Source organism: Fistularia commersonii, chromosome 12 (assembly GCF_037954325.1).
Source record: "Fistularia commersonii isolate RoL2024-O1a breed Wild chromosome 12, RoL_Fcom_v1.0, whole genome shotgun sequence".
NCBI lineage: Eukaryota > Metazoa > Chordata > Actinopteri > Syngnathiformes > Fistulariidae > Fistularia > Fistularia commersonii.
In genome coordinates, this window is record NC_141295.1 from 17,720,961 (window position 1) to 17,793,049 (window position 72,089).

Below are 72,089 nucleotides of genomic sequence, written 5' to 3' on the forward strand. Positions count from 1 at the left end.
GGTCATTTTTGACCCCGTAGGCCATAATGTTAAGATCGCACGAGGGTTAAGCCGCAGGGGTTCAAAACATGTGAAAAAAGTCACGGCTTCTAGTAATGTTATTTTTCCACAACGCTTCAATTCATGTTTGACATCTGCAAGCAACGTTTCCCCCCCTGACATCAGCAAAGCGCGCCTCAACTCGCGCCAAAACCTTTGTAGTCGTCTTGTCGACATCTCAGCCGAGATGCAAATATGAAACACGGCTGTCGGGCGTTCCCGGCAGGAAAACCGACCCAAAGGCTCGTCGTGACCGATGGCGACGCCTCCCAAAATGGGTCTTATTGGTCCGATAACGACGAGGCAAAATATTTTGGTGCTGTGAAACTTGTTAGCCCCACAAAAAATCTGCAAAAATCCACAAAAAAAAAAAAAAAAAAACGTTCAAGGCGTGCGAAAAAAGGTCACTGCTTAAAGTCCGGAAATTCCACTTTATTGCGATTTTAGAGGAGGGATATCAAAAACACATTAAAAGGACAGAAACAATAAATGGGAATGAAAGGGACACGGACAATAATGGATAAAAAGATAAACGGGGGGAAAAAGGTGAGAACAAAGTTGCAGTTACAGCGAGTGAATAGTTGTATCTTCCTGTCTGACGTGTGAACGGCTGCATGTCTCAGTGTGACGTGACCCACTTACCGTGAACATTATCCGCCCCGTCGCCCATTCTTTGCATCTAAAGCCCACTGCCGCTCGCACAACCTTCACCCTCGTCGCGGAAACGCAGAAGAAAAACAAAACAACTCGTGGTCGGATTGAATCCGGTCGCCGCCGCGTCTCGGATCGGCCCCGGAAACCAGAGCCGTGGAAGAAAAGAGTCAGAAAATGCAAAGAAATGTTAACTTAAACCTCCGTGAGGCGTCAACGTTTTTTCACCCTCCGTCCGACCGCGGAGAACCAGTTCCTCATAACCTCCTTCCCTGCGCGCCTTTCTTTTCCTTTTTCCTGAAAGAGATGAAACATGAATGATTTGTGGAGGAATCTATTGAATGGGCTGCTGAAATGAATGAACGGGGTGCAGTTACGCATCCCGACCACACGGGGGCGCTGTTTATCCCTCTAAGTAACCTCAACGCTGCTTCTAAGAATAACAATAATAATAATAATAATAATAGAAAAGGAGGAGAGGGGAAAAAAAAGCGCTCATGTTTGATCACATGCTGGGGAGGCTTGAAGTTGCTGTTTCGTCCCTCTCTCTCTTTCTCTCTCACACACACACACACACATTCTCTCTCTCTCTCTCTCTCTCACACACACACACACACGCGTAATCGACAAAGTGAATGGCACACGGACGCGGGAGCGACACCGCGGCGGCCACGGAGGGGGGACGGCGCACAACCGCACCGTGAGCCGGGGGGGGGGGAAAGTCCACCGCGCCGGGAGAGGATGAGAGCCGCGGACGGCTGCAGCGTCCCAGCAGCGGCGGCCCCGCCAGCCAGGCGTTGAGGACGCGCCGAGAAGATCCGCCGCAGCCGACAAAAGTTCCGCGACAGCAGCCTTGGACAATGGTTATAAATGGGTCTCACCTGAACAGCACCGCGTCCGACCTGAGCCGCCCGCCGTGGGTCACCACCACCCTGGGCTGCTTCCTCATCTTCACCATCGTCGTGGACATCCTGGGGAACCTTCTCGTCATCTTCTCCGTGTACCGCAACAAAAAGCTCCGGAACGCAGGTGAGTTCCAGGCGAAGAGCGCGAGAAAAAAAAAAACTTTGGAGAGAAATAAACATTTTTTTTTTTCCCCACCAAAGAGAAAAAAACAAACAAACAAAAAATACCATTGAACCTGATTTGTTTAAAAACTCTGGATTTCAATCAACTTTTCACCGTGCGCAGATTATTTTCAATCCCAATCCCGACGTTCCCGAGCACAATCCCGAGTATTATGGGATGTTATCGTCGCTCTCACGTCCCTATACGTGACTTTAGAAGAATATGTTTCCATCCATCCATCCATCCATCCATCCACCCCCCCCCTCCTCCTCCTCCTCCTCCCCCCCGGGATCGCCACCTCTTCCCCGGGTATCTTTCCTCTGACCCCCCGCCGGAGTCATCCGGGACCCCGGCTGGAAACCGCGATCGCAATCACTGACACGGTGCGAAGCCGAAGGGGGAAGCCCTGCTCCCCCCTCCGCTCCCCCTTCCTCCACCCGCCTCCAGCTGCAGATGTTGCCCCTGCTTGGAGATTTAATCCGGTGATAACAGAACCCCCCTCCTTTTTTTTTTTTTTTTTTAATTTTGCTTTTTTTTTTTTTTGTACAAAATGTATAATAGTTATCACCATTCGTGCATGCATGCACGCCCTGAATCTGAATCCCATCATGATATGTTTTGGAGTGGCGTAGGATGGAAAAAGAGAGAGAAGGGGGGGATGAAATAAAAAAAAAAAAAAAAAAAAGAAAAAGAAACCCCCTTTTTGTTGTGCTCAGGTCTGAAAACTGTAACTGACAGCCGAACACATCATGGCTGTCATCATTTGGAGGCCGGAGCGTCTGCGATTTGCAAACACACCCCTGGCGGTACCGTTTCACTCGCAGCCGAGGTGTTTTCGGGTCGGAGTCTAGAGGGAAGACCCTCCCCGTCCCCCAGCGTGGAACGCAGAGCGTCATCTTGGACGTTTGAAGGATGCGATTGTTTCTCCCCGAGCTTTCTGCGCCCTCACGTTGCCTCATGATGTTCAGCATTCGCTGAGAGACGCAACCCCCCCCCGCCCCCCCCTTTCTGCACGGTCGCCCCGAGTATCCGAGTAAAGCCGGAAATAGAATTCGCCAGTCAAACTTAAAATAGCCCCCGTCCCTTCGCACCGTCCCGGCCTTGCAGGTGAAACCTGGAGGTGCTAAAAGGGAGATAAACGTTCCTTATTGTGAATTATATAAGCGGGGGGGTCGTCTTGCGGCGCTAAGGGGATCCAATCAGGCGTGTGGTTCATTTGTTTTGTCTTTTCCGGATTTATTTATCCAGCCGGTTCGGTCGTATCGTGGACGCCCGTCCGCGCCGATGAGATCCATACCGTCTCCCGGAAAGCATGCCTCGGATGACCACTTCCTACTTTGCGTCCCCTCCGCCGACGCGCATGTCTAACTTGCTGCTCGGACAATTTCCCGCTCAAAACCGTCGCGGGGGGCGAACTGAAATGCTAATCTGCAGACGCGGCCGATCGACGCGGAAAATTTCTTTCCAAACTTTTTATTTTTTGTTTTTTCTCCCGATTCCGATTCTGTCTTGCAAATCTTTTTTCGCTGAGTCGTCAAAAATGGCCTCCGCGGGAGGAAACGAAAAAACAGCCTTTTCTTGGCATGATCTCCCGAGTCGCTCGAGATTGCACAGCGGTCCGACGGCAAGCGGATAAATTAAATTATGAGTGAAGAATTATTCTCAGCGGAGACCCCGGCAGGCATCACGGGCACATATTGCACGCCGTCTCCGCGCACGAAATGGCTAGTGAGGGAGGGCGAATCCGGCGGTGAGCGGTTTGAGCTGCGTGGACGGAAGCGGCGCACGTGCACGTGCTCTTCGGCAGATAAAGAGAAATCATTTCCGATCCGTACGGGAAAATGTCGCACCTGTCGATTTCTGTGTTTTCCTCGCCGAGAACGTGTGACATTAACTGATGGGTAAGTGAGAGAAGCCTGCGAGGTGTGTGTGTGTGTGTGTGTGTGTGTGTGTGTGTGTGTGTGTGTGTGTGTGTGTGTGTGTGTGTGTGTGTGTGTGTGTGTGTGACAGCTGCACTGACAGTGCGCTTGCACTTTGCATTCCCATAGGTTTTGGTTTCATTTCTGATCCTCCAAGCATCTCCTTCGCGTTTTAACCAATATCGGATTGAAATGGGGTTTGGTTCCATACGGGTGATTACATTTCACCATCTAATGCAGCCGTCCCAAACCTTTTTTTGCTGTTTTATGCATAAACTTTTAGCGCCACGAAGGTTCAAATAATAAAAACTTTTTTTTAATATCAGGTGTGGAGCTTGTGTATCACCTGTTGCGATGAACCGTCAACTTAGGTGGGACTCTCTATTCATTCCAAATGCAGCTTTATTTTCGCTGTCAGTCTGCGACGCTCCTGCCGTCCCGTCGTTTGCTAGTTTCCTCCCGGAAAAGCTTTTCGTTCGTCTTTTCGATGTGTGAAATGGCAAGACAGAAACGGTCGTTTTTCACAATAAGATCCGGAATGAAGAAATTATCATTTCCGGTACCAAATGATCCGGGGACCGAAGGGTCGGTGGGGGGACGCCTGATCGAATGCTGTGACAGCTCACATCTATCGAATAAAAGCAAAAGGCACATTTCATTTTGAAGCAATGGCCCGTAAGTAGTCGTAAGCGGCTCATTTAGTCCGTAGCCAATCCCTGCTTTCATTGGACGAGAGGTGGGATTTGTTTATCATTCATTTCATAACAGCTACAGATAGCTACATGCACAATATTTTTTCTTTTTTTTTTTTTTTTTGTTTGTTACTTAAGACACCTTATAGTTTATTTGTATTTCTTAGTCTCCCTTTTTATTTTTTTAATTTTTTTTTTTTTTTTTACTGTTTATTCAATTTTCTACTATTATTTATTATTTTGATTTTTTCTTGTTAATCTTCGGGATAAATAAAGTTCGACTCTCCAGTGGATCCAATATGACGACTAATCCAAATGTCCGGACGGTTTTCGCGTTCTGGGCTGTTTTCTCATCACGTTTTCACAAAAAAATCCGTCCCAGCCCGGGTCCAAGTGAAAACCTTGGATCTGCTGATCGCTACTGACAGATAACAGCGCATGTGACACGCGAAGGCTGCGTGCACATCGCTCTGCAGCAGCAACGTGAACGAAGGAGCTCCACGACAGGGCAGAATATCTATTTATTTCTCTCTTTTCTGGCGCGTTTGGGGTTTTTAAACCGTCACGTGACTTGGCTGCGCGCCGCCAATATGTTATTTCCCCACCGTTCGTGTTCATTTCACTCCTCCAGACAGTATTAATTGCACCCGGCGCCGTGAATATGTCATAACATTAATGAAGAATTAAGTGGCATTTGGGCGTGTTTTTGATTAAAATGAATGTTTTAGGTTTCCTAAATATCCGCCGGCTTTGTTGGGGAGATTTTGTCGTAATGGGAATCGGATCAGCGTCGCAGCGTCTAATGGAGACGGTGAAAAGAATGCAAATCCTGACTCCGGAGGTGAAATAAACCGGAATTTCTGGGATGCCACTTCCATTTTCATCGCGGGGAAGAGGAATAGGAATCGCTTACCTTAATTTTCGGACGACTGAGCGCAACTGAATATAAGCAGCACCTGCTAAATTTGAAAAGCAATAAAAAATGGTACATATATATATCGGTGTCCATTTAGTAACGTGAGATATTAACTTAGAAAGATGTTACACAGACAGATTTTTTTAAACTTTTAACTAAATTAAATATGTAGTGTTAATGCACGTCTGGGGAAAGAAAAAAATAAAATAAGATGATTATCTTCATCTTTATCCTGCACTCTAAAACTGCTAAAGTGTTGGCATTAAACAGCCTCGGTCTCCCTTTTGTAAACCACACGTGTGTGTTCTGCGGTGTGTATGTGTGATGACATTGGTCTGATGTGATCAGGCTAAATATTTTGGCAACATGAAGCCCGTTGGCGCTAAAAAAAAAAAAAAAAATTGATTCCGTCATTGTTTAAGCCGCAATTTTCAAAGCGTGTGAAAAAAGTAGCGCTAATAGTCTGGAAATTACAGTATTTTGCGACCGGAGGGATTGACACACTCTGGACAAATTCTTTTAAAGGTAGCGGCGCACCTTTGTGAGCCGGGTGGCAAGCTGTCATCATTTGGTGCTGCAGCTGCACACCTGGCTACTTCCAAGATTAATCCGTCTTCAAAAGAGCCTTCAGAACCAAATTCATCCCGTCTTCGGCACCATCTGCACCGAAAGCTGCTCGCCGGCCCGCGTTCACTCCCACTTGACCAGAAAGCAGTAAAAAGGAGAGCGTAAATGCGACGCTCACACGTGGAGTTTAGTGACCGAAGACGGCGCTCCTTTCGGGAGGAGGCAGCCGACGACGAACGGCGATGCATAATGGATCCTCCGCCGGCCGGGTCGGTTTCAACCGGTCGTATCATGTTTTGCCACCTCCGATAACAAGGCCGCCTCTTTGTCAAGAGCCGCCCCCTTCGTCCCCCCCCGTCGCCCTCGGCTCACACTTCTAAAGTTTCACAGTTTCTAAAAGGGCCGCCCGACATTTATCTTTATCTTTAACACAAACGCAAGGAGACGGTCCGTGGTTGGATTCCTTGCCGTGCTAAGTGGGTTTCCTCCAGAGTCCTCCTAAAGTCCAGAAACATCCTGGAGGTTCATCGCAGACCCTAAATTTCATAATATCCTTAAATTTTCCATCCCTGCGCCTTATAATCCAGCGCGCCTTATATATGAATTCTTGTTGTGCTTTCCTGACCTCCAACCGATCTTCCGTGGCACACTCCGCTCAAACATCTGTTGAAATGTTTTAGTGCGACTTCGGTAAGCGACCGAGCCGCTCCGCTCCATCGGTTGTCGGACGCTTCCCATCTGACACGGGGACGTTGTATTCAAGTTGCTCCTTGGTTGAGTAAAGGGTTGCAACTTTCGAAACCGAGTTTCCCAGGAAACAAAGCGAGATGAATAGTTTGACTAAACTGGCTGTTTTGTTTTTCTTTATATACCGTATGGTTTTTCATGCGGCGCGCCTTATGCACGAAAATAGACCCGTTCTTTGATATTGCGCCTTATAATGTGGCGCGCCTTATGGTCCGCAAAAAAAAAGTATGTGACGTATGAATGATTATGTCTCCAGGGTGAACCAGGGACATATTTTCATTTTCATCTCCTGCGTGAAGCCTTTTCCAGCGCCTTTATTTCGGGACTTTAGCTTAGAATTGCAATCCAGAAGTTTCCCCGGATCGAACAGTAGGCATTTTAGTCGAAATGAGGTTTGGCTGCATGGTTACGCTGCTCCGTTAGCTGAAACTGATAATCGGCACGGTTCAATTGCAGTGTGAAACCACCCTCTGGATGGCTTGTACTTTTTTAAAAACAATTGCAGGAAATCAGGGGCGTGACACTGATTATAGCGCAGACTCAGCTCTGTTTATTATTTCGTCTTGTTTCTCGGTCCTCTATAAACCTCCGACTTTAACTTTTCTGCTAAATTGACGTCAGTTTTGTGCAATAGGGAAGGTATTTGGAGCAGAGTCGCAAGGCTTCGCTCCAGGACCGGGATGGCAGGTTCTCCCCACGCAGCTAATTTGGAGACTCCCAGGCGAATGTGGACGGAGACGTATCGGACACTTATTTATGACACCTCACACGCTGGTTGACACGTTCCGCCGATTTCTGTCAAACACTGTGGAAAAATTGTCAAATAGTGTCACCCGGGGCTTTTTTATCCCAAATAATCATAACTCCGCATAAAGAGGCTCCGTTGTTGTGACCCGACCGTGTAGCTGTGTGGTTTTAAACTCAAATCGACCACAATTTCTTGAAAAAAACAAAACAAAACAAACAAACTTGCACTCAGCTGCACTTTCAACTCACTCGTATTCATACGATCACGCCTCATGCCATCTGCAATGCGTGTACAACTTGCCTCTTTAATTTTAAAAAATGTCATGCCTGCACGACGCCGATGAAAATTCTCGATTCTTAAGATTCGTCAGGAAATCCGCATTGTCCTTTTTCCTCCTCGCCAGAGAGTCCGTTCCTTACGTACGAGTTAAATAGAGCACATTCAAGTTCACGCTTTCAGCTGGATATTCGTAGCAGAAGCGAGTTAAGCGCTATCGCGGCGCAGCGATATTGCGCGGTTTGCCACAAATCCATACCGATGAGTAATCACCCCCTCGGCTCTTTTTAATTTGAAGAAACTCAGTGCGATGGACAGTTGGATCTCGCCGAAGCCCGTATCGGCTGGTCGCGTCCCGGCTTCGCCGCCGGGCGCAAGTCGCGGCCGCTCGCCGGGTTTGTCAGTTTTAATGTCGATCGCTGTGATAAGCATCAGAGCGTCGCGTTATGATGGAGCGGCTTAACAGCCCAAGAACACGGGGGGGGGAGGGGCTCGACGGGGGGGAAAAACATGGGCTAATTGGGGGTCCGCAACAGCAAGCGCTGATTTATAGCTGGCAATTAATTCATAGTTTACCCGGGCTGAATAAATGAGCGTTAAGTCAGAGATGATAAGGATCTCCTTTTACTCACGAGGCTTTTAAATCCCCCGCTATATTGCAGTTTGTAGCTTTTCTCTCAGCCGGGACGCGGAGGAAAGGTAACTTCCCGTCAGCCAATACGTTTTCATCAACTACGCTCGCAGATTTCCCGTTTTTTTTTTTTTTTAAGTTCTCATATGGATTAAAACTCAAGCTTGAGATAAAACACAGTTTTTTGTTTTTTTTTTTTTGTTTTTTTTTTTTCTGTTTTTTCAGTTTTATTTTATTTTTCGCTTGCTATTGAGGAAATAAGTGACCTATAAAGATTATTGTATAATGTATATCTTGTTATGAGGTTTTGTAAGACTGTGTATGACTCTGTTAAGGAACCTGTTCTAATAAATGTTCAAAAAAAAAAAAAAAAAAACACCGATTGAATTAGGCCGTAGATGCATGTTGGATGATGTTATCTGTGTTTGTGTTGCTGTCCGGCGCGTTCGTCGATTCACAGGCGGACGATAAATAGAAAAAAAAAAAGTGTTTTTGTTACATTAATGGAAATTATCACGGGACTCTTTCGCCGCCTGTTTTTTTTTTTTTTTTCCTTTTGACGGCGTCGTTGGCAGGTGTCGCGTCGTCCCGCTGCGTTCAGGCCTCACTCCAGGGCCGAATCCCGACCGTTTTTTCCCGATTTGCAAATAATCGCCGTGTTAGCGGCTTCCCGCGGCGGCGCCTTTATGCAGAGACGGTTTTGCATCCTCCGGACAAAACTCTTTTCCGTTCTCCATCTGCCTTTTTGTGGTTTTTACCCTCCTCTCGGTGTCTTTCAACCCCCTCGTCAAGTTCTTGCGCTTCCTTTCAGGTCTCCCGCCTTCGTCGCACTCCTTTTCCCGAGCTCACTCACCCTTTTTTTTTTTTTCTTTTTACTTTAATTCGACCCTCCGGGCTTCATATTCCGTGACACCCTGTCGGTTTGTATCGCTCTGATCCGACACCCCCACCGTCCTCTGAGGATGTTGTGTTTGTCAGACCGCATACCTGGAGAGGAATTCTGCCAATAGCGCTCGAATCGGGCCAGTCGGGGAAGCGAGACGGCGATCGCACAAACCCTGTGAAATCCGAATTATATAACGGTCGAGCGCGCATTAAAAAGCGAACCCCGTTCTGTTGACGGCGTTCAGCGGCGATCCAGACCGACGGCGCCGTCCGTCTGGCGTCTGCTCTTCTATACGACGACCCTCCGCGCCGGCTTTCCTTTTCCGACGCGTCCTTGTCCGTCCTGCCGTCTCACGCAGGTTTTTAACTTCAAAAGGAAGACATAATGAGACTATAAATACACACAACATCGCGTATATGTGCAGCCATTTAAGATTCTACACCCCCTGCTCTCGCCGCCATTCCTTCCTCCCCGCATGCTATTTTTAATCATTTACAATATTCTACAGTGCAAACTTCTTTCTGCTTGATAGGAGCTCGGGATGACGCACATGGGAAGCTTAGGGCAGTGAGATCAAGTAAAACCTAATGCTCATCCAAGGGGAATTATGCATAACACATGCATACTGTAGAGTGCTTACTGTAGAGCGGTAACTATTTGATTACACACACACACACACACACACACACGCATGCACGCAAGGAGGCGGGCGCTCAGGGGTTAGAGATGCCGGCTGGTGATGAGAAGGGTGCCAGTTTGAATCCCGGTTGAAAGAATCAGAACGGAGGAGTGTAGCGACGCTCTCCTCTGTTTTCAAGGTGCCCTTGGACGAAGCACTTAGTCCACCATCGCTACTCGGCGGCAGCGGTGGAAGACCGTGGTTGGATTCAGCAGCTTCCAGCTGTGAATGTGTCAGATTGTGTGACTGTTAAAGCCCGGGCGCTGATGGGAGAAAAAAAAAAAAAAAAAAAAAAAAAGCAAACTCAGTGAATCCGGCGTAGATGGAAGCTACCGCTCGCTATCTGTCACATTTGTTTTTCTGACATTTTAATCATTAATGGGTCGTACAAACCAACAAGCAAACGCGCCGCTTTCTGTAAAGCCAGTTACTCCTTACGATCCGCCGCGGTGATTCACCGGACGAGCGTGTAATGACGATTATTACAGCAGACACATGAATGTCATTTGATGGAGCCCTACAAACACTGCCCCATTCAGCCTTATCAGGCCGCCGTCTGAGGGTTCGGGGTGATGCTTTATCTCTCAGATGCGCCTCTGTCCTACATTTGCGCTCCAGATGACTGGCGATAGAAAAGTAACAAGCTTCATATACATAAAGACGGAGAGGCGGGGGGGAGGGTAAAAGTCTAAAAATAATCCCAAGGTCGGAGTTCAGGGGGTGAACTTAGTCACACGGATCAGGCCAAGTCAATGTTTTTTTTTTTTTTTTTTTTTTTTTTTTTAAATTCATTTATTGTTTATTTATTTTCAATGATAATTATTTAAATAAAAAGGGGGGGGGTGGCAAGCGATCGTCCTTGGAGCCGCTTGTGGTTCATCCATGATGGGTTAAATGCAGAGGAGTTTCCCGCAAGGGAAGTACAATTACTTAAAAAAAAAAAATGGAAAAAAAGTACAATTACTGAAAAAAATGTAAAAAAAAAAAAAAAGGTGTAATTACTTTTAAAAAAAAAAAGTTAAAAAAGAAAGTATAATTCCTTAAAAAAATTGAAAAAAAGTACAATTTCTTAAAAAATGTGAAAAAAGTGTAATTACTTTAAAAAATATAAAAAAGTATCATTACTTTAAAAAATATAAAAAAGTATAATTACTTAAAAAAATTGACAAAAATATAATTACTGAAGAAAATGGAAAAAAAAGTACAATTACTGAAAAAAATGGGAAAAAAAGTATAATTACTTTAAAAAAAGTAAAAAAGGTATAATTACTTCAAAAATGGAAAAAAAAGTATAATTACTTTAAAATAATTGAAAAAAGTACAATTTCTTAAAAAATGTGAAAAAAGTATAATTACTTAAAAAAGTTAAAAAAAGTAAAATTACTTAAAAAAGTTAATAAAGTATTATTACTTTAAAGAAATGTACAAAAAAATATATTGCTTTAAACAAAATGTAAAAAAAATGTATAATTACTCAAAAAATAATGTAAAAAAAAAGTACAATTACTAAAAAAAGTAAATAAAGTATAATTATTTTTAAAAATATAAAACAAAAAGTACAATTACTTTAAAAAAATGTTTAAAAAAGGATAAAATAATAGATAATAATAATAATAATTAAAAAAAAAAAAAAAAAAAAAAATCTAAAAGGACCTAATGATTGAATGGTCGTGTCTCTCCGTTTTCGCCCGGTGACGGTCCAGGGTGAACGCCACCTCTCCCCCAATCACAGCTGGGATGGAGTCCAAGTGCAGGATAAAAAAAAAAAAAAAAAAAAGAAAGGTCTCAACTTATATCGTGCTTTAATAAACTTGCGCTTTACGATTGGATCACATTCGCCCTTTCACGCAGCGATGGCGGCAGAGCTAAAATGCAAGGCGCTACCAGGGCCGTGGGGAGCAGCTGAGAGGGTTCAGTGTCTGGGGTTTGCAGACAGGCGGAGGCGGGAATCGAACGGCCTCCGATCTTCCATCTGAGCCGCAGCTGCTCGACGACAACTTATCTCGGAGTTGTCAGAATTTCAGGAAATGTGTCGCTGGATACTTACTTTTGTTCACTGAAAAATAATTGGCCACGATTTTTCAAATCAGCACCTCCGGGCGTTTCTTTCTTTCATGGAGGAAATGATTGTTCCATTGAGTCTTGCGGAACACTGGGATTTTTTTTTTTTTTTTTTTCGGCTTGATTTTCCTTAAAAGGTTTTCGGAGAAGTTTTGAAGCGATAGAAGGGTTTCTTTTGTTTGATTGGTCGCACGAACGCACAGCGCCGCCGTCGACGCTTTTCGGAAAGGCGACAATACAAGCTGCAAATTTAGCAGAACAATCAACATATTTTCAGGAAATGGTGTTTGCCAACATTACAGACAAGAAATGAATGTATGTATCTTAAAGTTAGCAGAATTAGCAGAGTTATTTAACTCTGATGCTTTTACAAAATAACGACATTGAGTTGATATTGAGAGAGCGACAATTTTTTCAGTATTTTTAAAACTATTTTAACCCGTCGAGTCTTTTCTGCTCTCAGTTTCAGAGCAGCGCGATACAGAACCGCGAGTCCAAAAACCAGAAAGGAAAGACGATCGTGATACCTTGTTCACCAAGGTATCTACCTTGTATGGCTCCTGACAGGGGACCTTTCTGGTCTCCATGTTCTCCTTGTGTCTGCGTGGGGTTCCTCCGGGTTCATCCAACAGTCCAAAAACATGCAATTGCTTCTTTGGAGACCCTAAATTGCCCAGATATATGAAATAGAGGGTGAATGTCTCAATGTGCGGCCCTGTGATTGACAGGGAACCGGTCTGGGGGTGAACCCCACCTCTTGCCCAATGACCGTTGGGATCACCCAATGGTCCAGCTGCCCGCCGCGACCCCCAAAGTGTTATAGAATGAATGAATGTATACGTTCCCCTTTGAGGGGTTGGGGGTAGCAGACCGGCTAGAGTTGTAAATCTAGTTCCATCGTCCAGATATTACTCGGGACGCTTCGAATGCATGTTGTTTACGTCATAAAGGTAGCGAAAGTGCAGCCTCTTGAGTAAAAATGCAAAATATAGCCCGTGACCCCTGTGCCTTTAACTCCGTCGCGCCAAAGCATACAAGTCACATTTAGCAGTGCAGAGGTGCAGACCTACGCTAATTCCCAAGAAGCAGATTATGACACAGCTCCCGCCTGTCATTCTTTTTAAAGTAATTAGCAGAGTCCTACACGTCCGTAATGAGCCGGAGCTTAGTGTGTGAGATTTCCCCGTCGCAGCGTGCTTTCCCTTTAATGACCTATAAACACGCTGTCTTTGATTACGGTCTAAACGACTGCATTTTGTCAAACTTTCAGACGGCGTTCACGCGTTGCTTGGGTTCGGTCCGGCGTTCTCGCTCTCTCGCTCTCTCTGGGCGCCGTCCAAAAGCAACGGGGAGCCGCGAGATGGTAATTCTGTTCTTTTCGCCGCAAAACAGTCGAAAGATTCATATCTCTGAGAATGTGAGCGTGTTGAATTGGCATTATACGGATGGAATCTGATTTATTTTATGGGAAATACGGCTCCGTGACAGAGAATGTAATTTTGCTCCGTGCCACTCTCGCTCGCAGATGTTCATTAAAATAGTTTTTTTTTTTTTTTTTTCCGCTGATTCCGCCGCTACAGATAAACAAATATCCCATTAATGTGATTTCAGCCGCCCAAAAGACGGGGGGGAACTTTCAAGGATTCGAGTGGAAGATGCTGACATAGGCAGCGGGAAACTTATGGCGAATTTCAAACGCAAGCCTTGGATCGTCACAATGTGGGAAGACAATGTGGTTAACCTCACGTTTTAAAGCATAAATGTTTTATCATTCCTTAAAGTGATATTGGTGAAAATCTCTAATAACATTTACCCGTTTGCTGCGGCTTACAGCAAAAAGATCTTCATGTCTGGGTTTCCTTTGGGTCTTCCGGTTTCTTCGGTCCAAATCAAGATTTTTTTTAATCATCATTGTGCATTTTTGCATTCGGAGCAGGTTTTTGATAAAAGTAAAAAATAAATAGACAGGCTATTTACGTATTGAGTAGTTATCTACATGATGCGGATTACATTACATTACATTTGGCAGACGCTTTTATCCAAAGCGACTTACAATAGAGGACATAGGGACTGCAAATACACTTGCAAATACACGATGCACAGGAAATATACAGAACAGTAAGCTTGGGTTAGTGAGGGTTTTTTTTTTTTTTTTTTGGACAAAGACACACAAACGTACACACACACACACTGCATAGCCTAACTTGCTGCCAACCTGATCTGGGGCATCCGCTCAGTAAAAAGTCCTGAAAGAGAAACGTTTTTACCTGTTTCTTGAAGGTAAAAATGAATGGTATGCGGATGGTATGAACGGTGACGTAAATATGTTTAGATGCTGGTGAATCCCGTCTTGAGCCTCAGTGAAAGCCGGGATAAGCGGGATAGATAATGAACGACTGAACTACTGGCAAGATTTATATATAATCAGCCAAATTCCCACGAGGCGCCCAACTTTTGATATCCGTTGAAACGTCTGCTGTGACTCCACTGCCTGGAAGTCTCGCCAAACATTTGATTTAAAATGTCGACATCTGCCGTTTGTTTTACTCGTCCGCGGATCCACGATGTAATTAACGTCGGCGAGATATTAAACGAATGTCGCCGTTCGATCGCGTCGCGTCTTCCACGTTCCCTTTGCCGCCGATGCTGTTTGGATGCTACCGCTTTGTTGCGTTTAAGATTTTACTTCCACGTTTGTTCACGCCTGCCTCCGGGGGAAGCGCCGCCTCAACATTCCTCGCCGCTCGGTCTCTCGTGTCACGTTGCAAATTAAATGGGCGTCTGAGCCCAGCGTGAACCCGACTGACGGGTTATTGTTATTAACACGGCACCGAGCGAAAGGGAACGGCGTCCTTATTCCGCCGTCTTAGATGGCGCCCATTAAAAAACATTTTTACCTTTCAGCCGCAGAGACGGCCTTGTTTTTATGAACAGAAAAATCCTCCCGGCAGAGAAATACTTGTTTAGGAGCAGAGTCCATAACATGCGTTTTTTTTTTTTTTTTTTTTTTTTTCAAAAAGCGCCCACAGCCTCATTTTCAGTATGCTTCTTTTAAGTGTTTATTGTTGCTAGGTTACAAAAAAAAAAAAAAAAAACATCTCCCAGCTTTTTCCCCTCGTTGCGAATGTCACGTCTGGCAGACAGAGAATGTAGACTGTGTCAAAAAACGCCCACCTGACATTCTGATGGACCGAGAGACACAACATCGGCTGCTCTTCGTTTCAAATAATGATCCCAGGATCAGGTTTTCCTTTAATACCGGTTGACAGACGACACAAGGAAGTCGATCACGGGTGTTTTAAGCTCCGTGATAGCGTTAGCATCCGCGCTAACTGCTGCGGACGCTTCCGACAAACTAGTCCGGATCATAGATATTTGTTTTTGAGTCTATGAATGTCCAAACGACCGTGTGACCGGGGGGAAAAACAACACTTTTTCAGTTGTCAAAAAATGCAACGCGCCGTGATGAATGGGGTTCAACGACTGTGGCATCGACGGGGGGAAACACACATGACGATTCGCGACGTCTCCACAGGCGTCTGCGGGCTGCGAGGAGACCAGACGCTTTTGATTTTCGTATAAATGCGCCATTCATCGATCGAAACGGACGGCAGACGGTTATAACCGCGCCGTCTTCCTCCCTCCCTCCCGCCGCCTGCATCAAATTCAAACCCTTGATGCTCACTTAGAAACACCGACTTAAACGGCGTCCGCTTACCGGAACCCCGTTCAGCTTGAGCTCCGTCTGGCGCCACCTTCCGAAAGACGCCGCAGCGAGCTCCGCCTGGTCGCTCTGAATCTTTGCTTCTGCGTTTCCCCGCCGGGGGAACGAGTTAGCAAACTCCAGCTGTGCTGAATCTTTAATAGGAAACCAAAGACCGAGACGCTTTTCAGATCAAATTCGCTATCGGCAGATAAAAAAAAGGGAGAATTCCGTGCATCTCAGGCACCGTGCACTCTTTGACCCCGGCTGGTTGTATGTCAGCGACAGTCTTTTTCTGCATCCCCGCTTGTTTTTTTACACACGAATTTATCCGAGCATCGCCTGAAAGACATTTTTAGACCGTAGTTTCGCATCCTTTTTTCAGCGGGCGCGTGAAAAAGACACAAATCTGTCTGATGGCAAAGCCGGTCTGCATCAACGGTAGACGGCGGTGTGTTTCCTGACAAATGACGCAGCGAGATTCACGCAAATATTAAATGCACTTTGTAATTATTTGCAATTTCCAGTGCAGGAATGCCACGATGCGCCGGTGCTTGACGCCAGATATTTCAACTTTGGCTATTTAGTCTTTTCGTTTCCTGCCGTTTCTTGCAGACTCACCGTAGACATGAAGGTCAAGAGAAATTAAACCAGAGCTGTTTTAATATCTGGACTCAACCTGCCCGCCTGTTCGCGCGGGTCAGGGACCTTCTCGGCCGCCGTGGCCCCCGGACGGCGAAGGCCCCGTCACCTTTAGTAAAAAGCAGAGTATCAGACACGGTGAGGACAGCCGGCCCCCGCCGGATGACTTCAGGCGGCGTTCGGCATCTAAAGGGAAGTTAAAATGTCAAGAACGCCGCGAAAACAGGAGCATCCGGAGCCGTAAACACGACCCCGAGAATCTTAAAAATCAATTCTCGGGCTGCGCGGACGAACCGGCGAATTGGTGGCCGCTTTGCCGGGTTCCCGTTGAAAGCCCGGCAGCGGGGGGGAGGGGGGGGGGATTCAGACGAATTCTGCCGTCTTCGCCAACGCACATTATTTTCCTGCCTTCTAAGATACTCAGTCTCGGCATCCGGCCTTTTAGAGCAGCTGTGAGAATACGTGTCAACGTACGCAACTTGTGTCTCTACTCGAGTCCGTGGCAGAAAAGTAGCTTATGTGTTCTTAATTTGAAAGAAATGCCTTATGATTTGTTATTTTGGCGCCACAACTCATCTGCAGCTGAGAACCGCGACCCCCCTGCACCGTCCGTGACCTTCGGGGGCCTGCGTTCGGTGCAAAATCCCGCTTTTTCTCACAAGCTTCCTGACAGATTTCAAGAAAAAACAAATCAAAAAATAAATAAATCAGAGTTCTGCTCAAGGCAGTTCCAGAGAATGTATCCATTTTATTAAGAATTTCCATTATGGATTTAAAGGCGGGTTAGCAAAACAAACACAATTCCAATTTAGCGCTGTTGTTTTGAGCGAAGCTGTCGAAAACCCCTGCGCTCCCGTCTTCGGCGGCGGTGTTTCGTGCTAAGAGCCTCATCCCGGCTGACATTCCGACAGGAGCGTCTGCAACCCAGAGCTCAGATCGGACTTGAACTTTGTCAGAACACAAAATGTCTCGCTTCATTTCCCTTCTTCGCTAAACGGATGTAACCAGGTGCGATTTCAGATGCGGGTGAAAACGTGGAAGGTCTTGCATCGAAAGAAACCAGGAAGTGAGATGATAAAGGTGATTTTAACAGCGAAGACGACGCGTTCAGCTTTAAAAACGCGAGCGTAGGTGATCGCAGGAGGAACATCTCAGGGTCTGTTAGCCTCCAGAAGTTTTGTGAACTGGTAAGAGGCGCATTTGGCAACAACACCCAGAGGAGGAGGAGGAGGAGGGCGTGAGGTAGCCAGAGGACATGAACAGCTTTCCCGCTGACACCGAGAAATGTTTGGAAATCTGCGCGTCAAATTGTCGCCAAAGCCAAATATGATAATATGTGCTCCCCTTCTGTTGTAATCCAGTGAGGTTTGCAGGGAAGCAGCTGACTTCCTCTGTGTGGAGACCTAAAAACAGCGCCACCACATCTAAAAATGCTCCATTCCATCATTCATTCCTGTGTCATGTGCTGGAAAGTTCTTCCAAGGGAAACTCTTTCAGCGGCGATGCTGAAGGCATAATTCAAGACTGGCTTTGTCACTAAAATAACATTCAACGTCAGTATCATTTTTTTTTTTTTTTTTTTTTTAATTCGTGCCCTTTTTATATCAAAACATCGAGGTGCGTTTTTATATTGTAACGTTGAAGGACAATTTGATACACAAAATTATCAGAAGTACTCAAGGCTTATATTTGTTTAGTTCATATATATATATATATATGTAGAAATATAAACACTCATATATATATATATATGAGTTTTTATATTTCTACATATTAAATATACATGTATACATATTTATTATATTTATTTACACATATATACATACATACACATATGTGTGTGTGTGTGTGTGTGTGTGTATATATATATATATAAAAAGTGTGTGTGTATATATAAATATACATATATATATATATGTGTATATATTTGTATACAGGGCTGTCTCAGAAAACTAGAATATCGTGATAAAGTTCTTTATCTTCTGTAATGTAATTACAAAAACAAAAATGTCATTTTTGTTCATTCTGGATTTATTACAAATCAACTGAAATATTGCAAGCCTTTTATTATTTTTAATATTGCTGATTATGGCTTACATCGTAAGAAAAATAAAAAAAATCCTATCTCAAAATATTTTCTGTTTTTTTAATTGCATTACAGAAGATAAAGAACTTTATCACAATATTCTGATTTTCAGCACACATTTTTTATAAAAAAAGTGTGGACATGTATATATATATATATATATATATATATCTGTGTGTGTGTATATGTATACATATAAAAAAAAACGTGTGTATATGTATTTATATACATGCAAAAATACAGACATGCACACACATATATATATATATGTGTTTGAATATATTTGTAACAGTATTACAACCGGCAAGGTCACATCTGCGGTTTTTACGCAACATTGAAGACTTCATATTCATCAATGGATTCTTCTTCTGCAAAATATTCTACTTGCACAAAGTCCATACATTATATTGATGAAGGTGTTCTTTGCGGGTGTTCATCATGCAAAAATGTCAAACGTTCAACGCCGCACTCTTGGAGAATGGAGGGATTTACCACTTTAATAATCTCTGCCCTTCATCCGGCGTTACGGATCCATAATTTAAGTGACGATGGGATTTGGACCACTGCGTAGACCAAACTAATGATTTACTCCCTGGACTCGGTAGCCGTTCGGAGCGTTCGAACACTTTGCTCCCCGTTTAATTTACGAGCCAAATTAGCGAATAATTTAAATAGTAACGGGATAATTAAGCTTCTGCAGGACTTGAATTGCCGTCCTCAAAAAATGATTGTTTCCCTCCTATAGGGACGTTTAAGCGCGCATCACGATCTCTTTGTTCCGAGATGACGATAAGGATATAGAAATGATTCGATTGAGGTCGCGGCGCCCGGTCGGGTTTCGACGCCGAGCGCACGGCTCCTCACCGGAACAGGATATTATGTCTGCTTGAGAGTGTGTGAGACTTGGTATCCGCGGCTGGCGGGTGATGGATGTCTGTTTACATACGCGTCTCAATTTTCGTATATTTACTGTCGGTCCACACGCAGAAACAGTTCCCGCGTGTATTGCATTCATGAGACCGTACACACACCGGCGCACTCGGTTTATGTTTGAATGAACTTTTGATCTTGTCATAATAATTATGATGGGAATGGCTGCGCAGGATGTGACGCGGGATGAGAGGCTGCGCTGATGTTTCCAATACAGAGATTAGAGGGAACATGACATTCTGACGAGTCTTTAAGCGACTCGGAAGCGGAGCTATTTAATGCGGTAAATAGGAAATTAGTGGCTGTGTCCAAAATATCCTTTGAGGGTCATTGGTGAAGAATAAAAAAATAAAAATAAAATAAAAAATGGCAAAGATAAGCCGATAATCACAGCAATAAAATGTGGCTTATCTGTTCAAAGCCTTTAAATTCATGGCGTCAACATGTTACACAGTGAAAAAGATGACATTCGAAGCATCTAGAAAGAATCCTAACTACGGTACGAGGAGATTACATTGAGCGCTTTTAGGTCAATTGGGGTCAGATAGGATGATGGAAATAACCGCGCGGACTAATCATATATGATAAAGCTCAACAGATGCTCAAGCTGAGGCCCGACCTCATTTTTTTTTCCATGGGAATAGCCGCGTTATATCAAAATATACAAAAGGGGTTTGTTTGCTTTCAGGCAATTACGTAACCCGTTCAAAACGTTCTCATCACCTAGGAAAGTCCACGCCGGATCGAAGCACGACGCGTCGCTCAAACATGCCAGGAGACTCGGGGTCCGGCTCGAGACGGCGAGAATTGAATTAGCCGCAAACTGTGCGAGGACACGTTATGAACTAATTAAACCCGCAGAGGGAGCAACGCCTTCCTTTGAGCCGATGAGGAATTAACGCTAATGATTCGCGATGACTTGAAATGAATGTGTGCCGAGGGCGCGTTACAACGCTCACATACATTAATACGTCTACTACAAATTATAATTTAATAACTAACCCCTCTCTATCTCCAACGTGATGTCCAGCACGTATGTAATCGAATGCTTTCGACGTCTCCCGGCGAGCAGTTCGGTTCGGTTTTGGGAACATTAGTGACGGTCCCGGAGGGATCTCGGATCTCTGAGGGAGGTCAGAGGTCAAGGACGGGGTTTACATGCCCGTGTCTTATATGGAGGCATTCCACCAATCAGAAGGGTTTAAAACAACAGCCGACCTTTTTTTATTTTTCAATTCTCCGCGTCTCAGTCGGAGGTTCGATTCCCCGGCAGCGTCCTGGCCAGCGCCTCGCATCGCAGCTACCGAGGACCGTATAAGTGGAAGCCATTTATAACAAACAGGAAATAACGTCGTTTTTTTTTTCGCCGCGGGTTCGACAGCAGCGCGCCGGCGGGGTTTATGATAAATTGAACGACCTCCGTGTTTCGGTCGTTCGGTTGCAGTGTTCGGAGCCACCGGTGTCCTGTCGCTAACCCTTTGAAAAGTGAAACACTCACTTATTGTTATTTTAGAAAGGTATCTTTTCAGTCCGGCGGGTCACGAGTATGGAGTTGCGCTCGGCGTGCGTGTTTCCGGGGGAAAACCGAGAAAGGCTGCGTCTGTGCTCGGTCGAATACTGACGGAGAATTCAGTGCCATGAAAGGGCCGAGTAAGGAAAGAAAGCCTGTAATTCATAATTAATCGTGAATTAACCATTTGTAATCAAGGATAATGCCGTGTTTGTTTTTGTTTTTTTTTCTCTGACGACGCTCACATGATGGAAACAGCATATTAACAGAAGGTACCACAGATACCTTGAGTATCTGTAGCAAATGTCTGAGCAGCCAGGTTGGGTCCTGGCGGGGTCGTTGGCGGCAAAACATGAAGTGGTTCTGGAGGTTTTTTGGATTTCGAACCCCCTTAATAACAAGACAGGGTTCAACCGCTCGCCGGAACGAAAACAACCGAGTCTCGGCGGCGTCATCAAGACGAGAGCTAATGAAGTAGAGGGTCACCGCAAGGCGTCCTCTCCTGTGAGCACCTGGTGGCGAAGCGAGCTTGGAGACAGATGGCTGCGAATCACCGGCGAAAAACATTCGTGTTTCCTAACAATAGCGTGCAAATATTTTCACCTAAAACAGGATCCCGAAGTTTGAACGGCAGCTGCGGGGAGGAAACGGGGCAAAGCAAACACGGACGTCAGCTGTGCGGCGCGATGAGCTTCACACGTGGGCTTCGTTCGAAGCTACGACGTGAAGAGCAACGCGCGCTAACACGACAACCTCGGATTAGTGACTACAAGTTGTCAATAAAGTGATCCGGTGTCCAAATGGATCTACACTGCTCAAAAAAACAATAAAGGGAACACTTAAAAAACACATCCTGGATCTAAATGAAGGAAATATTCTTATGAAATACTTTGCTCTTTACACAGTTGAATGTGCTGACAACAAAATCACACAAAAATGATCAATGGAAATCAATTGCATCAACCCATGGAGGTCTGGATGAGGAATCCCACTCAAAATTAAAGTGTAAAAACAAACTCCAGGCTGATCCAACTTTGATGTAATGTCCTTAAAACAAGTCAAAATGAATCTGTGTTGCTTCCTGAGTGGACACTATGATTTCACAGAAGTGTGATTGACTTGGAGTTACATTGTGTTGTTCAAGTGTTCCCTTTATTTTTTTGAGCAGTATAGTTTAACTCCAACGGCTTCGTGAACATGTTTAGTTTCATGCTCGCTTAGGGGAAAAAAAAAAAAAAAAAAGCATTTTCATTTTCTTTCCCACAGTGCTCTTTACGCCCCAAAAAAAAAAAAAAAAAAAAAAAAAAAAGACAATCGGTGACTTGTGACAGCTCCCACAACTGCAACTCGAACTAAATGCCAACTCCGATCACCGGCATCCAAACCAGCGGCTCCTGACAGGGGGCGGGTCATTCAAGCTGCGCCGCAGACATCACTTTCGACCATTATCCAATTTGTAGTAGTGCAATTTGGCAGGCGGCCTAGTACTTGTCAAGTACGATAAAATGCACTCGTTTTTACGTTAACGCTGTGTATTATTTAGTAAAGTAGTTTTGCAGCTTAACTGCCACGTGGCCGGCGTTTATACTACTACGTCCCTTATGCGTTTCCATTGACCGGCGGCGCAAAGGTTGACCGATATTTTTGAAAACCGACGAGAGTTAGTGCAGTTTTGGGGCGATTTTATATCCTCGAGAGTTTTTACTTCCCCATAAAGCTAACGGCTCACTAGCCATCGCCGCCGAATGGGGGGACTCACACTCAGACCACGTAATTAAACGTCACTACGGTGATCCCTCGCTATAACGCGGTTTACTTTTCACGGTTTCGCTACTTCACGGATTTGCATCGTGCGTTGTGTTCTGCATTCTGATTGGCTAAAAAGTCACTCCGCTTCTTCTCTACCTGTGCGTCAATAACGTCGCAGTTTAATATGTACACGTACGTAAAACAGCTTGCCAAATTTACATGACGTACATGCAAATTCTGGACATGCTAAACTTCTGGACATGCTAAGGGAAGGTAAAAGCTACGCGGCTGTAGGTCGGCATTACGGAATTAATGAATCTTCCGTTTGTTCCATAAAGAAGGAAGAAAAAAACATAAGGACGACAGCAGCCACGCATAATAGAGTATTTAATTGAATAATAATTATTTAAAAAAAATAAAGGTTTCTACTTCACGGATTTTGCCTATCAAGGGTTCTTTTTGGAACGTAACCCCCGCGAAAAACAAGGGTATACTGTACAATGATAATAATAATTTATACTTTATCTCATGACTGTTATGGCGTTTGTCTGTTTTTTTTCCCAGCTTGGGATTTTATGTGCAATTTGGAAATGGACCTAAAAACAAAGTTGGATTAAACCCTGGGGGGGGAAAGGCCGCGATGTTAACATGGATTGTTTCATCTCCAGGAAGTAAAATCGGGGTAAAACGTAAACTTTCTCGGATGCGCAAACGATCGTAGCTTGTTGAAGTACCGTAAATTACAGATGACCAATTTTTAAGAGAAAAATAAATTGTACATAAATAAGTTGAAACATGAGATATAAACGCAGCAAGATGCTACAGGAAACGTAACGTAACTTAACGTAACGACTTTTAGATTTAACCGCATCGTAGCCTTTTACATCGCGACTGTCACACCCGTAGTCGGGATCTCGTTGTTGCGTCGCTTTGTGCTTCGACCCCGGTGACCCCGAAGCGCGACGAAAGCGGCGGTTCGTTAATGAGCGGCAGCGGCTGCTCATTAAACCCGTGCTTTCCAGGGACCTGAACGACATAAATGGGATCAATCCAATCTTCTGACGGGATCAAGCCTCTTGGTAATCGCACATGGGAATCCAAGCCACCCTCTTACCGGTTGACTTTTGCATTTGTGTCAGAGAAAAGAGAATTTTTGGGCCGTACATTCAAGTGTGATCGTAATAATACCTTTGCGAAGGCTTCTATCCACGCCGTTGCTCTAAGCACTTAATCTGTCCTTCACCATTTATGCAATTGTTTTAGCTTCTACGTCTCATAAGGGAGTCGTTTTCTCTGCACCTTTTGCCAGATAACGGGCCTCGCTTCCCGCTGGGGGTCATTTTGGTGTAAATAAAGGCCGATGAAGTTTGTCCATCCGGCTCGAGGTAGAAAAGGGAGACGTCGCGAAGTTTAGCTATTTGAGAAGATGCTTAATTCACGCGGTATGTACCTTAGCTTAGCACATGAATTGCCTTTTGTGCTCAAACTTTCCGTATTCACATCGTCTGGTTGCGATCGCACGACTTTAGTTGCAGGATAGTGTCTGATATCCAGGGTCGGGTGTTTTGCTTCGAACGACCGAGTGTTAGCTTTAGCTTAGCACGGCCCCTGCAGCCCCCCTGCGATGATGGTTGACTTGCAGCGGCGGTAGTCATGCTAAGATTTCACACAAATATCAAGACGAATCTTGTGACCTGCCGTTATCGCGTTCATTAGTGCGCTTCAATACTTTGTAGTCGCCGCCTTTGAAAGAAGATCAATAGATTTTATTCATTCTTTTACCCAAAAGCGTGCTATGAAAAGAGATCACCCCGGTTTTCCGATGAAACAGCGGCGGGACGGGAAAGCAGACTTCCTCCGGGCCGCGAGTCACATGACAAACCCTTTTGATCCAACCGAGCTGCGCATTTACCCAACGCGCTGTCGTTCGAGTCAAAAACAACCGAGCTAAAGAGCTCGTTGCGTCTCCAATCGGGGGGAAACGTTCTGCAAAACATAGATTGTTGGGAAGCAACGCGTCAGGGATGTTAGTTTGTGAGAAAACTCGCAAAGAACACTGGGCATATTATGGCTTGATTTATGTATCAACGAAAACAGTGGGGTGTCCTTGTTGTAGCGTTAGCTTACATATTTATCTTCTTTTTACCGAAGAAAGGAACCACCGGGGGTACTGTTTCACCAATAAAACTATTTACATAAAGCCGATCACAGTGGAGTACTTGTTTAATGCATTTATTCTTAGTTATAACATTTCGAGGATGAATAATAATGTTCTTGGCCCCTCCAGGCTGACTGGGATCCCACAATACTCCCCGTTCATGCACTCGGCGGCCTTCTGCCCGCAGAAATAGCTGGATGTGCCTTGATTTAACTGACATAAACCGTTTATTTGGTGTCTGTTTACAAAAAAGAAAGATGAATGTAAAACTCTCCGTGGTTTCTCTCTGTGTACACGTTTAAAAGTGGTACGATGCGTGGATTTACATCTTAATCACAGACAAGGTTACAGCGACTCGGCAGTCCACGTTTGAGGCGCCAGGTGGTCACCGGGTGCTTCGGAGTGTGAAAGAGAAAGAGAACAAACCATTGGTCATCATTATTCTGTGCTCAGAAGCCGTGTCCCGGTTGAACTTTAAGTCCATCTCCTCCTATCTGGGTCAGTCCATCATCCCGGAGCCCGAGCGCTCTTTCGGACCGCTACCGTCGCACGTACGCTCGGGTCGCCCGCAGAACGCCGAAGCAGGAAAGAATAAAAATTCAAGGTACTTCGCGGGGAGGAACAGCCTTGAAAATGTATTTTCCGGAGATAATGTATCCGCGTTACGTGCATTACCGCCGGCCATCGAGAGCAGCGGGCGTTTTACCGGTAACTCGGTCCGGGAAATGGCCCCCGGGGCGCAACAAAAAGGAACGCCGCCGATGCCGGTAGTGAGGAGGCGGGCGGCCGGGCACGCCGGGCTGTTAGAGCTGTTACTCAAGCATAACATGGATGTCAATAAGGATAAGCGACCAGGGGGTGAAGACAAAAGAAGGATGCAAGAGCGGAGAGAGACTGACACGGCCGATTAGCGCGAGGGACCACCGAGCGGGGCGGAGAAAAGATAAACGCGTTAGCTTAGCGGGCGTCATTTTCGTCCCCGGACGATCCGATCGGAACCGGATTTCAAATACGTCGATGGAAACACCTGAGCGTAACCCGTGATGAGGCGATCGCAAAGGAACGAGAGAGATTGATATTAAACAGACAGCACGAGGCGTTTATTTATGACGCAGAGTTTATTTGTAAAACAAATCCAATTTCTGCAAAGTCGTGACGTGTTCATTTTCGCATTTGCTCCCGTTGATTAACGTAAACGACTGAATATCTGCGCGACTGCGACCGACTTTCCCCCGCAATCAAATCACAGGCCAAAAACCGTGCAGCCTTATCTTATTAGCTTTCATTCTTTGGCAGGTTTATTTTACACTCGGTCAGTTATGTTACAATAAAATTAGAAATGAATAAGTCCCTAATTTAAATTAAGGTGTCATGAGGTTCCCAGGGGGGCGTGGGTTGATCTACTGCAGCGGTCTCGCCAGGCATACACCATTTATTTTATGAATATTAAATCTACCGATGTATCATTTGAGCTATTACCATATAACTGATAGTGCTACTTTTATTATGAGTAAGAGATCATTTGCGCCTCTCTGTCCTTGTCACCCTTTTTTCTACTCGGTCGAGATAGAAGGCCGCTCGCGATGAGTTCAAATCTCGCCTGTGAATAATTTCCAGACCTTCACGCCAAAAGTCATCAGACAGCCGTGTTGTGAAGAGGCGCCATATTAACCCTCATATTATGTTAAGGGTCAATTTGACCCATTTCACCCATTGACCCAATGGGTCAAATTGACCCTTAACATAATATGAGGGTTAATGAAATGTAACTCAACCTAAAGGAACGCATGGCTCAAAACGGAAAATGCAAACCAGGGGGTGAAAAGGCAAGACTTTTTGTTTTGTTTTGTGTTGTTTTGCCACCCACAAAAATAATCAGACGGCATCCGCGCAAACAACCGAAGTCACCGGCGAGCAACTGTCCGATGCGATATAAAATGCGTTTGCGCCTGCTCGTCTGGCACGTCCCGGCTCCCCCAGATGCCACCGGGCGACTCGACGTAAGGCTTCATTTAAACTCCGTTCTAGCAGAAACGTCTGCCGCAGCTGCTTGTCTCAAGCCGCGCGCATTAGCGCATTAGCGCATCAGCGACGACGCGACGCGAGTAAAAAAACTCAGCAGGAAACCTCGGGTTTAGGGTTTCTCCTCCCGTCATCGAACGTCGGTGTGGGATCTCGGAAAGAAAACAAATAGGTAATAAGTCAGCGGCGCTTCGCAGATAGTGTTTAGGTTTGCTCCATAACAGATGCTGCGACTGAAGTGAAGTGTGTGGCTCACTGGGCAGCAGCTGGGGCACTGGAAATGTAAGCAGCACCAGCAGCTACATGAGCCACATGGTTCACCCAACCCACTAGCCCTGAGGGGTTTTATAGTACAGTACCCCTCCACCACACACACACACACACACACACACACACACAGTGACCTGATACTCATCAAGATCAACGCGGTAGAAGATAATCCCCGCGCATCGTAAGGAGCACCAAAGTTTTTTTTTTTTTTTCATGCCCGCTTTGACAGACAACTTGATATTTCATAACCTGTTTCGCCACTGGTTCTTGACACATGAAGATCGTGTAATCAGATTGACAACATGACATTGGACAACTTGTCTCGAGGGCTTTTTCTGCAAGACGTGACTGAACCTGTCAGCCCGTGTCAGACCACCAGCTGTGGGGGCCCGGCTGACATCCAGTGTGACACCACCCTTGGTGTTTTGTCATCTCTGCTCCGTAAGCAGGGAGAGTAAGCGTGGCGGACAGGTATTTTCACAATGCATGATCCTCAAAATTACAATGTCGGCCGGAAGAAACAGGCCCGGCCATTTAAAGTTAAAGCCAAGTACGGAAGGAGCGAAGCTGTACCCGCGATCCCGGATGGGATTCGGTTCCAAATGATTCCTTTTCTTTCCATGTTAATTGCGGGGGACGTCATGATTTGTGTTATTTGTTTATTTTGCTTCTCCGTGTCCCGGGGCTTTTACTTCCACACCTGACCTGCATTTTTGTCCTCGTCATCTCCGCCCTCTTGTGTTTGCTTGTTTATATTTCGGCCCGGCCGCCTCTGGTTTCACATCGGAGTTTGTTTTAAGAACTTTGCACGAGTTTTGCTGCACTACACATTTCGACTGTTGGTGGTTTTGAATGAGCGAGCATCGCTAGCAAATAAAATACAGTTGTTCTCTGCATTAGAGTTAGAAAGAGCTTAATATATTGACCCATACTCTCTATTGTTTATTAATATGAATTACTCTTACCTACCTATCTTCCCATACTCTGGTTTCCATTGATTTTCCATGTTTTAGGACTGTTTATTATTGTTATTACATTGTTACATTACATTGTTCCCTTCCCCTGGCAAAAAGTGAATTTCCTCTCCACGAAGCAGAGACGTGATCATTTTGAGGGTATTTACAGATATATTAACCCTACTTCACTCAATCCTTTACGAACGTCCCTTCGCACACGCCTTACATACATGTTTTTTTTCTTCAGATATATCGTCATGGGCAGTTGCTGCCTCTGCTTTTTTTCTGCTTGAAAATGAAAATTTTGTGGTTGAAAATTAGAAAGTTTTTCTGATTGAAAAGTAGAAAAATTTTCTGATTGAAAATTACAAAAATTGTCTGATTGAAAATTAGAAAAAAAATTCTGCTTGAAAATTTAAAAAGAAATTCTGGTTGAAAATGAGAAAAAAAAAAGTGGTTGAAATTAAAAAAAAAATTCTGATTGAAAATTAGAAAAAAGAATTCTGGTTGAAAATTTAAAAAGAAATTCTGGTTGAAAATTAGAAAAATTTTCTGATTGAAAAGTAGAAAAAAAAATTCTGATTGAAAAGTAGAAAAAAAAATTCTGATTGAAAAGTAGAAAAATGTTCTAATTGAAAATTAGAAAAAATGTTCTGTTTGAAAAGTAGAAAAATTATCTGATAAAAAATTAGAAAAAAATTCTGATTGAAAATTAGAAAAAAAATCTGATTGAAAATCAGAAAAAATTCTGGTTGAAAATTAGAAAAATGTTGTGGTAGAAAATGTGAAAAATTATAACCGCCCAGGCCCTGTCAAGTTACAAAAGTGAACCGACCGAACCATATCGTCGTCCCGCTCTTGTGACACAATTCGCAGGGCTTTTGCGTCGTCGCTGCGAGTTGTTCATCATCTGCGTGACGTCCTGGTTCGTCAACGGATCCGAATGACCGTCTATAAAGCCGTGGATGTGAAAAGCCATCTCCTCCAAGAATGCTTACCAGCAAAGAAGATCTCGTATTTTATTTCATAAAATTAATTTTAGTTTATCTTTACTGTATTTTTTTTTTTTTTGGTTTGTTTTTTTATGGGTTTTTCATCCCATTTTTTTTTTTTTTTTCCAAATACTGCAAAAAAATGCTAAAGAACCATGCATAAGAACCATAAAGTAGCAAGGGCACGAAAACCGAACCGCAAAGTAGCAACCGGACATAAAGCAACGGCTTCAAACTCCAATTGCAAATCATATTCCTCGGACTCTATTTCCATATCGGGCATGATATTGTTCTTTTTACTTCCACGACTGCTTGGCAACACACTGGAACCCAAGTTGTCTCTCCGGCAGGTAGCCTGTTGTTTTTCCTGGCTGTGCCCAACTGGGATGCACGGGGGTCAAAGCTTCGGCACGAAACACTCGCTAGGGAATCTTCCAGGCCCGGATGACCTGGCGTGCACTGCGAGGGGGAGAGGAATGTCTGGGTTACCTAACAAAGCAAGGGTCAGATGAGCAGCAGGAAATGGCTGGATAGATGAATGGACGGTGTGTTTTTGTTTTCACAAAAACATGCCCTCGCCCAGACACGGTTTTACATAAGTCACCGCAGGTTACCGCAAAGCTAGCAGCGGACGGATGTGCCCGTTTGGGTCACAACTTACGCCGGTCTCTTAATCTTTTAGTCAAAGCATTTCGCTTTTGTCCCCGTTGCTTCGGCAACTTTTTGCTATGTCGATTTTGGAGCCATCTTCGGCTTAATAAGAAACGTGCCCACGATTAAACTTCAACGAGATGGTTGACGTTGCCGCAGTGATAAGCGCTTCCGGCTTCACTTTGACTGTTGGTGGTTTTTAGACGAGCATGTTTCGCTAAAATACAGTTGTTCTCTCCATGACAAGAAACATTAGTAGGAAGAGCACAATGTATTGCCTCATACTCTGACTTACTGCAAGATAGAAATCAATATATTGATTGATTCATTATCCAAACTGCTTCTCCTGCTCCCGACATTGGTGTCATCTTCGGCTTTAGCGTTTGTTTTTTTGCGTTTTATCAAAGCATACCGGTGTTCCTCTGCTTACGTAAGAATTGTGTTCTTACAGCGCAACGTAAAGTGATTTTCGGAACTGGAGTTTACTCCACAGCTCTGTACTTCTGTCACTCACCTCCGCTAACACGGTGGTAAAATAACAGAATCTGTAGAAGGTGCTGGAGATGCTGGGGCAGGTGAGTCCGGAAAGGCGAACGTAAACAAAGCCGTCTCGCTTGAACATCCACATAATCGTCCGCTTTGGTCGCAAACTAGTTCCGGCGCGAAATGTGTTTTCACGTCGCGAACAGCTACATCAGAACGACGGAACAAGATTGTTAATGTCGGCGCAGTGGCTAGCTCCTCCGGCTCACAGGAAGAGTTCCGACGGGGCCTTTTTTGTGGCGTCTCCATCTTGATTTCCTCTCACAGTCCAAAAGCTCGCATCGGAAATCCCTGATGGCCCGGTCAAATTGTTATTTGTCTCCGTATGTGGCTCTGCGATCGACCGGCTAGCGGTCCGCGGTGAACCCCCGCCTCTCGCCCAATGACAGCTCGGATAGACTCCAGCTCCAGCGATCATGAACGAACGAACGAACGAGTCATCCTAATCATCCGAAAACAACAATCTATTCAAAACAAAGAACTTCATTTCGGTGTAAATTATTCCGCTGTTAGCCAAACGACCCAGCTGCCAAACTTAATCACGCCATTTTCCGCAAACCATATGTGCGATCTCGCGCTTTAATAACACAGCGTGCCGCAAAGTAATTACGCGATGACACGCGGCGCCGATATCATGATCGCGGCGACGACGACGTGTCAGAGTGGCGATTAAAGTCTCGTTAGGCGCGGGGATCGGGTGGAAGTTGTGAACAAAAGACGTCCGTGCACAGAGGATGTTAGCGCGTCGCGCCGGGCGGTGAAGAAAGGCCCATTGTGCGCTCGGCGACAGAATCTCGAAAGCGACGGGGGGGAAAACTTCCTTAGTTAGATAAGATAGATTACGGCGGAGCACGTAAACATCGTCGGAAGTCATGACTCGGGACGCGTCGGAACACAAAAGTGCAGTGTTGTCACTGTGACTCCCAGGCATTTCCCGCCGCTGCTGTTGTGATTAACACAGGATTCCGACATCGGAAAAGATGTAGCCGCTCGGCGAAAACAGCTGCCGTGTCTAATGGTTCATGCCAACCGGAATCAGCTCGGAAGTGCGTAATGCCGCTCTCCCGCCTTCGGTTTTCCTACTTTCCCAGCGAAGGGGCACCCGAGGTCGATTATTAAATCCCCTCTCTCTCCTGTCAAGCAACCAGCCGGTCCGTTAGATTCGCATGGCCCTGAATGAAAGGAACGTTTCACGAGGCGAGGGTTATTGATAAACGTCCGATCGCCGCGCGTTATTATTAATACGCCGTGTTTTTTTTTTTTTTTTTTTTTTTTTTGCGAGACTCCCGAAATAGCATCTCTAAGAGAAGAGGGGAGATTAAACCTGCCAAGAGTCTCATGTCTCATCATCCATGCCTGTCACCGGCTTCATTCATAAACACAATATCCGTAAATCCAATAGTGACCCAGGGACATAATCTCTCTCTCTCTCCCACCCTCCTCCTTCTTATTATTACAGTTCAAGAAAAGTGTCATAGTAGTTGTTTTTGTTCAGTGCACATTCAGGAACTGCCCCCGTTTCTGCTGGGTGATGTGCCATGATAATCCCTTTTTTTCCAGTCATAGAGCTGGCTGGGAGATATTTTGAGTGAATTCCACAAGACCTCATTAAATGTCCCCGGCACAGAGTCGCAGGCGCGAGGAATGGGAATTGCCAGTGTGTTTTTCAGTCAGATGACAATTGAAATGCTGTCAGCTTCGTGAAGCGTGGCTTCATTGCACGAACAAAGGAAAGGGCAATAGTGTCTGTACATACGCCGTTCAAATAGCATCTTTATTCAGGTTCTCAAATGCGGAAAACCTTTTACAAACCCCGCGTCATTTAAAAAAAAATCTCTATTTAATAAGGTTATTTTACTACACGAGCCGACTCCGATTTCTCCGGGAGTCTCCATGTTTTCAGTAGGTTCAGCGGAGACCCTAAATTTAGAGAGCGGACGGTTGTACGCATCTATAAGTGGCGTTGTGATCGAGCGGCGGCCGATCCCGTGCGAAGCCTTCCTCCCGCCCGATGGATGAGCGCTATGGATAATGAATGAATGAATGATCGAATGAACTCTGGCAGGCGGGGCGGCCGGAGTCGCTCGGAAACGCTCGGAGTAAATTGTTTTCTTTTTCCACTTACTCCAAACTTCCTCCCTTGCGTAATGAACTCGGAGCGCAGCGTTGTCACATGCCGGCACATTTGTTTTCCTTCGTTATATTTGGTTAAAATGCCCTGACAAATTATGTTGTCCCGCAGATTACCACCAGCCGGGGCTTCGGATCAGGCAGCGAATTTGTTTCGCCCCGCAAGGGAGGAAACGGCACTTTTTATCATTTACTTTGGAGGGCTTTTTGGCTGCATGGAGCTCAAAAGGATTTCATGTGGTCTGCATATGCCTATAACTAAAAATATTTTTTTCATTTATTTATTTTGATTTTTTTTTTTTTCGCTTCACAGGGGGGGACTGTGTTTTTTTCTAAAATGTGAGGTGAGATACTTCATTATCACATTTATTTCTTTTGTTTTACACCATTTTAAACGCCGTGTCAGTGTCATTTCGGGGTTCCCGGAACGTAATGAGGAAGTATTTAGAGAGAATATGAAGTTAGTTGGTGTGAGAGAGGAGGATACAGACCCATGAAGGGAAAACCCCAAAGGAAAAGAAGAATTTGTCCCAGGGGTGCAGGACTTGTATGATTTTGGCGGCTTGGTGCAGCGGGTGGAGCCATCGTCCTTGGAACTTAACATTCCTGGTTCGGTTCCCGGCTCCTCCTAGTGTGTCGAAGTTCTGTTCAGGATGACACTGAACCGTCGGTGGAGGTTCTCATTCATCCGGGTCAGGGTGAATTCTTGTCTTGGCAACTGGACTTGAATTTCTTCATTTGAAGATGTTTCAGCCCCGATCTGAGAGGCTTCTTCAGTTCTTGTGACCTGTGGGGGGGGTTTCCAAATAGAACTGCCAGGGTTTTGGGCGGGTTGTTGTGTAAATGGAAGAGTTGATCTGCAGAATCTCCCCCTTACATCCTGAAGAAGCCTTTCTGATGAGGGGCGAAACATCTTCAAGTAAAGAAATTCAAGTCCAGTTGCCAAGACAAGAAGATTTCGACAAGATGCCTGTTAATAAAAATAAATAAAAAAAAATCCCAAATTGTTTTAAAAAAATTGTAAAAAAAAAAAAAAAAAGACAAAATAATGAATAATAATAATAAAGAAAAAAAGAAAAAATTGAAATCTAAAATGACCCAATGAGTGAATGGTTGTGCGTCTCCATGCGGTCGCCCCGGCGACGGTCCAGGGTGAACCCCACCTCTCAGCCAATGACAGCTGGGATAGAATCCAAGCTGCTGCGAGGCTCAGTGCCGGATAATCATTACAGATAATGAATGAATACATTTGGAAAAGTCGATGTCACATGTTAGACCAGGGGTGTCAAACGTACGTAGGTCGGTATCGGCCCGCCGGGGGGGTCCGATCCAGCCCGTGAAATAAAATCTACAATTTAAAAAAACGTCTTTTTTTGAAATAAAAATGCAGTTCCTATATTTACTGCAAGGGGTGCAATTTTTTGTCAGTGTTAGCAACAGGCTCTTATGACTCTTCTGAACTTACAGCAGATGGCAGCAATGCGGGTTCCGGGTCTGAAAATAGCATTTTTATAAATTATTAGAAATGGACCTGCTTTTCCGTTGGACCCGACGCTCTCATCAGCAAGATGTCGTTGTCAAAAACGAGAAAAGTGGACATGGAGCGTAGGGTTTTCCAAAAAAATTGACCACTTTTTATCCATTGGTTGAGGTTAATAAGAAACCCGCATGCTCGGTGCAGATGCGGCAAGTTTGGGTGCTACTTTGAGACTCGCCGTGGCGCAAAGTACGACAAAATGCACGGATAACTGAGAAGACAGAACTGAGGCAAAGTGTTGAAGTTAATGAAGCTCAGGTTGTTCGTCATGAATTTTTCATTACATTGAAAGATTTTTATCATTGACCTCCTTTACACGGAAACGAAGGAAAAATTTGGACTTAGTGTTACTTCAAGGTACTGTGATTTTACCCCCCAAAATTGAGTTTGACACCCCTGTGTTAGACGTTCTGGAGATGAAATCAGGCCGAGGTGGTTTTGGACGTGGACAGAGGAGGGATGGTGAAGATCTGGCTTGAAGGATGCTGAGATTGAAGGTCAGGAACCTTTTTGACTGTGAGAGCCATAAAAACCAAATATTTCAAAATGTATGTCATTGAGAGCCATATAGTAGTTTTAAGCTATAATAAATTGCGACCTCTGGTGCCGCATGGATTTGTTCCAAGTGTCGCTTTATATTTGACCCTTTCATCGATGCAATTTTTGTAAATCCCAAAATGTATATTCATGATAAATTCATTGTTAAACTAGTTGAATGTCTCCTAAAATTAATTTCTTCCACTTTACGGTAACCCGGACGTGCTCGGAAGCCATCGCTCCCCGACCCGACCGACGGTATCTTCAGAACTAATTTCTGTTTACTTTAAAATGACACAGTCTTATGAAGAAATATCACAAGAATTTTAAAATCCGTTCCAAGCTGATCAGGATGGAGAGGAGAAGGTTTAAACAAATGTTAATGTTCATTTCTCAGAGGTCATCAGTCCACATATTCTAAAATTTAAAGATCTAGGACTTTGATGTCGCGCTTTGCATCCGTCCGAAAACTCATTAGGCTGAAAGGCGTTCATATTTCTTTGCTTATCGGCAACATCGCCACGGCGATGACACCTTTAGTGTCTTGAAAAACTAAAAGCTTAACCCGCATCGACTCAAACGGTGACCGTGCTATGAAAAGAAAAAATGCTTTTTTTTTTTTTTATTATTTTTTTTTCACAGCGCGGCAATATATGCCGCCTCATGTTCATGGAACTCCCATTTTCCTCTGCCGCTTCTTTCTTTCTTTCTCATTTCTTGTAAACAGCCACGGGAGGAGAGCATTTTCGAGGTTAAGAAAAAACCCACATCTTATGGTGCGGCTTTTACCAGTCTTTTCACTGCCATGGAAACAGCACCCGGCGGTTATCATCCGAATGCAAAATAAGGAATATGCATACACCTGTTTCCGCCTTGTCATTATCATCCCAAGTTACATATAGTCCCGACACGTGAAAGCGAATTCATTCCCGAGGTGTTTTCACAAATTATCATACATTAAAAGAAGATCCCGCAATATATTCCACTCGGGGCGGCGGACTAAAGGCCTCTAAGTGTTTTTCACTCATTCATAATCAGCAAGCCCCTTTGACGAGGTATGCATTTAGATTTGACTTTTGACCCGCGGTAATGAAATGCGTAGTTCATTAGTGCGGTTCAGACAAAAGGCCACCGTCTGCCGAGGCTGATACGTTCAACCGACTCCAGCCTCGGCACGTGCTAAGCTCAGCCGGCGGTTCTCGGGACGTTCTAATCACCGGGCGCCGCAACTCCGAGACACGTTTTAATTACTACATCTGCTTACAGTAGATTTATAGCGTCTATAAATCAGTGCCGCACCTCTGACTGCCGGGATCTAGCGGCTCTTGATGGGCATTTCTCATCTGCTTAGGAAATGTCAAAATATTATTGATGATCATTGGGGCCAGAAGGTCACGGCTTGTGAGCAGAAGGTCAAAGGGGAGTTGAGATGTTTCTTGCGGCCATGGAAGTTGACAGCGCCAAATACCTTGCTGTTGATTTGTCACTAAACAAAAATGCTTATGCGATAGAAGACAATCAGCCACCCTGAAAGGAAAGGTTAGCTAGACAGTGGTGAGACCAGCGAGGCTGTATGGACAAGAAACAGTGACAATGACCAAAAACTGGTCGCACAGATGAAGATTTTAAGGTTCTCTGGTTGCGGCCATGCAAAGTACAATGAGATAAGTTGTGTATGAGATATGCACAGTAGGCGGATAATAAAAACAAAAAAGAATATTACAAAACCCTCTGAACAAATACACAGGAAATAATACAAAAGGAGAAAAGTCATTAAACTGCATTGACATGATGAAGGTGCTTTGTACACATAAGTGAAGTGCATCAGCTGATGAGCGATGATTTTTATTTTTTATTTAACCTTTATTAAACCAGGAAAAAAAGTCCTGTTGAGATTAAAAACCTCTTTTACAAGTGAGTCCTGGCCAAGAGGCACCAATAAGTTACAGACAAAACCATATTAAAAACAGTTAAAAGAAGCATTTCCATGATGCAAAATCATATGGTAGTTAACTATTTGCAGATGACATTGTGATCTGTAGTGAGCGCAGAGAACAGGTGGAGGGAAATCTAAAGAGGTGGAGGTATGCTCTGGAAAGGAGAGGAAGGAAGGTTAGTCACAGCAAGACAGAATCAGTGTGTGAATGAGAGGAACCCGGGTGGAACAGTGAGACTACAGGGGGTGGAGATCAAGAAGTATGAGGATTTCAAGTCCTTTGGGTCAACAGTCCAGAGCATACGAGAGTGTGGAAAAGAAACGGGTTCAAGCAGGTTGGATTGGGTGGAGAAAAGTGTCAGGGGTACAAAGAGATAGATGGCTATCAGCCAGAATGAAAGGAAAGGTGGACAAGATGGTGGTGAGACCAGCGATGATGTTTGGACTAGAAGCAGGGACAATGACCAAAAGACAGGAGGCAGAACTGGAGGTTGCAGAGATGACGATGTGGAGGTTCTCTTTGGGAGTGACCAAGATGGAGAGGATCAGGAATGGGTCCGTCAGAGGGACGGCACATATTAGATGTTTTTGGAGAGAAGATGGTTGGGTCATGTGCAGAAGAGAGATAGTGGATATATTTGTAGCCGGATGCTGGAATTGGAGGTCTAGAGGAAGACCAAAGAGAAGATTTATGGACGTAGTGAGAGAGGATATGAAGTTAGTTGGTGTGAGAGAGGAGGTTACAGACCCATGAAGGGAAAAGCCCAAAGGAAAAGAAGAATTTGTCACGGGGTGCAGGACATGTATGACAGAGACAAAGTGATGACTGAGATGGTTTTGACATGAACCGAGAAGCGTTCATGTCCAAACCATCTCAGAGACCCCTGAAGAGAAAAGCCCAGAGAAAATGATTTGCCACAGGGGTGCAGGACATGTATGACTGAGTGATGACAGAGATGGTTTGAACATGAACACTCCTCCGTTCATGTCTAAATCATGGTGAAAATCTGGGTAGAAGGTTGCTGAAGGTGGAGCTGCCAGGCAGGAGGTCTAGAGGAAGACCGAAGAGAAGATTTATGGATGATTCATGGATGCAGCGAGAGAGTATATGATGTTAGTTGTTGTGAGAGAGGAGGATACAGAGAATAGGGTTAGATCGAGAAGGTTGACCCCTGAAGGGAAAAGCCCAACGGAAAAGAAGAAGAATAAAACGCTTATCTTTCGCATTTGAAAACAAGCCGTGGTTAGCACTTCCTCCTCGCAGCAAGAAGGTGATGCAGGTTGTTTTCATGCAGGAGGTTCATTGGCGCCCCTACATTGCCCACAAATAAGGGGTTGTGTGTCTGTATACGACATGTGAATGGTTGTTTACCTCAATATGTGGCCCGTGACCAACTTGCGACCCAGGCCGAACCCCCTCCTCTCCCAGCGACAGCTGCGATAGGCTTCAGCATCCCCGTGACCCCGACCTCAGGATTAGCGGTATAGATTATGAAGGAATTAATGAATCGTCGCATCGATTATCGGGTTACGTGCTGCGGTAGTCTTTACCATTTGCAGCGTTATTTCCGCCGAGCCGTGTGTTCTCCACTTTTTAAAATGTTTCGACCTACACGGCAGAGCCGCTCAAAGACGGCACGGAATAAAAGCCTGTGATTTAATACAATGTCGGTGTTCAGCAGCGGAAACTGACTCAACAGCCATCCAGCGCCATCCCTGCTGCGAAGCATGAAGGTGGCAGTCTCGTGTTGTTCTCACCCGGCACTGTCAGGGGACCTGGGAGGGAGGATGAATGCAACCAAATGTAAAGCTTTATGCTTGAGTTGTTTCTTTTTGTGTGTGTTTGTGTGTGTTTTTTTTTTTTTTTGTCTTTCGGTTTTTCAGGCCGACCCACTGCCTCGGCATTCAAAGCCCAACAGATTAAAGGGTGGATCCGTTCTTGGCTTAGACTTAATGTGTGGCTAATGCCCAATTATGGAGAATAACTGTATAATTGGTGAGCCCTCTAGCTTGGCCGGCGTTCATGTTTGTTTTTTATTTCGGAAATTTGCGGGGTCAGTTTTGTGAGTCGGGAGGAGGAGCTCATTGCGGTAATTAAAATACCGATTTGAGAATGTGTTATCTTTGGCTTCCCAGTGGTTAATTGACTAAAACAGGGGTGTCAAACTCTAATACAGAGCGAGCCAAAATTCAAAACTGGGACAAAATTTTGGGCCGACATTGATATTTATTGAAACAAAATCTTCCTCCAGATATAACAATGAATCTTTTCATTAGGACCCAAAACCTAAAAACTGAATATGGAACAAGCAAAGATAAATACCCCATAATAAATAACTAATATTGCACACATGCAAAATTCAAATTCAAATTAAAAAACACATCAATGGCATTCATTTCTAAAATAGAAATTCAACAAAACGCGTATATCTCTTTATTTGCAGCCTTCTGAGTTAAATATCAACAGTAACCTTTTCCACAGGCTAATAATAAATACAACAATAAAATAACAATAATAAACCAATTGACGAATAATAATATCCTCCAATGAATGCGAAACCATATGCATAAAGAAAATTATAGCTCGGTGTGCTGCACACGGAGCTAGCACAGTGCAAAGGTAGAGCGCAGTAGCAGGGTAGCACAGTGCTAGCATTAGCATAAGATCGCTATGACGACTGTCACCAGAGGAGAGGGCACCAAAACACCAGCAGAGCATTCTGGGATGGCTTGTTGGGCCAAAATAATCACACTGAGGGCCAAAATTGGCCCGCGGGCTAGAGTTTGACACCTCTGGACTAAAAGGACAGAGCTTTGAAAACCCTTCATTTGTCCAAGTTTGATTTAAATATGAAGATACAACACTTGTGACTCTCAAAGAACCAAAATGCTCCACTTTAGGTATTTGCTGAAAGTGGGACGCAAACAAGCAGGAGTGCATTCTGTGTCGCGGCGTCATCTTTGATTTATCAAGCAATCCAGGTAAAACGCGGCGGCGCAGCAGTTAGCGCTTCCACCTCGCAGCAAGATTCGATTGTGTTCAATTCTTCCAGATTCTCCGGTTTCCCCCCTCGGTCCAGAAGCACCGAGAAAGTTAATCCAAGTCCCTAGATTATCCAGAAGGAGGTGAACGGGTGGATGGTTGCATGTCCCAGCAACCTGGAGTGCAGGATAAATGTTATCGATTGGGGTGTCCAAACTTTTTTGCAAAGAGGGCCATATTTGGCCAGGTGAAAATGTATGAGGGCCGACATTCTTTGAGCCATTAGCATTAAATGCAAATGACCAATATTTGGGATTTTTTTTTTCTTTTTTTTAATTGCAAATGGCATATTTTTCATGTCTTAACACAGAACACAAGTTTTTACCCCAATCACTTCACTCTTTCATATTTGTATACCACATAAAATGAGGGGAAAAGTCTGTCTGGAAAAAAAAAAAAAAAAACAGAAAGATGAAACATATCTAGGTTAATTTGAAACATTACATATTATTCACTATTAAATGTTCACCCTCAATTTCTAAATTAAAAACATGTGAAAAGGAAAGTAACACGAACGGTGATATTCAGAATTACAAAACATTACTGGTTATCAAAAGGAGAAAGTGTTTTTCATTATTTAAATTTTAGACTCAAAAATACGAAAAAAAAAACAAAAAAAAACGGCCATCAGACCAAATTAGATTTTAATATTTAATTTGTCAGGTTTTCAAGACCCGGTTTGATTATATTGCATCTTATGGTTATGCAATGATGTATATTACATAAAATAGCTTTTTATACACTGTATTTTATACCGTGGTCAACAGTGCTGGCGGACGTATATTATTGTTTTTAAGACAGACGTTGCCGGACGGTGAAAATTTAAACACAGGCCGCATTTGGCCCGCGGGCCGGACTTTGGACACGCCTGCTAATAAATGACGAACCAATGAATGAATGTAGTTTAAACAGAAACAAGCGGCTCCGCAAAAGGAGAGTAAATTCACGACCGAACTAGTCGGCAGAGGGAAATCTTTTGTGCGGTCGCAGTTCGTTCCAACGAAACACAAATGGACCGCTCAAAAAAGAGATTGCCTTGCGTGCCGGGTTGCAGTGCAAGACAACAATCCTTGGAGGGAAATAAGAAGCGGAGAGGGAGCAGAGGCCCTCGCGACTTCGGTTCAATTAAATGAGCGCAGACCCCGAAGTGGCTCTTTAGGCGGACATTACTATCTCGAGTGCGATTCCTGCGGTGGATCTCGCGAGCCGTGGAGTGACGTGCCCTTTTAGGTTGATCAAAAAAAAATTAAAAAAACCCACGCGCCCCTTTCGTTCAGCACAATCCGGGAAGGCTTTTACGATTCACGCTGGGAGGCCCGCCGGAAGGATTTGTCCGGGGTCAAGGTCGGAGATAACGTGGCCTTTACCGGGACTCGGACGGAGAAGTGTATCGGGTAAAGCCTTATTTTTCTAATGTTGTATCGAGTGCAGCGGTATCACCTGGAGACAGGCGCGGTATTCTCAGGGAGAAAAAAAAAAAAAAAAGGGATTGCCGGTTATCACGGAATCAGCAATGAAATCCCGCTTTTATATTAGCTCGGGTTGGAAATGAAAAGGAAATGATTGCGGTTATATTGTGGATTTTAGTCTCTGAGAGGCTAAGGTGAAGGAGCTGTTGATCTTTTTGGTGTTGGTATATCTGAGGGAGGACAGGAAGCCTGTGGTCCTCGTCTGACCCAGAAAAGGCCAGAGACTTTGTGAAAAGACCATTCTATCACTGTCATTGAGCTTGTCTGAACCGTGAGTTTGAAATAACTGCAGAATTCCTAAAGCGCAGGCTTAAGAATTTATTACACCCAATTGAATATTTCCGTTGTATCGGCTGGAATCGCTGAATACAGGGGCGTCCGAAAGAGGGTCCGAGTTTTTAAAAATGGACCGTTCAGCTCGACATTCTTTGAATTATTAACAATAAATCCAAATAAACTATTTCATGAATTGTTTTTATTGCAGACGGCCTCCTTTTCATGTCTTGAGTCTCAAGTTTTACCCAAATCACTCAGTCAGTCATATTTGAATACCGTATAAAATGAGGAAAAAATCTGTCCCGAAATAAACTTTCAGAAAGATGAAACACCTCTTAGTTCATTTAAAACATTACATTTTATTCAATAGTAAATGATCAGTATGAACTTCTAAATTCAAAACATGTGAACATGAAAATAAAATATTTGTGCTCATGTGAATCTTTGTATCGCTTCTTATCAAAAAAGAGAAATGCAGTGTTTTTCATTATTTCAATTTTAGACTCAGAAATCAAAGCTAGAAAAACACAGCCGGACCGAATTCGATTTTATTATCAATTTTATCACTTTGGGCCGGCGTACATTTGAACACGGGCCGCATTTGGCCCGCGGGCCGGACTTTGGACGAGCCCGGCTTAATATGTCCGACACGCTTTATCATGTGATGTTATGTGATGTTCAAAATGTCAAACGTTTACGCGCGCTGTAAAATCCTTTCCTTCCCGCGAAATGCCAACATCGTCTCGGCCGTGACAAACAACGCATAGACGACGCCGGTACCGGATCCCGCCGCAGAAATGTAGAAGTTTTGGAACTGCAGAAATGTAAAAAAAAAAAAATAATAAAAAGAAAAAGGGACACGGCACCAGGCCGTATCTCTCCCCGAGCAAAATGAAAACTCAGTGATGTGTCAATCACGTGACCAGTCACAGCGGCAAAGACAGTGAGCGAGAGAATCCAACAGCCAACGGAGGCGCCTCGCTGCAGGCCTTTCACAACCTGACCTTGTCAAGGTCAAGGCTATTAATACAGATTGACTTGAGTTTTAGTCCTCGTGCAGGCGTGTCGGGCTTTTATAATAAACACTAGAGCTGGATGTTCAGATTTCCCGTATTCTTATTTCACGATATCCACAGAACTTTGCAGACGAATGGAAATCTGGTACGTCCTCAGCTGGGCGCGAGCAAACACGCACATACTGTACGTTTTTTTTTTTTGTCATCGCTATTGTCACTCTTTTTATGTTGTCGGTCTATTTCAAGCCTTACTGTTTTTTTTTTTCCTTTATCCATTCTGTTATCCATTCTTATCCTTGTTGTTGTTGTTCTTGTTCTCTCTGCTGTCTATTTATTTGTGGATGTCTTGTCTTTTGCTATTTTCTAATTGTCTTGTAATTGTCTCTATTTTTTTTTTTTTTGAACATTTATTAGAACAGGTTCCTTAACAGAGTCATACACATTCTTACAAAACCTCATAACAAGATATACATTATACAATAATCTTTATAGGCCACTTATTTCCTCAATAGCAAGCGAAAAATAAAATAAAAAAAAAAAAAAAAAAACATCTAACTCAGTCAAATAGAGATAATATCTTCAACTCTCCAAATATTTTTTAATGGGTGCCCATTTGTCAAGATATAGGTCTGTCTGAAGTTGTAAGTTTGCTGTTATGCGTTCCATGCAGTTCACATGCATTTACATGCATGTATTTTTTATTTTTTATTCATATTTATTGACACTATAACTGCTACGCTGCTGTGACAAAATAATTTACCCTTTGGGGAATCAATACATTTTATCTTATGTCATCTTATCTTCCACGCATGTAATTTTGTAATTTCCTATTCGAAAATCTATCATTTAACAAAATGAAACCGTTTTTTTTTTTTTTGTTTTTTTTAATCATGGTAGATTTGCCTCCATAATGACATTTTTGCCGCAACTTGCATTCCCTTCTTCCACATATGTGAATATTTCCTAATTGCGCTACTCATTATCTGTACTTCTTATCCAACACGCCAGCTTCAGACAGAACGGCCTCCCAGTCGGCATTAACGCCAGGAACCTTCTCGCAGTAGAAGGTCTAAAATACTCATAATCCGCAGTGATTCTCACTGAATTGAGTTTAACAACGTATTTTCAGCTCATAGCTTAATTGCTTTGTGCCCCTTCTTGCTTTGTAAACCAAATTAACTCGCGGGTTTTAATTCGACTCAAACAACGGTTTGTTTATTTTGGCAAAAGTTGCGGAGCGGCTATTAAATGTCATGCAGAACTTTTTGCATCCTAAGGCGGCATTATTGAGATCAGAAATATTGGATTTAATTAAGTCCAACATACTTTCGCTCGTATGACATTGTGCAAACGGCTCCCTGAAATTCAAGCCATCGAAATACCCCTTTCTGGTTGCCGTGCCAACGCCGTTGAGCATGCAAGCTAAAGCTTCGATTTCGATGAAATCCACTTATTTCCTCAAACACTCACCCCGACAAAAGATAGGGGTAAACAATAGCACTTTCAACTTGCAAAATACATATTTTATTGCCTGTTTATATATTGTATATATACTGCTCAAAAAAATAAAGGGAACACTTGAACAACACAATGTAACTCCAAGTCAATCACACTTGTGTGAAATCATAGTGTCCACTCAGGAAGCAACACAGATTCATTTTGACTTGTTTTAAGGACATTACATCAAAGTTGGATCAGCCTGGAGTTTGTTTTTACACTTTAATTTTGAGTGGGATTCCTAATCCAGACCTCCATGGGTTGATACAATTGATTTCCATTGATCATTTTTGTGTGATTTTGTTGTCAGCACATTCAACTGTGTAAAGAGCAAAGTATTTCATAAGAACATTTCATTCATTTAGATCTAGGATGTGTTTTTTAAGTGTTCCCTCTATTTTTTTGAGCAGTGTATATTGTCTATTTTGTACAGTTTTATATTTGTATTGTCCAGGACTACAGATGGAAATTAGCTATGAGCTACAATCTGGTACAAACATCTCTGCCTCTGTGCTTAATGTAATTGTACACTGTCCTAATTAACTTCTAAACAAACAAACAAACAAACAAAGTATCCCCCCCCCCCCCCCCCCCCCGTCGTATGTGCAGCGAAGCTCCGTTTGCCAGGGGATTCTGCGCCAGAGGCGTATTTTCCCGCGGAGGGGGAACCCGGATGACAGGTCTAAAAGGACAAAACTTAATTAATCGCCTCATGTGCTCCGTGGCGGCAGAATCCTTGGCATGTTCTGTCGGAGATAACGGCCACCGCGCCGATCGGCAGAGTGCTTCTAATACTCAGGTGAGACTGACAGGTCCGCCTGCAGGTTAGAAGAGTGTGTCTGATACCGACAGTACAAATGAAATTGCCTCTTGCACTGTAGTAATTGTGCGGAGTTCTCATCCTCCCCGATACGCGTGGAAAATGCATCTTATCGCCGCCGGCAGGGTGTTGTCAGACAGGCACGAGTGGATGTAGGGTTTCGTCATTATGCCTTTTTAAGGTGCCGATCGCTTTTCCATCGCTCCCCCGTGATTGACAGCGGTGAAAATGATCCGCGGGTGTGTTTTGAGATCTTACCACATCCCTTTTTTTTCTGACAGGCGACGTAAAGCGGTGTGAATCCGCAAACAAGCGACGGAGCGTCATAATAAAATACGCGCTTCCCGCGAAGCTTCACCGACGTGTCCCTCAACGTTTAAAGTTTAATTTTAAGTCTAAAACAAGGAGGGCATTGTTGTGAGATCGCCGGCCTCGGAGGTGGTGTTTGCCTTGCATGCACACTTCCTAACCCCCGCCGGCGGTCCAGAAGCGCAATGTTGTCCTCACATGATAATATTATCTTCGGAGTCAAAAGGAAATATTTAAAGATTGTATTTACTTCAATTTATTTATTTCTTTTAAATAGGAATACATTCCTTCTTGTAAAAGCTGCTTGTGGCGGTTCAAAAAAAAAAAAAATCTCCCGTGATTGGCACGCCGTATCTGCGCTTTGATTCGTATCAGCGTGTTGTCACATGATAAAATGAAAAAAAAAAAAAAAAAAGAAAGGAAAAGAAAAAGAGTCTTCCGATTGCCGCGCGTCACGGCTAGTGCAAAATGTCAATTTAATGTCAGAGGGATGTTGGAGTTACTGATGAACAGATGTTGAGCCGGGAGAAATGTAAAAAAAAACCAGGCTGGGAGGCCAGAGAATCTGACATTGCGTGGACGTTCCACGGATGATTGATGTTCTAATTAAACGTTGCGCCATCTTGAATGTTAGATGAAGTCACAACCCGCATTCGACAGGATTTCGTCGCGGGAAGATGTTCTTCTTTGGATAATAATCCCGGAGTTCGCTGTTCAACGAATTTAGGACACCTCATTTAGGTTTTAATTCCGTCTCACATACGTCTCAGGGTCACCGTTTTCCGTTTGTATTCCTTCTTAATCTTTTTTTTTTCCGGTGACGGATGTGGTTGGTGTTTCCGCCTCACAGCGAGAAGGTCTCAGGTTCCTCTTTGTTTGAACATCTTCCCCGAAAGGATGGTTTTATCGGCGTCCGTTCACATGGGTTTCTGAACCGCCGCCGCTTTTGGTGCTCAATCCTTCTTATACCGTGAAATGCAATGCTGTGAAATTTAGAGATCGCAGATGTTCCCAAAGTGAAGCTTTTAACAAAAGGGTCCTGCTGTGAGCGGGTTTTAGGATTAAAAAGACAAAAAAAAAAAAAAAAGAGAGAACTTTGCCGGGATCTGGCAAAAGCGAGAGCTCAGTGTTTCAGACCCAATTAGCGCTTCAAATGTTATGGCAACCAATCAAAGGGTCCGATGTTGCCGGGCCCGTGTTACAAATGTGGTCTCTGGGGCTTCTCTGGAGGGATTCTGGGTTCAAAAGTTCCCTTGAGTTATATAATGAAGCGCGACGATATCAAGAGGATGTCTCGAAATTATTTAGCTTGCTCCATCATCGCACCGTTTGGACCAAGTTTACTAAAAGCGGTCCGTAGTGCCTTACTCTTCTTTTTAGAATAGTATCCACAATTCTGCGAAGGTGTGATATCGCAAGGATGAGCAGCGATGGATTGGTTTCAACCCAAATCATTCCCTCCAGAGTCGTCACTTCCAAGATCGGGCACTTTGAATATGATTTATAAAACGGAAATTCACGCAACATAATGTGATTACGCTTTTCCAATATTGCATCTTCTGGAGCGCACCTGAATATAAGCCGCACCGGCTGAAAATAACTGAATAATTATGTGTACATATACGGGCCACACTTGTCTATAAGCCGCCAACGTTATGATAAGAAATATTTACACAATATTTTTTTTTTAACTGTTTGTTTGTTTATTTGTTTAGAAGTTTATTAGGACAGTGTACAATTACATTAAGCACAGAGATGTTTGTGCCAGATCGAAGCTCATAGCTAATTTCCATCTGTAGTCCTGTGAAGACAATACAAATATAAAACTGTACAAATAGACAATATATATAAATATACAAATAGGCAGTAAAATAACCATATAATATATAAACAGGCAATAAAACCCAAGTTGAAAGTGATATTGATGTGATATTATTAGTTTGGTCATCTGGGGGCCATAGGGTAACTTCCGATGGCGAAATACCCGTCTGGCGTTGTTAGCGTGAGCATGTTTGGTGCTCCGGAATCCATTTGTTAACATACAAATATAAAACTGTACAAACTTTCAACTAAATACGTACAATGAACTTCCATAAACACGTACTGGAAATGCTTTTTTTTTCCAAACAGTGCCTGTATTACAGCTGATGAAAAAGATTAATAATGAACAACACAAGGAAAAGTCCATCCGTTTTCTATCCCCGCTTTGTCCTCCTACAGCTAACCGCTATCTTTGTCTTCCTCCTGCGCACTAAAACCGTAAAAATTGTCGTCTCCCGTGTCTGAATTTTCATCGGTCCCATGTGACGAGGCTAAATGTTTTGGCGGCGTAAAGTTTGTTAGCTAAAGAAAAAAATCCATGAATTATCCGCGTCGTTCAAAGCCCGTGACAAAAGTAGCGTCTCTGTAGGCCGGAAGTGACGGTACTTTGTTTGTTGTGTCTCCAGGGAACATCTTCGTGGTGAGCCTCGCCGTGGCCGACCTCGTGGTCGCCATCTACCCGTACCCTCTGGTCCTCACCTCCATCTTCCACAATGGATGGAACCTGGGCTACGTCCACTGCCAGATCAGCGGCTTCCTCATGGGCGTCAGCGTCATCGGCTCCATCTTCAACATCACCGGCATCGCCATCAATCGCTACTGCTATATCTGCCACAGCCTCAAGTACGATAAACTATACAGCGACAAAAACTCGGTGTGCTATGTGATGCTAATCTGGGCACTGACAGTGGTGGCCATCGTGCCCAACCTTTTCGTGGGCTCGCTGCAGTACGACCCCAGGGTTTACTCCTGCACCTTCGAGCAGTCGGCCAGCTCGGCGTACACGATCGCCGTGGTTTTCTTTCACTTTATTTTACCCATCATGATTGTCACCTACTGCTACCTGCGCATCTGGATACTGGTCATACAGGTGAGGCGGCGGGTGAAGCCCGACAATCGTCCCAAGCTGACGCCGCACGACGTGAGGAACTTCGTCACCATGTTTGTGGTGTTTGTGCTCTTCGCCGTTTGCTGGGCGCCGCTCAACTTCATCGGTTTGGCGGTGGCGATCAAGCCCGAAGTGGTGATCCCGCTCATCCCCGAGTGGTTATTCGTGGCCAGCTACTTCATGGCCTATTTCAACAGCTGCCTTAACGCCATCGTATACGGCGTGCTAAACCAGAACTTCCGGCGCGAGTACAAGCGCATCGTAGTGTCGGTGTGCACGGCGCGCATCTTCTTCCAGGACAGCTCCAACGACGCGGGCGAGAGGCTCAAGAGCAAACCGTCGCCGCTCATGACCAACAACAACCAGGTGAAGGTGGACTCCGTCTGAACCCAGAGCTTCAAAATACCAAATATGAATATCAGCAGCTTCGATCCTCCGAGTCGTCCAGACTGTTAAAAGGTGCTAAACCAGCTCTCAGAAAACGACAGGAAAACAGGAGTGCATATAATCTTTGTATCTTATCAAGCACTTTTGTTGGGTTCTGCAGTTCCGGTAGTCCAGTAAATATATGATGTCCTGTTTTGTTTTCTGTTTACAGTGATGATATAAATGTATCATTATATTCAGTATTTATTTTGGATGAAACGTCATGTAGATATATTCGTAAAATATATCATGCTCCAACTAAACCGAGACCATATTTGCCAAGTACGAAGAAGAGAAAAAAAAAAAAAAAGTGACAAAACAACGATCGAAACATACGCGGAAATTTATAAACGAACCTGAAAAAGTGTAATAACCTCATTCGTGACAGTGTTTCACTGATTGAGTACAAACAATGTGGGTTGCTGCTGTCTTATTATACCCTGCAATACTATCCCTTTCATTAGGTGGAATATATATTTTAGTAAGAAGGGTTTAAATCTCTCTCTCTCTCTCTCTTTCTTTCTCTTTCTGTCTCTCTCTCTCTCTCTCTTTCGCTCTCTCCAGTATGCATGGATATCAGGAAATGTTCATATGCAAAAATAAATAAATCTGACATTGATGGAATATTTACCGATCGCTGCTGTGCTTGGATCCATTCCGGGACGCGACTTAAAGTCGTTCGTTCGTTGGTTCGTTTTTTATCGTCCCCGCAATCGTGCCGAAATCAGGGCTGGACTGGAGGAGGAACCCGGAGGAACCTGGACGAACTCCTCGCCGTGATGCTGGAAACGCCGCCATCGCTCAAAAAGACCAGCTGATTGTTTTGAATATATAAGTGGACCCTCATTTTACACGGGAGTTCCGTTCAAAGATCCCCCGCCAAAAGCGAACTGATCAATTTGATGTTATTTACAGATAAATTAACCCTCAACGAACCTCACTCGGCCCTTTACGAACCGCCAGCAAACTGCTATCAACCCACCGTCGACTTTGTTACGCTTCTCGCGCTCTTATACAGAACACTCGACGCTTTTGGATAATTGTAACATACGATAAATATTGAAATACCGAAACTTGAATGATGAGGAATTTGCTGTTCGGTAGTTCCGGCGATTTAACATATTGAGAAGTTTTATCTTTTCAGCAATAGTTAGCATCTTCCTGCTACGCTTGGGCGCCATACCAGACTTTTGGGGAGATGCTGGGCCTTTAGGAAGCCTCGTAGAGTGCGTTGTTATTCTGTATGAGATCTCGCGTGGGTACGATGGTAGGGGCGAGAGTTCGCGTTGCTGGGTATTTTATTTGTTGAATAAAATGAATTTTAATTTCATTTTACTGTAGTCCAGAGCAGCTGAGAGTGTGGAAAAGAGGTGACGAGACGGGTTTGAGCGGGTTGGAATGGGTGGAGAAAAGTGTCGGGGTACAAAGAGATAGAAGACTCTCAGCCAGAATGAAAGGAAAGGTGGACAAGACAGTGGTGAGACCAGCGATGCTGTGTGGACTAGAAACAGTAACACTGACAAAAAGACAGGAGGCAGAGCTGGAGGTTGCAGAGATGGAGATCTGGAGGTTCTCTTTGGGAGTGACCAGGACGGAGAGGATCAGGAATGATCATCAGAGGAACGGCACATGTTAGATGTTTTGGAGAGAAGGTCAGAGACGCCAGACTGAGATGGTTGGGTCATGGACAGAGGAGGGATGGTGAATATATTGGTAGACGGATGCTGGAATTACAGGTCTTGGGGAAGACCAAAGAGAAGATTTATGGATGTTGTGAGAGGATATGAAGTTAGTTGGTGTGAGAATAGGGTCAGATGAAGAAGGTGGATTTGCTGTGGAGACCCCTGAAGGGAAAAGCCAAGAGAAAATAATTTGCCACAGGGGTGCAGGACATGTATGACTGAGTGATGACAGAGATGGTTTGAACATGAACACTCCTCAGTTCATGTCTAAATCATGGTGAAGATCTGGGTAGAAGGTTGCTGAAGGTGAAGCTGCCAGGCAGGAGGTCTAGAGGAAAACCAAAGAGAAGAATTATGGATGAAGTGAGAGAGGATATGAAGTTAGTTGGTGTGAGAGAGGAGGATCCAGAGAATAGGGTTGGATCGAGAAGGTTGATTTGCTATGACGACTCCTGAAGGGAAAAGCCCAAAGGAAGTGAGGAATATGTCACAGGGGTGCAGGACACGTATGACCGGACAAAGTGATGACTGAGATGGTTTGGACATGAACACTCTGTTCATGTCTAAATCATGGTGAAGATCTGGGTAGAAAGTTGCTGAAGGTGGAGCTTCTGGGTAGAAAGTTGCTGAAGGTGGAGCTGCCAGGCAGGAGGTCTAGATGAAGACCAAAGAGAAGATTTATGGACATTGTGAGAGAGGATATGAAGTTAGTTGGTGTAAGAGAGGAGGATACAAAGAATAGGGTTAGATGGAGAAGCTGGATTCGCTGTGCCGAACCCTGAAGGGAAAAGCCCAAAGGAGAAGAAGTTTAATTTTACTCTACTTTTTACTGTTTAATTCTTCTTCGGATAGAATATGGCTATGTCATTATAAAAAGAAATTTCGAGGACTGCAGAAAAAAACGCTAAAAAACAATAATTCGCGAGAACCGAATCACAAAAATCTGCGAAGCAGCAAAAGCGAGAGCCGAATCGCGAAGTAGCGAGGGTCCACTGTGCATCCCATATTCCACTGCGTTTTGCTGAGCCATTGTATCTCAGCCGTGACAGCCGTGACAAAATCAAACGCCGTGTCCTTTAGCTGTTATCTAAACACGTATCGCACGTCCAGGTTTACCCCCATATTTCTATACCGGCTAGCTTGTCTGGAAACACCCGCGCACTTCCATCCTGTCCATCAAGGTCATCGCGGTAACGACGGCGTCCTTTATTTAGCGAAGGCGCGGGAGGACACGGTAAAAATTGAAGGTAAACCTGCGTTTGCACCGCGTGAAAGGGCAACTCCGTCGTCGGAGCGCCGACGAAGGCGTCGCGCAGAGGAGAACAGCTCGACTGTGCATCCGCTCGGCTTACGTAACGGCGACTGACCATCATTCTCAGACCGAGCGCTGAAAGTGCCGGCTCCCGGCAGACTCCCTGCCCCCTCCTCTATCCGTTTAATCCCGAGAGCTCTCCGCGGTGGCAAAGGACTGAATGGGTCGGGGATGAGCAAATGTAAAAATCCCGGGGATTTATACAGTAATCTGTGCCCGAGGATTTTTATAGCCCAGGATGTAGAACAGAAACGAAAGAGGAAAAATCAGGTGTTACACGAGCAAAGACGCTGATTTAGGTCTGTCTGACTCGGCGGGGTTCTACTGGAAAATAAAATACGGCGACTTCTAGCGACGAGCGCGATGGATGGATTTTCTAAGCGTGCGATATCAATTTCACTCGTTTGTTTTTAGGATTTGTCCATTTATTCACCAACGGGACCACATTTGAAGACGGACGACATTCGCTCTCGTTAGCTGGGTTTGAGGAATTTAGGGTTTCCGACCGGGAAACATGGAGGCACAGGAACATTCTGGGGAAGCGCAAACCACCTCTTAAAACCGACTAAAAGTCAAACTTGTATTAATCTGGTAACAAAACGACCAACACCGTTCCTCCATTGGTACGTTGTAGGCAGAAGGGGCAGACGTTTGTTTGTTTGTTTGTTTGTTTATTTAGAAGTTTATTAGGACAGAGTACAGTTACATTAGGGGCAGAGATGTTTGTACCAGATTGTAGCTCATAGCTAATTTCCATCTGTAAACCTGGGAAGACAATACAAATATAAAACTGTACAAAATAGACAATATATATAAAATATACAGATAGGCAATAAAATAACTATACAATATATAAACAGGCAATAAAATATGTATTTTGCAAGTTGAAAGAGCTATCGTTGTAAGCTACATTATTGAACGGGAGGTCTCTCGGGTCCTGCGTCGAGGAAAACACGGGGAATTTTATTTAATTTCTCTGAGAAATTACATTACATTACATTACATTACATTTGGCAGACGCTTTTATCCAAAGCAACTTACAATAGAGGACATAAGGACTGCAAATACACTTGCAAATACAAGATGCACAGGAAATATACAGAACAGTAAGCTGGGTTTTTTTTTTTTTTTTTGGACAAAGACGTACACAAACGTACACACACACACACACACACACACTGCATAGCCTAACTCGGTGCCTAACCTGATCTGGGGCAGCTCAAGCATCAGCACAGTAAATAGTCCTGAAATTCTTTTATTTTTGATTAAATCTGGCACTTGAATGGGGCCTATAAATGTCTTCTCAAATCAGGGTAGATCCACCAACGGGCTCTCCGTCGGTGATCCAGGGGACGTCATGCTAATGCTATCACAAGAAAAAAAAAAAAAAAAAAAAATCAAAATTTTGTCGTCGGTGGGAAACGCCTACGAGAATTGCACGACGGATTTAAACCACGGTATCGCTTTGCCAGTTTTCCAAGGTGAACGTCTGAGAGCGGAAGATTTGCTGATGTCTCATTACCCTTGAAAACCCCGAGGACCGGCTCAAAAAAAGTCGCATCCGTGATCTAACTCGAGAAAGTTGCGCGCTCGCCAAACGGGACCGGAAATCGCCGCGTTGTGGTGATCTTGGGGTTTTTTGGCCGACGGAAAACTCAGGAGTCACCCTTTCGAACCGGGGACGATGCCAGCGGCTATAACTTTTCTGTCATATTTGCTGGATCGAATAGCAACCCGACTGAAAGCAGGCAGAGGTGATAGCGGCCGGACACCGACTCATGACGGACTTGCCGAGTATTTTGTTTATTTGGAGGGAGATAACGGAGTCGAGGGGGAATTTTGGGTTTTATACCCCGTACGTTACGCTTCATCTTCCCGGTGACGGAACAAGTGTTCTCCTCAGAGTTCCACCGGTCGTTCTATTTACGATCTCGGTGAGAAGGTGTTGCCTTTCGGGACCCTGCGGCCTCCGCGGTCCCGAAAAGAACGCATCATTCGCTGCTTTTGCCGTGTAGGAATCTTTCGTAGTTCCCAGACTTTTTTCAGGAATTGGCGTGTTTTTCCGAACTCGGAACTCGGACGTCGGTTTCTTGAACTATCTTCGCTTTCGCTCCGAGGCAGACTCTTTTTATGGTTCTGTGGGAACTATGTGTTTTAGGTGATCGGCGGCAGTCATACAAGGTACTTCTTGCAGACTGCGGTGTGCCATTTTTAAAAAACCATGGTGGTCCCTGGTCGGACGTTTTCTTGCAACAAAACAGACAGAAGCAGCGAGAAATCGACAAAGATGTCCAATCTCCTCTGGCCTGCCGTGCCTCAGAGGGGTTTCCAGTGCTCGCAGAGGAACGGCAACATTTTGGAGTTAGCTAGCGGCTAACGGGGTTCTTCACATGGCGAGGCGGTGCAGGGAGAAAATAAAAACAACCCATGAGCGCTGAGGCAGCTTCCACCTCCATGGTGGCCACGTCTTCTTCTTCCTCTTCTTCTTCTTCTTTGGTGGTTTGTCTCGGAGTGATGATTCAGGTGCACCTTTTCTGCCGTTGGGAATGCAAAGCTAAAAGGTTCCCCTGGAGGAAGCTAAGACCTGGACGGTGTTTAATACTGAAAACTTTTACATTGCCTTCTCACAATACTTCCATCAAATCCCGCTTCAAGCAGCGACATTTTTTTTCCTCCTAATTTCATCGACCCGTTCCCTCTGGCAGGTGTGGACTTGCTTTTTTTTTTTGTTTTTTCCAAGCGACCATCCAATAATAAGTTGTTCTGTTACGCCTTTAAGCACCTTCTCGCCGATCTAGCACAGCTTTCCGTCCTGAGTGGCTGGAAAAAAAAAGTGAAATACTCTGTCAGACATAAAACAACACCATTAGATCTTTGGATGACATTCATCAAAAATAAACCACAATCTTCTGCCTAAAGAGGACAAAAGCTTCCCACGTCTTTTGAAGCTTTGCATTGCAATGTGCACGTTTATAATTCAAGGATTTTTATTGTCATACCACTCTGAGACAATGGGACGAAATTTGTTTCCTGCGGCCCCGTAGACATCCGGTAGCGTCGATGCACGGTACAATGAGATAAGTTGTGTATGAGATATGCACAGTAGGCGGATAATAAAAACAAAAAAGAATATTACAAAACCCTCTGAACAAATACACAGGAAATAATACAAAATGAGAAAAGTCATTAAACTGCATTGACATGATGAAGGTGCTTTGTACATATAAATGTAGTGCATCAGCTGACGGGCAATGTTTGGATCATGCGAAATCATATGGTAGTTAACTATTTGCAGATGACATTGTGATCTGTAGTGAGAGCAGAGAACAGGTGGAGGGAAATCTAAAGAGGTGGAGGTATGCTCTGGGAAGGAGAGGAAGGAAGGCTAGTCGCTGCAAGACAGAATCTGTGTGTGAATGAGAGGAACCCGGGTGGAACAGTGAGGCTACAGGGAGTGCAGATCAAGAAGTTGGAGGATTTCAAGTCCTTGGGGTCAACAGTCCAGAGCATACGAGAGTGTGGAAAAGAAACGGGTTCAAGCAGGTTGGAATGGGCGGAGAAAAGTGTCAGGGGTACAAAGAGATAGATTGCTATAAGCCAGAATGAAAGGAAAGGTGGACAAGACAGTGGTGAGATCAGCAATGCTCTCTGGATCAGAAACAGTGACAATGACCAAAAGATAGGAGGAGGAGCTGGAGGTCGCAGAGATGAAGATGTGGAGGTTCTCTTTGGGAGTGACCAGGATGGACAGGATCAGGAATGGGCCCATCAGAGGCACGTCACATGTTGGATGTTTTGAAAAGAAGCCCAGAGTAGCCAGACTGAGATGGTTGGGGTCATGAACAGAGAAGGTAGAGTGAATATATTGGTAGTTGGATGCTGGAATTGGAGGTCTAGAGGACGACCAAAGAAAAGATTTATGGACGTAGTGAGAGAGGAGGATCCAGAGAATAGGGTTCGATGAAGAGGGTGGATTTGCTTCGGAGACCCCTGAAGGGAAAAGCCCAGAGAAAATAATTTGCCACAGGGGTGCAGGACATGTATGACTGAGTGATGACAGAGATGGTTTGAACATGAACACTCCTCTATTCATGTCTAAATCATGGTGGAGATCTGGGTAGAAGGTTGCTGAAGGTGGAGCTGCCAGGCAGGAGGTGTAGAGGCAGACCACAGAGAAGATTTATAGATGTTCTGAGAGAGGATATGAAGTTAGTTGATGTGAGAGAGGAGGATCCAGAGAATAGGGTTAGATGGAGAGGCTTGATTTGCTATGACAACTTCTGAAGGGAAAAGCCCAAAGGAAATGAGGAATATGTCACAGAGGTGCAGGACATGTATGACCGCACAAAGCGAAGACTGAGATGGTTTTGACATGAACACTCCTTTGTTCATGTCTATATCATAGTGATCTGGGTAGAAAGTTGCTGAAGGTGGAGCTGCCAGGCAGGAGGTCTAGAGGAAGACCAAAGAGAAGATTTATGGACGTTGTGAGAGAGGATATAAAGTTAGTTGATGTGAGAGAGGAGGATCCAGAGAATAGGGTTAGATGGAGGTTGAGACCCCTGAAGGGAAAAGCCCGAAAAAGAAGAAGACATGTGGTTGTTAAAAATATCTGTTTCCAACTGTGTATCAACACCGTCTACAGTTTCCAGAACTAGTCATAATAATGATAATGATTGTGTAACTTGTAATATCACATATGTGTTTATATCTAGACACTTCAATAGATAGATATTCATTTGTTGCTATTCTTGTCTATAAGAATGTCATTTTGAATAAATGAACGTACTTAATTAAATTTATTTTATATGTTTTGAAAAAAAAACCTGTCAGCAGACCAATGTTGTTTCTATTGGTTGAGCATCAGACGAGCTGAATGAGGATGAAGCTGTGGATTTTCCACACCTTCTCCCACTCCACAGGTTGGTCTTGATTGCGTCCACCTGTTTCCATTTAAGTGTTCTTGTCAGGTATATATATCTATAGATATTCTGCGTTTTCCCTTGTCCTGTTCCGTGCCAGTCAGCAGTCAGGTATGCAGAAAACTTGGTCGGTGATTCCCGTGAACCGTGTCGAGTTCATTTTCTGTTGTTTTCGGTGTTTGACAACGAGATCGTCCTTTTGGCTTTGACCGATTTAGTTGTTATAATACCGTGAGTCGTGCCTTTTGGTTCTCGGGTTTTGTCAAGTGTCCCGTGACAGACGCTATGAACCTGTGAACTGATATCAAGCCTGCTAGTTAAAGTGGATCCTGCTAGTTAATGCGTGCTGTAATTGTCTGTCCACATTCTTCTGCAAAATCAAAAATGACTTTTCCAGTCAGATGATCATCTGTTCATTCATTATCTAGCTATGATTTATGTTACTGTACGTATAAGCAAATTATGTTGCCGTTTAGAATAAACGTACAGCTGCAGAGAAAGCAACATTATATTTCTGCATGCAAATAAAACATTTTGCATTTAGCAAAATACCTTTCTTGTATTTATAAAAATTAAATCAAACTTAAATTGTCCAGCGACAGCAAACCTGTTATGCTTTTACTGGCGCGTGCAGAAAAAGCAACAAAAATATTTTACACGTTTTCTATAGATGTTACAAGGATTTTTTTTTTTTTGCCTTTATGCTATATATAAGCAAAATATGTTGCAATTCTTTTAACTAAAATTATATTTCTGCGAGCAACAAAAGATTTTGAACTCCGAAAAAAGACGTTGGGTTGACGATTAATTTTAATCAAAATATTCCATTTGAGTCCTTGTATTTATGGGGAAAAAAAGCCAAACTTAAATTCTTAATATTATCATTTAGAAAGAGCAACAAGTATTTTAACACTTCTCATTTATAGGATCGCCATAATCTTCCAATTAAAAATTGCATTTAAAAAAAAAAAATGAACTAAAACAAAATTTAATTAAATACTTTATTTTCAAGAGCCGCGAGTTGCCGACCCCCTGGTTTGGGGTCTCCAATGAACTCCCTGGATGGTTTTGGAGGAACCTTTTGGAGAACATGGAGGCTCCACACGGGACCTTCTTGCTGTGCAAGTAAAATACAGTAGCGCCGCTGGCCTGCGAGGCGGAAATATCAGGAAGAAAGTTCCAGATCGTTCTCTTGAAACGTTTGAGCCATACGAGGTGAAGGCTCGGCGTCGGCCCCCCCCTCCTCCAGAAGGAGGTCACCGAGGGGTTTTCACATTCCAATTGTTATTCATTAGAAAGCCGGGGGATCCATTGTTGGACGTCGGTACCGGCCTGTTCCACATCATTCCCGCACTTTGATGTCGGGATAGCCGGAGTTCAAAAGTGCAGCGCTGTCCTGCAGACTTCGGATTCCTCGGCTCCGCCGTTCAGCGACTTGGGCGTGCTGCTGCGCTGAGATACAACCCCCCCTCCACCCCAAAAAAAAGAAGATTGCGGCCCGTCTGAAACAAATCCAGTGAGGTCTTATCTCCGATCGCTTCCTTGGCCGAACACTCGTGCGCTTGTTTCTCGTCGACAGGGTGACTCTTTTCCTCTGCTGGCGTTTCGACTTTCGCTCCATGGATGGGTAACGCCGTCCTCCGGTCCATCCAGAGCTGCAGCCATGCAGGAATAGATGATTTTAAGCTTGTGTGTATTCGTGTAAAAGTCATAGCGGTGCTGGTTAGCGCTTCCGCCTCAACGCGAGAAGGCCCGAAACCACGTTGGACAGCCTAAATTGTCAAGATGTGCAAACGAGAGCGTGAGTGGTTGCGTTGATCCGGTTTCTCCGGTTTCTTCAAAAACAAGCGGGAGGTTTGTCGGAAACCCTAAATTTCCCAGATGTGTCACTTGGAGACGTTTCATCCCGGAAGCTTCTTCAGTTCTACTGACCTGTTGGGAGTTTCTGAATGTAACCGCTTGGTTTTGCAGGTGTCGTTCTTTGGAATAAAAGAGCAACATTTGTGTGATTACCTGGATTTGAATGTGAAAAAGGAGTGAAACCCGTTGGATCGCATGAAGTGAGGCTCATGTGGACGTTGCCAAGACTAGATGATTTTGACAAGAATTCCCCATGACCTGGATGATTGAGAACCTCCACAGGCATTTGGGAGGGTTTATTTTGGTTTTCAGGCTGTGCCGTTAGCATTGAAAGTTACTGAACTTCTTATTTTGCCTTGTTGAAGGTAATTCTTTGTCAATCTTTGCAACTGGACTTAAATTTGTTCATTCGAAGATGTCTCCTCCCTCATCCAAGAGGTTTCTTCAGTTCTAATGACCTGTGGGGAGTTTCTGAATAAAAATGCCGGGGTTTTGGGCCGATAACTAGGTTATGGTGGCTTGTTGTGGAAGAGTTGATCCCCAGACACGAGGCGTGTGGGGGTTATTACGCTAATGGGGGTGTCGTTCGTTGGGACAAAAGAGCGTTTTAGTGGGATTACCTGGACTGGAATCTGAAAAGGTAAACCTGTTGGATCACATAATTTTGGCTTATGTGGATGCTTCTGGTGGTGGATCTTTCCTGGTTGTTTTTTTTTTTTTTTTTTTCTCCATCTGCACCCACTACCCAACTAACATCCACATGAGCCTGAGTTCATGTAATATCAAAAAGCTTTATTTGTCCCTGAGGGGCGATTTGGGGGGTACATGGGGTAGCAGCATCAAAGTTGTGACCTAAAAAAAAAAAAAAAGGATTTGTGTGTTCATAAATAAATGCAATTTAAAAGAATAAAGGGAATAATATACATGTGTATATAAATAAATTGTCAGTGCCAAATCGCTCTGCATTTGTATAATCAACAGAAAACAGGTTTCACTCCTTTGTTTAGCTTTAACGAATCAATTTCCAGTCCAGGTATGTTCCGAAGAACGAAACCACCATTAGCATAACAACCCTCTTACTCCTAGTTTCCGCAGATCAACTCTTCCATTTACACAAAAAGCCACCAGAACCTAAAAATCGCCCCAAACCCTGGCAGTTCTATTCAGAAACTCCCCCCGATCATTAGAAGGGAAGAAATCTCTCGGTAGACGGGCTGACGCTGCTCCGGTAACGCGGTGTTTCCCAACCACATTTGTGTGCCGTGAAAGATCATCAGGTGTGCCGTGGAAAAATGCCCACTTTCACCTGATTGGTCCGAAAATAATTTATCCAACGCAAATAATGTGTCTTCCTATGTCTATGTGGGCAGCGTGACCATTGGATGGCAACGGGTAGTGAATTAACCTGTGCATCTGTGTATCCGAGTGACTAGTGATGCTTTGCGTGATACATTTTTAAAATAAAAAGTACTCGTATCTGCGTAAACAAACAGGCAGCGTTGTTGAAAACTACCAAGACGAGTGAGAAAGCAGTGAAAGCTGCTATAAAGTTGCTGAACTCGTCTCTAAATCCAAACAGCCAAACATTAATACTACCTGCCGGCTAAATCATGTAGAAGAAATGCTCGGCTCTGGCGTTGATAAAGAAATAGCCAGAGTTCTATCAAATAATACCATTTCCAGACATATTGATGACATGTATTCAGACATTGAAAAAAGTGTTCTGGAAAAGTTGCACATCAGTGGGAAATTTGCATCGCAACTTGACGAATCTACAGATATTAGATTTCACACTAAGTAAATTGAGACTACGGTTTCATTCTAATTCGTTAAAAAATGTTTTTGACATATTTATGTGTGTGATTTTTCTAATGTAAAATATGTGCCGTGGCTCAAAAAAGGTTGGGAAACACTGCGTTGACGGATGGATATAATTATAACAATAAGCCGAGACACAAGTAGAAGTGCAGAAGAAATCGTAACAGAAGTGCAAAACCCGAGAAAAAATATTTTCAATTCCGCACAAAGCAAGGGAAATCTAGAAATATGGCGGCTTAATATGGAACTCACTGTGTGTGTGTGTGTGTGTGTGTGTGTGTGTGTGTGTGTGTGTGTGTGTGTGTGTGTGTGTGAGAGAGAGACCCATTAGAAGAATTTTCTTTCCATTAAAAAGCAGCAGCCCTATTCATGGGCACTGAAACAATAGCGTCTTTAGAGTCTAGATAATGCTACTAGTGTGTGTGTGTGTGTGTGTGTGTGTGTGTGTGTGTGTGTGTGTGTGTGTGTCGGCTTCAAAAAAAAAAAAAAGCAACCGAGCTGTTGACATTGGGGAAGCAAGTGAATCAAACTATAAGATCAATAATTTCATACAAATATCCCACGGCCGCCCCGTCCTTGATAAATCATGATCCGAATGAAGCCATTGAGACGCGTTCAAGTGCGCGTTGGAAAAACAAGAAAAGAAAAAAATAAATAAAATAAAACAAGGCCTTGAGACGAGCCGGGACCCCGGGCGCGCTCTGTGAGTCATGTGTGACGTTTAAAGCGCTTTCGTCTGGGAAGCGATTCTCTCGTATCTCCTGCTCCGAGTCACGTTCGATCTATTTTTGCAAAAAAGAAAAAAAAAAAAAAAAAAGCGTCTCAATCTTTAACCTCCGGCGGAGACTAAATATTACCCGGGAAATATTTAATAATGCCCGAGTCACGGTGAGCGGATATTATTTGGTGGGATCAGATATTTTAGGGCCAAAAAAAAAACAAAAAAAAAAAACAGCCACGTCATTGAGATTCTGCACGTCGTCACAACTTGACGTGCAGAATTCCTCGTCATTCATTCATTCGATCGTATCGAGGCCGCTTATCCTCATCGTATCGACGATAAGTTCCCTCCAAACCGCCGTCTCTGTTGTGATTTACTCCCCACAAATGCTCGCTCTGTCTCTCCGTCACACACACACACACACACTCACACACACACAGATCTCAAGATGGGAACGTCACATGGTTTTAAATGCCTCACAGCTGTCGACTGATCTCTCCGAACAGCGGCGTGAATCACTTTACAAGTCATGGGCGTTTGGTTTTGGATCTCGCGGACACACTCTTGTCACCGCGCACGGATCGCCGGGTGAACTTTGGACGCTCCGGCGTTTGGCTGTCAGACGGCGTGGAGAAAGACTAGCGGCCTTTTGCGAAGCAAACCTTCTCAAGGGTGTGAACATAAGGATCCCTCCGCCGAGGAAAATCCACGTCGGGGTGGATTCTTGTCGGAGTTTTGGCAGCCGGACTTGAGGCTTCCAGAAGCTTCTTCAGAAACTCCCCACAGGTCATCAGAATTGAAGAAGCATCTGGGATGAGAGGTGAAGAATCTCAAGTCCGGTTGTCAAGACAAGAAGATTTTGCCGCGTGGTGTCACTGATGGCAGGAGATGCAGAAGTGTATTATTGCATTATTCATTATCTTTACCAGTGGTCCCCAACCCGCACAAGGAATAATTATTTCCATTGGATTTATTATCTGAGTCTTGAACAATCTTTATTTTGAAAGATGATCGGGAGCGGCAAAAATGTAGCCGCCCAAAAAAAAAGAAAAAAAAAAACGAAGAAATGAATGTATGTATGTATATGATTTTGAGATGTTTGGTAGAGCGGTGACTTCTGAGTAACGACTTCTGCTACTTTGGATCTTAAGTTATTGGATCGCAATTTTTATAAGTTGCTTTGGATAAAAGCTTCTGCTTAATTCCTCTTCCTTCAGCAGCAGGGAATCTTCAATCTTTGCACTTAAGACCTTAAAACACTTTATAGCCTTGACTTTGACACTATAGTTTTATTTGTATTTCTTATCCCCCCCCCCCCCTTTTTTTACTGTTTATACAATTTCCTACTATTATTTATTATTGTTATGTTTTACTTGAAACTCTGGCACAACAGTTTCCTTCGTGATGAAAAAAGTTGTTCCTATTCTTAATGTAATGTAACAAAATGAGTTAAAAAAGCAGACGTAAAGTTTCTTTTCGAAAGGGAAAAGGTCTCGTGAAGGGATAGAAGAAGAGCACACGACTTCCAAGAAAAAGAAAGATTTTAACAGAAAATACCAGGAGTTGTACTTGAAATGCGGATTTATCGTGACAGGTGATTCCCACAGACCGAGACGCTCTGCATAACATGAGGCAATGAGGCCTTCATTATACTCATGTTGTTGGCGCGGCGTTACGAGGAAGCTGCTAATAGAGTTGCATACGAGTACACAGTGGATTAGCGTTTATTATTATAGTCGCACTCTAAACAATCAACCTGTAAAATTGTCAAGCGTTGACAAAAAGTTTGGGGACCACTGATGTGTACGGTTTATCCTGCACTCGGGGTGGTTGGTGGGGTTCCCCCTGGACCCTACCAGGTCCAGGTGGGGTCCAGGGCGGTACCACATATTGGTACCACAAGAGTGGTACCAATAACGGTATGTTTATGTTACACAGAATTGAATTTGTCCTTGGAGAGTTTTTTTTTTTAAATCAATTGTTTTGTCAATCACAGGAGCACATTTTGAGATATGCAACATTCCCCCTCTCACTCACAACTCATACAAAGACAACCGTTCACCATCTGTCAGACATCGTAAAGAACCCATGTGTCAAACTCAAGGTCCGCGGGCCAAATGTGGCCCGCCGAGTCTTTTTCTGAGGCCCGCGAGAACGTCTTATAAAAGTCTGATGGTCTTAAAGCAGGGTTATCAAACTCATTTTGGTCTGGGGGTCACATACGCCCTCATTTGATGTCAAGGGGGCCGGACCCTCGGTGAAAATGAATTTAACTTTGGATATGGAGATGATATAGAGACATCCAGCCTTTCAATTACTCTCACCTCATTCAGCTTTTTTTTCCATTTCAAAAGATGAGATGTATTTTAATGATCCCGTGCTTGGGAAATTGTTTCGCAGCAGCAGCAACGAGACATACGAGGACAAGCTAAAAATATGCATAAAAAAATAAATAAAACATGAACTGAAAATAAAAGAAACTCTGAAGTGTTAAAGTAAATAATAAAAAAGTCTCTCATATTAACCAATATACATGAGCAATGTGATGTAATTCTGCCCAGTAATTTATTTTTAATGATTATTTTAATCAATTTAATTACAATTAAATGATTATTTAATTATTTTAATTAATTTAATGATTATCTATTTCATTTTTTAATGAGAATTATTTTAATTATTGTAATTATTATTTGATTTATTTTTAATGATTATTTAATAATTCAATTATTCATTTCTTATGATTATTTAATTATTTCAATTTATTTAATTCATCTTTTACTGATTATTTAGTTTTTTAAATTAATTTAATTATTATTGAATTTATTTTTTTTTATGATTATTTTATTTAAAATATATATTTTTTGAAGTTTACAATTTGATAGTGCTACCCCATATACTCCTCCACTTGCCCCTTGGGGACGAATAAAGTTTTGTCTCACTCTTTTTCACCCTCTCATTCTTGCATTATCCGGAAACCATTCATCCATTTTTTACCCTTCGGAAGCAGCCTGAAGACGGAGGCTCCAAACAGAATCGAAGCGAGGACCTTCTCGCCGCGAGGAGGAAGCGCTAACGGACGCTCCTTTTGAGTATCTTTATTTTGATTTCTCCGAGCCGGTGACGTCCCTCAGACGCTCCGTGGATTTTATCTCCCAACCTGCTCGGTCACACTTGAACAGGCTTTTATTACGTAACTGTGGTTGGCTTTTTTTTTTTTTTTTTTTTTGTGAGGCTCGCTGTTGGCTCATTCTGATCAATGGGGTGATAATGATAAAAATAAATCTATAACAACCCTCTCCTCTAGAGTGTAAAAACATCCAGGGTGGATTTTAATGCCCGGCATTACCTCTATCAAGATTCTAATTTAGATTTGCCAGAATGCGCGCAAATTCAATTTAAACATCGCTTGATTTTTTTTTTAACTAGAAATTTGAGGACAATGGCTCATAAAAAGTGAGATAGCAATTTATGAAGTTTTATGGTGATATTATGTTGATATCCCACAGCAAGAAGGTCCCTGGTTGTATTCCCAAAGGAGGGGGGGGGGGCTCTGTGTGGAGTCTCCATGTTCTCCACAGGTTCCTCCTATGGTCCAAACACATGAAGGAGGTTCATGGAGACCCGGCTGGAGGATGGAAGGATGGAACAGGAGATTGACAGACGGATCATTCTGGGGCGAAACAAACTCGGCACCGGTCTGTTGCGTTCAACTTACCGGATCTACGTTCTCACCCTCACCTATGGTCACGAGCTGAACAAGACAAGCACAAGATATTCTTCTTCTTCTTCTTTCGGCTTTTCCCTTCAGGGGTCGCCACAGCGAGTCAACTTTCTCCATCTAACCCTATTCTCTGTATCCTCCTCTCTCACACCAACTACCTTCGTATCCTCTCTCACTACGTCCATAAATCTTCTCTTTGGTCTTCCTCTGGATCTCCAGCCTGGCAACCTTCAGCAACGTTCTACCTTTAGATATGAACAGAGGCGTGTTCGTGTCCAAACCATCTCAGTCATCACTTTGTCTCGGTCATACATGTCCTGCACCTCTGTGATAAATTCTTCTTTTCCTTTGGGCTTTTGCCTTTAGGGGTCTCCACAGCCAATCCACCTTCTCCATCTAACCCCATTCTCTGTATCCTCCTCTCTCACACCAACTACCTTCGTATCCTCTCTCACTCCGTCCATAAATCTTCTCTTTGGTCTTCCTCGAGACCTCTTGCCTGGCAGCTCCAAGTCCAGCATCCGTCTACCAATATATTCTCTATCCCTCCTCTGTCCATGACCCAACCATCTCGGTCTGGCTTCTCTGACCTTCTCTCCAAAACATCTAACATGTGCTGTTCCTCTGATGGACCAATTCCTGATCCTCTCCATCCTGGTCACTCCCAAAGAGAACCTCAACATCTTCATCTCGGCAACCTCTAGTTCTGCCTGCTGTCTTTTGGTCATTGTAACAGTTTCTAGTCCATACATCATTGCTGGTCTCACCGGCGTCTTGTACACCTTTCCTTTCATTCTGGCCGATAGTCTTCTGTCACATAGCACCCCTGACACTTTTACAAGAACAAAGCGGCTGAATGAGTTCCCTCCACAAGATGGCCGGACTCTCCATTGGAGATAGGGTGAGAAGTTGAGTAGCTTTGAGTAGAGAGGCATCAGAGGAGGTGGCTCGGGCATCTGGTCAGGATGCCTCTTGGACGGGGAGGTATTCCAAGCATGTCCATCCGGGAGGAGACCACGGGGAACACCCAGGGCACGCTGGAGAGCCTCCAGGCTGGCCCTGGAACACCTTGGAGTCCTTCCAGAGGAGCTGGAGGGATGAGCCGACTGTCTGCACATCACTGCAAAACAACCCAAGGACGGACGGAAGCTCTATTCCCTCATCTTTGACTTAAAGGAAATAGCTGACCGGCCGGAGAGCGCGTCGGTCAAGGGTGTGGACGTTGCCGTCAGGAACCGAGTCGGAGGAACGAGGGTCGAAGTTCCCTCGGATCCTCACCAGCCCGGAGCGGGAGGACCAACACAAGCCAGGCGGAGACGGAGCCGTCACCTAAAACAGCAGCCAAAGCCAAGCCGTGTGGAAGAGCAGACAGCTGGGGCCGCCGCGGCGCGAGCGTAGCTGAAATGAGCTAATTAAGACGACGCAGCGCAGAGGGTAGTTTGTTTATTTCTTTAATTTGAATGTTAATTGCCCGGGAATGAAAACGAACCCACAGAGCGGAGGATCAAAAAACAGAAGCGCTCTCCTGTAGAGCCGACGGAGAAATTAATCATTGTTTATTGAATTAGTTAAATCAATAGGATTGTAATATTCTTCTTCTTTAATGCACTTAAAATCAATATGTGATTTCCATTAAAGCAGCCACGGGTTCGAGGACACCGGGGTCACAAAGGCCCGTTTCCAGATATAAACCTGACACTTAAAATCCTCTATTTTATGTCATTTCAGTTGATATAAGGGATTAAAATATGCAACGGTTAGCAAGAAGGTCCATGAGGTCATACATCGATATACTGCATAAAACACATGATTAAACCTCTTTATTATGATGAAAAGAAATGCGTTTAAGTGTAAATGTGCCGGTGCAATCGGAGAGATAAGGACTAGATTCACATTTTTGAACTTAATTCGACTGTGTCAAGTCAATAGTTGCTCTCCGATCAAATCGCCATATTTTATCCAAGATAGCAATTAAAGCCATCGATATCTGCCATGTCGTAAAGCTAAATCTTAATATCCTCTTTCGCTCAAAATGTTATCCTTGTGGTTTTTTATCGCCTTTTTTCCCTGCAGATTGACCTTAAATCACACGAACCGCGCCAGCAGAGGCCTCGCATAATTTGCGTCTGCAGATCCGTCTGCAGATCACACACTGAAAAAACATTTAAATCCATTCAGAAAATAGCATGAGGCGAAAAATGCAAACAGCAGCATATAAACAAACATGATATTAAAGGGTGCAAAGAGAAATAATCATAACAATAATCATAGATAGGCAAACAGTGCAGGAATTTTTTTTTCAATAGACTTTTTTAAAATGGGTTTCCTGACCCTGAAAGGCACAGGTGGAAACGGTGAAGCGGCGAACGACGTCTCAGCTGTTCGGAATCAGAATCAGCCTCATTGTGTTCGCACACAATGACTTTGGCTCCATTTAATGTCACACTTTGTACAAACATGGAGGAAAACAACCACTGGACGCCAGGATGTTGGACACAAGACGCAATGAAAGTAAGCAAAAAAAAAGTAATATTGTGCAAAGAAATGAAGTAGCTATGTATAAACATGTCTGTGTTTTGATAAATTATATTATTTTGTGTCTACTCATAAAAAGAGGAAAAAATAATCATGAAAACGCACATGCAATTTAAAAAAAAAAAAATAGATGAGGGGAAATAAACAAAACCAACATTAAAGAAAAGTGCAAGAGGAGCCAGTAAAATCCTCCAGAGTCAGACAAAAATTTCAAGAAGTAGATAAAAAAAAAATTCAATAAGCTTAAAACAAGTAAACTGCAAACAAGGGGGGGCTGACAAATTATCAACAAAAAAAAAACAATTAGTGCGGCTGTATCACCTGATTAGATGGATCCAACAAGATGAAAAATCATCAATAAGTTGATTTGTGATTTGCTGTGACGTGTGTGTGTGATAACACACTGTGTATCACAGTATGTACAGTATAAATTTACAAGGTGTATGTTATTTAGAGCAGGGATATGAATACATTATGTATATTATTTACAGTTCAAATATACAGTATGCATATGTAGAGTGTTTTTATCACTCTACATGTGTATAACAGGATGTACAGTTTATTAATGTTATGTATTTCCACAGTTTGAACTGTAATTTCTGGACTATTGGGCGCACCTGAATATTAGCCGCACCCCCTAGGAATAACTAAATACATATGTGTACATACGGGCTGCACTTGGCCACAGGTTATGTTGTAACATGAGATATTTATACAGAAACTTTTTTTTTAACTTTTAATTCAATACCTACTGGAAATCCTTTTTTTTTTTTTTTTTTTTTCTCCCCCCGAACAGTTTTGTCCTACTCCAGCTGATGTTTATCTTCCTCCTGCGTGCTAAAACTGCTAAAGTCATCATCTTCGGTATCGGAATCGAACGGCCTCAGAATTTCATTGACGATGCTAAATGTTTTGGTCGTGTTCAAAACGTGTGGGGAGAAAAAGTTGCGGCTTATAGTCCGGAAATTTTGTTTTTTTTTTTTCTCCGGGGATGTGACTGGATATTATTTAATGTAAAGTGTAAATATACAGTGTGTATATAATCTACAGCAGGTATGTGTATCACAGGATGTACGATGGGGCAGCAGATGGTAAAGCGTCTGCGCTGGAAAAGCAACGATCGCATACGAGTGTAAGTGTGTGTGTGTGAGGCGTGCTGCGGATTCATGTATTCACCCTGACTTGTGTGTTGTAAGAGCTGTTTCTGTGCGTGGTCGTGCTGGCGTGCGCTGACCTGTGCCTCCGAGCAGAAGGGAGAACAGGTTGCGTCCGGTGATGTTCACTGGCCGGTTCCCGACTCTGGACGAGTCCAGGTCCTGGATCGGGGGCGGTTTGGCAGCTAGGATTCTCTCCGATGCACAGTAACGTAAAGGAAAACAATACAACCCTGAAAGCTGCGCCTCGAAGGCCGTCATTTCTCATTCCTTAAGCCGTCGAGCCATTCATTTATTCCGACTGGAATTTGAGGCGGCTAAAAACTGCCATGAATCATTCATTGACAGGTGAATTGAAGGCAATTGCAGCGCTTCAAACCACCGTTTGCAGGGGAAACTGGCCAGGAAATAGATGATAGGATGGAATGTGTGTGTGTGTGTGTGTGTGTGTGTGCACAAAACAGAGATTATAGAAGGCTGTAAATCTCTAGCGGTAGATAATAAGTCAGACGTGTGACGCTACAGACGCAGGAAACCGCACAGGAGAGGATGGATGATGGAGCAGAACCTGGGAAACTCAAGTAGATTCACTTGAAATACGTCCAGAATCAGGAGCGCATCAAATATCACAGTCCTGATCCCAAATCTACCATCATTTCCGAACTATAAGACGCTGCTTTTCACCCGCTTTGAACACTTAAACAATGAGGGAGTTAATTTATAGATTTTTTTTTTTTTTTTTTTAAACGTGCAAACAAGCTTCATCCTGCCAAAATATTTAGCTACGTCACATGGAACCAATGAAATCACATATCGACGGTGCAGAACACACATCACACAAGTCAGATTGAGAAAAAAAAGAGATTAAGAAGACAATTTGAGTGGTTTGAGACAGACAGCAAGCAGTGACTATTTCCTGGTAAGCTCCTGAATAATTTTTTTTATTCATATATATATATATATATTTTTTTTTTTTTAAACCAGACATGTTACAGGTACTGTTGGGGAAATTAAAAAAAAAAGAAAAAAAAAAGTTACATATTTACATCATAAGTCATTCTGTGTAAATAGCTCATATTAAAAATGGGCAAGTACGGCTGACATGTTTACTTTTTTTTTTTTTTTTTTTTTTGAAATTTAGCGGATGCGGCTTATATTCAGGTGCGCCCAATAGTTTGAAAATTATGGTAATCTAGATTTATTTATAAGACAGATTCATGCCCAGTGTAGAAACCTGTTTCCCTGTATAGTGAAATTCCTACTTTTCTTTCTGCTGTGTGTTTGGATATATACCGATGGGAAGAGTTTAAACAAATTTCTAGATATGAACAGTGGTAGTGCATTAAGATATTTGAGTACACTTAGGCTCTCAAAGTGCAGGTGCAAGGAAGAGTCACAATTGTCACAATTTATGTTTGTCACGTCTAAATGACATTGCAATACAACTTGTAATCAGTGGGTGATGTTCCCTCGAGCTACAGAAGCTACAAGGAAGTGACATCAATAGTCATCCCTTTTTTATCACAGGGGTTATGTTCCAGAACCAGCCGCGAAAGTAGCAACCATATTTTTATTTTATCATTTATATATATATATTAAAGCCTTTTTTTTCATTTTTTTTATTGATAATTTTATTGTTGTGCTGCTGTTACAAGGGGATATCCCCTCGGGGGATCAATAAAGTGCTGTATTATGGCTCTCCAAAAATTCTTATTAACCTTCCCACACTCTTATTAACCTTTCCCATACTCTTATAAACACTTTTTATCTGGTGCGGCTTATATTCAGGCGCGTTCAATAGTCTGGAAATGACAGTAATATATAAAAATACATTTATAGTGTCTGCAATATTGAATCACTGCGAAATGTGAACCAAGATATGATGAGGGACGACTGCAGGTGGAATTGATGCCCTTCCTGGGCGCGAGCAGGTTACGTTCGGACAAAGGCACGGATGTGCGAGACCTCCATAAACTCACAGGAAATACATGGAAGTGCCTGAGTCAGAGAGAACTCGCGGTGATTTCAACCTCACTGATAAGCACCCTAAAAAAGGGGAAGTTCCCTCCAGAGCAGTACTGCATGCTGATTGGATGTTACATTCAGAGGCCGCTACAGTGGTCAAAACAGTGGTAGAAGTGATTTTAAAACTCCCTTTTAAAACGTTTTAAGAAAGACGCACGCCTTATTGTCCTAATGGACAATAAAGAAGAGACCTTTATCCAAGTGAATGGACAACAATTCATTCATTCATAATCTCATCCAGTGGGGAAGCCTATCCCAGCTGTCATTGGGCAGAGGCGGGGTTCATCCTGGGCCGGTCGCCGGTTGACCATAGGGTCATATGTAGAAGCATACAAGTCTCGCCCTCTAATTGATACATCTGAGCAACTCAGGGTCTCCCACTGCATGTTTTTGGACTGTGAGACCCCTTGTTGGAATTGAACCAGGGACCTTCTTGCTGTGAAGCAGAAACACCAGCCACTGTATCGCCCCCGTACAATTCAAGGATAATCATGAATACAGGAAATACTCAGAAAATTAGAATCTTCTGTAATGCAATTACATTACATTACAAAAACAAAAATGTCATACATTCTAGATTTATTACAAATCAACTGAAATATTGCAATAATATTTATTATTTTAATATTGCTGATTATGGCTTATAGCTTAAGACAACTCAAAAATCCTATCTCAAAATAATAGAATATCATGAAAAAGTCATGTTTTTTTAATTGCATTAGAGAAGATAAAGACCTTTATCACGATATTCTAATTTTCTGAGACAGTCCTGTATGACCGCCCGCTGTTGGTGAACTTCTGCCTCACTTTCTTCTGACGGCCTGAAATGTGTCCAGGATTATCTATAAAAATAACCCATCCTTAATATTTGTGACCTTTGAGTATATTTGATTAACACCTAATCAAACAACTCAAGTTATCAGCGGGACATGATCCCCGACCGATGTCTTTGTATCTGGATGTACGGCCGGTCCAGTATGCATGGCTTCATGCAGCCCTCTGTGGGAACACTGGATTATTGGATTGAAAATTATATCCCGGGGGGGGAAAAAAAATGGAGACGTGACTCATTTGAGTTTGATTTGGAGAAGCTCTCAGACGATATTACCTCGTCCCTTTTTATCACTTCCCGCGCGACACTTTTGGACATTTTTCACCGTCCGCTCGGCGCGTAGAATACGGCCCCGCTTACGTTTTCAAGGTGCACTTAGTGGTAGATGTTGAAACCGATGCCATAATGGAATGAGGCGAGACGTCTGCACTCAAATCAGACGGACGCTGCTTTTATTTTGGTTATAATTGGATTTAATTTAAAAAAAATCACTTTGCAGATGATGTCATTATTTGCTGTGAAACACCAGACGGGTGAGCAGCTCACACACACATTTTCCGCATTATATATGTGTGTGTGTGTGCGGCCTCCATGTCACCCCCCGCAGAACTAATAATGCATTATCTTATCTTAAAATGCACAAATTCAAACTTAACCAGGTACGAAATACCTTCTGACTGGAAGTCGTGATCTAAGACGCATCGTCACCGTTCTATACGGGAGAATTGTTTTTGACAGGAATTTTTTTTTTTATTCCCCAAGGAATGACTCACTTTCACAAACTCCACGCAGCGAGCGTGAACCCAGTCAAACGCTTTCCGACTTTGCTGTGGTAAATGTTTCATTCCTTTGGCGTTTGTGTCACAAACAGAAACTCCCCCCCCAATGGCCTCTGGAAATGTTATTTATAAATGGTTTATATGCTCTCTTAATCCACCTTATTTGCTTCATCTGTTAAAAAGTGAGGGCGGCGCAGCGATTAGCGCCTCCTGCTCAGAGCAAGAAGGTGTGTGTGTGTGTGTGTGTGTATATCAACATATATGAATGAATGAATTTCTTTATGTGTGCATCAGATTTCGGAGGCATGAAATAATTATTTTACTTTATTTTGAAGTTCAGTGGAATAGGTTCGATGCCTGGAGATGTGTGGATGGATCGATATGTGTGTGTGTGTGTGTATATGAATTAATATATATATGAATGAATGAATTTCTTTACGTGTGCATCAGATTTCAGAGGCTGAAAAGTATTTATTTGACTTCTTGAGGTTCAGTGGAATAACTAGGATGCCTGGAAAAAGTGTGTGTGTGTGTGTGTGTGTGTGTGTGTGTGTGTGTGTGTGTGTGTGTGTGTGTGTGTGTGTGTGTGTGTGTGTGTGTGTGTACACGTACATGCATACAGTGTTCCCTAAAAAATACAAATTTAATTTGTTCCACTTTGTTAAATGGTCTTTTGTTTTTCTTCGTATCTTACATTCATTTAACATTTAG

At 43.5% G+C, this 72,089-nt stretch overlaps 1 protein-coding gene across 1 annotated transcript; it reads left to right on the forward strand.

Annotated features, from left to right (window-relative positions):
- Positions 1 to 1,321: 1,321 nt before the first annotated feature.
- mtnr1aa (melatonin receptor 1A a) lies at positions 1,322 to 48,299 on the forward strand. Its single transcript, XM_086157465.1, has 2 exons — positions 1,322 to 1,719; positions 47,110 to 48,299. The coding sequence occupies exons 1-2, from the start codon at positions 1,551 to 1,553 to the stop codon at positions 47,976 to 47,978; spliced, it is 1,038 nt and encodes a 345-aa protein (XP_086013591.1). The 5' UTR covers positions 1,322 to 1,550; the 3' UTR covers positions 47,979 to 48,299.
- The last annotated feature ends 23,790 nt before the right edge of the window (positions 48,300 to 72,089 follow it).

Bases quoted from the DNA above. Each gene is read 5' to 3' on its own strand.
- mtnr1aa (XM_086157465.1), top strand. From the start codon at position 1,551: ATGGTTATAAATGGGTCTCACCTGAACAGCACCGCGTCCGACCTGAGC. The intron at 1,720-47,109 runs GTGAGTTCCAGG...TTGTGTCTCCAG, and splicing joins CAAAAAGCTCCGGAACGCAG to GGAACATCTTCGTGGTGAGC.